Here is a 72,089-nt window from a genome sequence, read left to right as displayed (position 1 = left end):
CCATTTTTGTGGTTGGGATGACTTAATATTGTAAAGATTCCATTTCTCCCCATATTAATCTACAAGTTCCATGCAATTCCAGTCAAAGTCCAGGGAAAGTTTTTAAGGAACTTGAAAAATGTATTCTGAAGTTTATATGAAAAAAAGAAAGTGTAAGTAAAATTTGGAAAAGGAGGGGAAATGAAGGCTGTATCAGTAAGAAAGAGATTCAGAAATATATTTACAAATACCAGAAAACCCTACTACAGGGGCTTATACAGACAGAGGATGATTAGACTCATGCATCAAGCCCAGAGGCAGGCCATGGTCGTTACTGACACCTAAACAATGCTATTAGTGACTGAGGCTCTTTTGTTTTCCTGTCCTGCCATTCTTAATATGTAGACGTTTCTCCCCATCCTTGTCACCTCAGAGTATTGTACCTCTAGGTAAGAAAAAGGGGAGAAGAGATAATGGCTTTCCCATGGAAATCCTTTTTACTTGCAAAAAGAAACTGTCCTTAGGGAACTTTGCCTCCATCTCATTATTCATAACTATACTGCATGGCCAATCCTTGCTGCAAGAGAGGCTGAGAAAATGAACATTTTGGACTAGGAATATTGCTGTCCCCCCCAAATTGGAGTTCTGTTTGTAAAAAAGAAAGGGAGAATGGATATTGAGTACACAATTAGGAGAGTCTGCTTTAAGGAAGGCGTATTCTTCTAGTGATAAAGAAACAACCAAACAAACCATCAGTGTACTTCTGGCACACGTCAGATGAATTGACCATGGAACAGACCAGGATAAGATAAAATAAGATGAGATGGGATAGATGGAATGGAGTGGAACAGAATGGGTAGAATAGACTAGAAGAGAAGAGAATACTCTAAAGAGACCTGTGTATATATGGGAACTTATTAGATAGAGGTGGCCCCACAAGTCAGCATGAAAGGGATGGATTATGTAATGGTGTTTGGAAAACTGGTCCATTGGATAGAGAAAAATAAAGTTGAAACTTTGTCACCCACATATAAAGATGACTTTCAAATGGATAAGAGACCTACATGTGCGTGGTAAAGTCATAGTAGATATGACTACATAAATATTCAGGAGTTTTATTCAGTGAAGGACAGAATAGATAAGATTCACACCTGGTGACCATTTAGGGGAACATATTCACAATGTTAAAAAATCACCAGGGGAATTATACTCCAATAACGATGTAAAAAAAAAATTAAGTAAAAAAAAAAAAAAAATGACCAGGGGGTCTTCCCTGGTGGCGCAGTGGTTGAGAGTCCTCCTGCCGATGCAGGGGACACGGGTTTGTGCCCCAGTCCGGGAAGATCCCACATGCCGCGGAGCGGCTGGGCCCGTGAGCCATGGCCGCTGAGCCTGCGCGTCCGGAGCCTGTGCTCCGCAACGGGAGAGGCCACAACAGTGAGAGGCCCGCGTACCGCAAAAAAAAAAAAAAAAAAAAAAAAAAAAGACCAGGGACTAATATTTAACAGTGCTGTCCAATAGAACTTTTTGTGATGATGAAAATGTTCTGTGTCTGTGCTCTCTGATATGGTAGCCACTACCCACATCAGGTTGCTGAACACTTGAAATGGGGCCAGTGTAACTGAGAACTAGGTTTTTAATTTTAGTTAATTTAGATTTAAATAGTCACATGTGGCTAGTGTCTACCTTATTGGACAGTGAAGTACTACTCTAGTACTTCTAGTACTACTTCTAGTACTACTCTAGTCAAAGAATTCTAGCAAATCACCAAGAAAAATGCAAGGTTTTCCAATAGAAAGATATGAATAGATTGATAGATCAGGAAGCCTAAACAGCTAGCAATGATATGAAGAGACCCGAAATCACAAGTAATTAAAGAAATGCAAATTAAAATCATAAGATAGTATTGCTAAAATTTAGAAGGTCATATAATACACGTTGGTGAGAAGGTGGGGAAAACAACCCTCATTTACTGTTGAAGGTGGAGTGTAGACTTGTGTGGCTATTTTGGAAAACGATCTAGTGAAATTAAGTATGTGCATCCAATAGACGACCAATCCATTTCACTTGCCCTAGAACAGCTCACACACAGGTCATCAGGAAGGTGTATACGCAAAGCTGTCCATCATACGTTGTTTATGATGGTAGAGGTTAGAGACAACGTCAGTTCATCATGATAGAAATGGAGAAGTAAAGTGCAGTGGAGGCGTACTATGGAATACTCTGCTCCAGTTGGAAATAATGAACCAGAACGGCATACAGCAACAAGGACTTAAAATGCTTAAAAACCTAGCATTTGGTGAAACAGATTGAGATGTGTAGTGTAATCCTATTAATGTATGTTTTCAACAGCAACTCACACAGAAACAGTGCTATTTTTTTCAAAGATGCTTACATATCTAAGGACAAATACCAAGCCTATTATTCTTGAGCTATGAGGGGGAGGCTGGAAGGAAAGCAGAGAGCAGGGATAAAGGAAGAAAAAGAGAGAGGGCTGCTGCAAAGAAGAGTGATGATAATATGCCATAAATGGAAGGATATGATTATCTTAACCCTCTGTACCAAAGAAGGGGGAGCAAAATATGGCCTATTACCTGGATTTCCTGGATCTTCTAATCACTGTCTCTAGTTTTCTTGGTACTGTGCATATTTGATAAGCTAAATAGAAGCATGTTTTGTGTTCTGTTGCCTCTTTTATGTCAGCGCTTGCTTTAAACACAAACATGCTTATCATTCATTATATTGGGCTCTGCTTGTTTCTGCTGTCGCTTTGGCACAACAGACTATTTTATGTTCCACTCCAATATTTCCCTAAAGAATATAGTGCTTTGTGAGACCTGTACTACAGACAGTATCTGAATAGTGAATTAAATCTGTAATAACAGAGCGAAAGGGCAGAGAAGAACAGAGCCGGTTGCAGTTCACGGGTGCGCAAGGAGGATGCTCTGAGTGCAGGTTTAGATACTCTTCTTTCAGACAAGCTTCTCAGCCGAGTGTGTCACTTAATCCTCTGCACCTGCGATGATCTGCATACTCATGTGGCCGCGCCTGGGATTTGATTCCTAGGGCAACTTGGAAGCGTTTTCAGATTCTCTCTCTCTCCTCTTTCTCTTTTCCTCTTTTAGAATTTTGCAGGAATGGATTTGTGGAATTTCTTTTTCTTAATATAGAAGCTGATCTTGCAAGTCTTTCATAAGTTGAAAAGTGTTCTTTTTCAATGTACTGCAAAAGAAAGTAATTGGACACTTGGATTTTACTGCACCTTCCCTAAGACACGATGATGATCTTTTTGTAAGTTTGTTTACCTTCTAGGTATTTTTTAAATTTCATAAATAAATTAATGACCTCCTCAAAAATCAGAACTGACACTTCAATTTCAAAACGGTATCTTTAAAATAATGGGAATTAATGTCTATATGGATTTCCAAACTACAGCCAGAAGAGCAGTTACTTCATTTCATTCTTTCACAGCTTTCCCCTTCTGCAAAACAGGCATATGCCTCTTGAATACCGGCAATAATATGTTAGGAGAAATTTTAGGTATGCAAATTTATTTCATTCATCACCCTCATTATTACCAATTATCAGTCTACCTCCAAATAAAAATCAAACTGAAATTTAGCATGTATCTGGCTATTGAAGTCTTTTATGTACTTACATTTCAGAGAATAGAGCCTGAGCAATTAATCAAGTTCAGAATTAAAAAAAACAAACAAACCTTAGTTTCTTAACTGACATAACTGTTTTGCTTCTCCCAGGCCAGGGAAAGAAAAAAATGTTGGAGCAAATTCGGTACATGACTGAGATTTGAGAGATTTTAGGAAATCTTTTTACCTGCTGCGGCCTCACTAACTAGTTGACATCTGTTACTGCAGCTTGCGTGGGAGGAAGATCTCTGTGGGTTTTGTACTTGTTTTTGTTTCTTTGGGTTTTTTTGTCGCTGATTTTTTCATGCCATTTAAGCACATATATATGACGTATATCTATATATCTCCTACTACGTGCCACACATTGTTCCAGGCCCTGGGTATGCAATACCCATGAGCCATTATTGCACTTATAATCCAGAAAGGGGAAACAAACAACTAAGCAATTTAAATAAGGTGTCATAAGTGCTCCTCTAAGATAAAGAGCACCGTGAGAGCTCATAGCAGAAGCAACCAGAGTAGGCCAGACTAGTGATTCGAGTCAGGCTTTCCAAATAAAGGGATATTTAAGCAGAGTCCTGGAAGATGAGCCAGACCCAATCCTGTGGAAATAAGAACGTGAAAGGAATGTGTTTCAGGCACAAGGAGGTATTGCAGGGGCTAGCAGGAGGTGAAGCTGGATGGAGAAAATCACAAACGGAAGCATGATATGATTAGATGAACACTTCAGAAACATCGTTCTGCCTGTAGGGTGAGCATGGAGAACAATTAAATCTGTCACGAATCCAAACAAAAGCCCATCTACAGTAATGCAGTAAGGATAGAGAAAGAGGATTTATGGAAAAGGTAAATCCCCAAGATGGCTGATTGATTAGCTCTTGGGGTAGGGTGGGGAGAAAGCAGTTGACCCCAGCCCTTACTTAACTTTTAGCCACAGTGGTGAGCAATTTAGTCATTCAATTACCCCCATCCAGCTGCAGGGGAGGCTGGGAAATGAGGATGGGCTATGTGCCCATGAATAAAATGAAATGGGCTTGAAGAGCACATTGCATCGTCTCTGCTTTAGTTGCCAGCCAAAATTGACTCAGTTTCCAGAAGCTGAGCTACAAATTGGTAGGCGCACTTGAATACTGATGTGTTTGTTTTCACCATTGTTCTAGGTTGTAGAGATTCAAAGATTGAACGATCCCTTGGAGATTCCATGTTTTCTCTTCTACCTGAGAAGGTCTAGCCCTACTATGAAGACTGTGCAATCAGCAATGTTAAACCTCCATATAATTCTTCCATCACTTTCATTTTCTGAGAAAATAGATGTTTAACCATACATATATACTTCCATGTTTTCTCTTTCAGCAAAATAGCATCTCAGCCAAGATGACCATATTAGTTGTCTATTACTAGTTTGGGGTGGGGGGTTGGTCAGGAGTTTAAACAGGGCACGGTGGGAAGCACGATGGCTGTGTCTGGGGCCTCAGCTGAAAAACTCCAGGCCTTGGGAGTGGAGTCATGTAAAGGCTTTGCTCATTCATGCATCTGAAAACTGATGCTGGCTGTCAGCTGGGGCCCTTCATCCCTCTTTACTTGAGCCTCCCCATGTGGGCTGGTTTGACTTTCCACACAGCATGGAACCTGGGTTTCAAGGGCAAGTGTCCTGAGAGAGCCAGGCAGAGCCGTATCTTTCTTATGGCCCAGCCTCAGAAGCCACATTGCACCACTCCCATCATTCCCCGCTGACCAGGATTGTCACAGGCCCTGTCTGGGTTCAAAGAAAGAGTACCTAGATCCCCTCTCTTGTGGGTAGGGGTGTTAGCCATATCTCACAAAGAGCATGTGAGATGGGATAAATATATTGGTGCAGCCATTTTGGGAAAATACCTTATGTCACAATGAGCAATTCATTATAATTTGGGAAAGGAGTTCAAATCTCAGCACAGCTTTGGTGCTCAATGTTATTCCTTCTTTACTAGTGTGCCTTTACTTTTCCAAAATAAGTAAATGAAATGAGTGGCTAAATCTTCAGTCCTCTCTAAGCTGTCAATGAAAAGATCTCTTCTTACTCAAGGTTACTAGCTCTTTGAAGATAATTATCAGAAAATGTACCAGGGATAAGCCAGTAACATAAAAGTAACTCCGCTATGTCTAATTTTTCGGGACCCTTTGAGTTGCAAAGTGACAAAATTGAATTCAAACTAGTTTAAGTAGGTAAGAATTCTTTTTTTTTTTTTTTTTTTTGCGGTACGCGGGCCTCTCACTGCTGTGGCCTCTCCCGTTGCAGAGCACAGGCTCTGGACGCGCAGGCTCAGCGGCCATGGCTCACGGGCCCAGCTGCTCCGCGGCATGTGGGATCTTTCCGGACCAGGGCAGGAACCCGTGTCCCCTGCATCAGCAGGTGGACTCTCAACCACTGCGCCACCAGGGAAGCCCAGTAAGAATTCTTTATCTCATGAATCTGAACAGTCCAGAGGTTCAGATGGATTCAATCATAGCTGTATTCAGGGACTCAGAGGATGTTATCAGGCCTCTGTCTTTCCATGTCTCAGCTCTTTGCCCCTCTGCCCTGGTTAACTCCCAGAGAGGCTCTTTCCTTGTGGTGACCCAGATGGGTAGCCAGCATCTCCAGACTCAAACCGTCTCTAGTGCTTGTGATCTCAGGAGATAAGCTTCCCCTAAGTCTCCTTCTAGCATCCCTAATAATCCCTGGAAAAGGATTCTGGACCTGTTTGGGTCAGATGGGGGGAGTCACTGGGTAAGTCGCTGTCCTGGCGTGTATTAGTCAGGGTTCTCCAGAAAAACAGAACCAGTAAGATACATAGAGACCTAAGAGGAGATTTATAATAGGAGTTGGCTCCTGTGTTATGAGGCCGAGAAGTCCCACCATCTGCCATCTGCTGGAGAATCAGGAAAGCTGGTGGTATCTTTCACTCTGAGTCCAAAGATCTGAGAATTGAGGGGATGATGATGTAAGTCCCTGTCTGAGTCCAACAGCCCAAGAACCAGAAGCACTGAAGTCCATGAGCAGGAGAAGATGGGTGTCTCAGCTCAGGGAGAGCTAATTTGCCCTTCCTCTGCCTCTTTGATCTGTTTTGTTCCTAACAGATTGGATGGTGCCCGCCTGCATTGGTGAAGGCAATCTTCTTCACTCAGTCTCCCAATTTAAATGCTGATCGCTTCTGAAGATGTGCACAGACTCACCTAGAAATAATTTTTCACCAGCGACCTGGGCATCCCTTAGCCCAGTCAGGTGGGCATACAAATTTAATGGTCAGAAGGTGGATGGGAGCTTTGGCCAGCCTGAGTCACCCCCTAGTGGCAGGGATCCAGGATCTTATGATTTGCAGCCCCGTCAGGTGTCAGAGGGGTAGTTACTGAGTGAAACAGAACAGCACTGATACCAGATGGCAGGTGTAAGTAGTTGAGCTCCAAATTCAACATCTGTGACCAAAGCAAGTAAAAGTTTTAATTCCTCATTAAATTTTGGTGTAGAATCTTGGTAGAGCTAAAGGGGAGAAAGTCAACCTATCAAACTCAAGTTAGGAGAACCCAATGAGCAACCTCCTGTGCTCTTAATCTGTCACGTGGGGTGACTAAACCATTTCCACTTTGTAAGTATGGAATGTCAGATTTTTCTCATATCCATATGTTCATTGCTATTTTATCTTTGAAATGGCATAGCTGGACCTCGATCTTAACCTATACTGAGTTTTATAGGTCTCCTGTGGAAAGCTGAGTTTGAAATCTACTCTGCACTAAATCACAAAGGAAAAATGACCTGCCTTATCCTGTTGGAGTATGATTTATGAGTTCATGCTTAGGTGTTTTATGACTACGTATCGTAACTTATCAGTGCTTCCATTAATATTGCCAGTCACGAGCCATAAAATCAACTCTGAGAGTATCCACAGGTTTTTATAAAACTCTGACTCACTAGTTTTTCTGTAAATCATATAAAATATTTTTGTTAAAAAATGGCAGTTTCGGGGCTTCCCTGGTGGCGCAGTGGTTGAGAGTCCGCCTGCCGATGCAGGGGACACGGGTTCGTGCGCCGGTCCGGGAAGATCCCACATGCCGCGGAGCGGCTGGGCCCGTGAGCCATGGCCGCTGAGCCTGCGCGTCCGGAGCCTGTGCTCCGCGGCGGGGGAGGCCACAACAGTGAGAGGCCCACGTACCAAAAAAAAAAAAAGGCAATTTCACACGGTTTTGGTTTAGCATTCACATTTTCTAAGAGTAGAACCAGAGCTGCTCAGAACTGTGGAAGCACTTAGAAGTCATCCGGTCCCACTCTATTTCTCTCTGAGTGGAGTGCAGGCAATCAGTACCTTTAGTGGAATGAATGAATCTCCTCCATGACGTCATGCTGCTGATAAACATATTACCTCACAACATCCTACTTTTTTTTTTTTTTTTTTTTTTTTTTTGCCGTACGCGGGCCTCTCACTGTTGTGGCCTCTCCCGTTGCGGAGCACAGGCTCCGGACGCGCAGGCCCAGCGGCCATGGCTCACGGGCCCAGCCGCCCCACGGCATGTGGGATCTTCCCGGACCGGGGCACGAAGCCGTGTCCCCTGCATTGCCAGGCGGACTCTCAACCACCGCACCACCAGGGAAGCCCATCCTACGTTTTTTTGGTTTGTTCGCTTTTAAGAAGAATTCTAATTATCAGAAATTTGCCCTAGTTTTTTTTCTTTTGAGTCGTACAGAATTAGCCTCCACATGTCGGGTGCTGCACTTCTCATTTCCAGATAACTATGGCTTCCCCAGGGCTCCTCTTCCTCAGGCGTCATGTCCTCTGTTCTGTCCAACTTTCTGCATGTGTCATAGTTGCCATAGCTACCTGTATCTTGACCATTCGACTTTGGCCATGTTCCTATTCTCACTGGCAATAGTTGTTCATTGTATTATAAATCTGCCCGCCCCTCTGTTTTCTGGTCCCCATTTTTTGCATCTTATTCATAGTGATACCTCAGGAGACTGTCAAATTATTTCCTGGAGTCCAGATACCTTATTTCAAGGCCTGTGCATGAAAACAAACAATCTAAAAAAAATGAGATGTGTTTTGTCTGGCATTTTCCCTGTGTGGGACATTAAGGTTATCAGTCTACGGTTTGCAGCATCTTCTTTCTTCCTACTTAAAAAAAAATGGAGACTTTTCCCTGACTTTGATCATTGGATCCTTTTTCTTCTCCCTGAAGCATCAAAGACTATTAGAAAGTTTCATTGATCTCATCCACAGGTCCTGTTAGGATTCTTGAATGTAATTGTGGCAGGATAATATTTTGAGATGTTATCCAAGATTTTCTTTTCTGAATTTCTTTTACTCTTCGCCCTTTATTCATTTAGTCAATGCATTCATTGCCTCCGGGAAAGGTTTTTAGAGCAGAAAAGCAAAGAAAAGGCTTTTTAAATCACGGAAGCTTATGCCATTGGACGTTACAAAAAAAAGAAAAAACAAAACAAAACAAAACCCTTGGCCCAGGGGGAACTCATGTCATAAAAATTAGGTGGGCAAAAATTGTGTTATCTGCAGTCAGGCTCTGCTTTTCTCGCTGTCACACCCCCTGCTTCTCTTCATCTCCACCTGTGGTCTATTGAGCTACATGAATTTGTACAGACTGGAGAAAGAGATAGGAGAAACCCTCTGTACGTCTGGAAATCCAAGACCAGAAGAGAACGTGGACACCCCTGAACAAGTGGCAAGGGGTGAGGGTTTTCTCCTACCCAGAAGGAGCAGAATGAGGGGAAGTGTCTAAATGATGTATCCAGGCAACCAAAGACAACCTCACAAATTCCTCCTCTTTCCAGTGCAACTTGGGACATGATTCTTTTGCATGATTGATTTTTTATTTTAAAAAGTGTTCATATAATTATCTTAAAGATGATTTTGCATATTAGTTATCTTTGGGGAAGCAGTACCCTGCTTCTATTATTTAGTTTTAATAGCAACAGAGGAGTTCTAAATTTTGTTCTAGCAGCTAAACCATGCAAAGAGTGCCTGTGCTCTCAAAATATTAAGCATTTTTCAGAAAAACATGAAACATTGGATCTAATTCCAACAAATTAGCAGTATTTTTTTCTAACAGAAAATGACTACTTTAAGTAAATAGTATAAAATCACATCCACAAAAGTCTGTTCAAGAAAAATACAAACAGCTATTCCTGTCACTGTTGTGTACTTGTAAATGGATAAGTCATGAGGCACCAAATTTATGAAAAACTGATAGAAGAAAACAATATTGAGAAAATTATGTCTATCCATTACCTTAATTTTTATGAAAATTTTTTCTAAATGTTTTCAAATTAGAAATAGGTGATTATTTGTTTAAAAAAAAGAAAAAAATAGGTGATTATTACATGGTTCTGGCTGATAGGTGTTCCACAGAAGCATGATTTAAAAACCACCTTTCTCAAAGGAGTCCAATTAAGTAAGGAAGGGGTTTGGCAGCAAAAAAAAAAAAAAAAGTTTAAGTAGGAATTTTACTTCTATACGTCTTCTGCAGCATTTCTTCTGAGGAAGTTATGGGGGTGTGCTGGTCAGCTCTCCTTTCAAAAAAGAACTTACCATTTAGCTGGGTCGATGAAAATAATCAATAAACAATCTGTAATAGGAATAGAAAAGAGTTTTGAGCCAAACTGAGGACTATAGCCCAGGAGACAGCCTCTTAGATAAGTCTGAAGAACTGCTCCGGAGAAGCATGGTTTTCAGCACAGTTTTATATCTGTCAGAACAAAGAACATCAAAGGAGTGAGGGTACGTTCCTTCAAGGTTTAAAAAAAACCGATGAGCGCATGCACAGCGAGTCAGTGTGACCTTGGCACCTGGGAAGGGAGTCTTATCACTGAAGGAGAACCAGCAATGGCGTCGCAGGAAGGGAGGCATTTAATCTTTATTTTTAGCATGGACATTCTTCTCTTCTGGTCAATGCACCTTTTTCTTTAATATAGTAGATGTACAATGTATGTTTGATAGGCCACAAACAGGCTGTTTTAGTTAGCATAAAATTCAAGTTAACTCGTGTATAAGTCAGAATGACTTCTCCATACTTCAATATGTAAAAACTTCTTTCATCAGCTATAAAGAGTGCAATTAGCCAACAAGCTCCATCTGTTGGCACCTTCAGACTCTGCTTCAGCCTTCAAGCCAGGGCCACTCTTCCAGGGTAGACCCCAACCAATGGCTGGGCATGGTGAGTGTACTGGCCATTTCTGCCCTAGGTGGGGGTCCTCATGGGCAAGCTTTGCTCCTGAGCGCCCCATTATGGTAGCCAAGACTGTCCGTCCTGCATCATGGTCTAAGGCTCTCCCTACGCAATACTGTTTCCTCCCCAATTCATCTCTAAACTTTGTTCCCATTACCCCTCAATAAGCCTTCTTCCCTCCTAACTTTGCTCAGTGTCTGCTTCCCCAGTACCCAACTGACACAGCTTTCTGTAGCATGGGCTTTAAGTAAAACACTAGCTGGTAGCATTTGTTTTTACTGACAGGCATATATAGCATGTAGATGGCTGAAGGTGCCTACAGGGAAAAACTGTTAGTAACTGGTTTAATTGAACTTTGGGTTGATAGAGTAGTGATTGGCCTTGTGAGAGCGTGAAAGCATTTCCATCATATAAGACCACAGATTTGAGAACAGATTTGAGAAATTTATCCATAGCTTGAAAGTGCTTTACATTAAAAAAACATTTTTTTTACAAGTGGCAGTAATCGATGTAGAAAACCTCATGACATCATTTATTTATAATGCTGATATTAATGGCTATCATTTATTAGTACTGACCCTATGGCAGGAAATGTGCTAAGGGTTTAACATACATTATCCCATTTAGTTCTAAAGGCTGATGTCTAAACAATATTAATATTCATGAATTAATAACATGAATTAATAACAATATTAATTCATGACTTAGTTAATTGCTCTTAAGAGTTTCAGCTTTAGCCAGGAAGTACATTAGCACTAGATCTGGAAATTGCTATCCTGGCTATATAACGAGTGTGTCCATTAAAATGTTAATGTATAATGGTGGATCTTGGGAACGGAAACGTTATGGTGTTTATCAGCTTAGTCCAGTAAAGTGTATACTGTAGGAGTAATTATGAACCTATTTAGAAAAAGTACTATTTATGTGAAAAAATCACATTTCTACTATGTCACTTGGAAAATTATGATACCATAAATCTGTGTTGACTTATACCATTTCCATCCATGTATTTCTTTTAAAATCTGAGTCCTTTACAAAATGGATATGAAATGAATTTTTCTTATGGAGTGTATGGTCAGGCCACTCAGGATGGCTGTTCTCTTGCTCTCTGTACATCCCCTGCTCACCCAGTGCCTGCTTCCCCTATACCCTAGTCATATGAACGTGCTTGCCCCCTGCCCCAGCTGGTGATTGTTCTAATCCTTAGGCCAGAACGACTCCACCTGCTAGTTTACTAAAGGGAGACATCTGCCCTCATGAAGGTCGTGAGGGTTGTTAATCTGAGGGGCTTTTAGGGAGTGCCCCAGCTGTTGGTTTCCCTGGTAACTGATGAGCCAACTGACGACATCAATTCCTCCTATAAATGGTAGCTTTCCCCCACCCACCTCCCAGACTAGTGAAGACGGCTGCCATGTCCTGTCTGTGGTCTGCAGTGGGGGTGTTGCTCCAGGACTTTTTGCTTCAGAGGTGGGTGTAAGATCCCCTATCCAATAAGCCATTGATGTCTCTGTCACCATCTCCAGGCTCTTTCTTCAGTTTTTTTTTGTTTTTGTTTTTTTGTTGGTACGCGGGCCTCTCACTGTTGTGGCCTCCCCCGCCGCGGAGCACAGGCTCCGGACGCGCAGGCCCAGCGGCCATGGCTCACGGGCCCAGCCGCTCCGCGGCATGTGGGATCTTCCCGGACCGGGGCACGAACCCGCGTCCCCTGCATCGGCAGGCGGACTCTCAACCACTGCGCCACCAGGGAAGCCCCCTCTTCAGTTTTGAGGCTGGGTAACTACAAGGCTTGCAGGCCTGTGGGGTGCAGCCCAATAGGGAGTATATCAAGGATGGGAACAGCTGCCTGAGAGTGGAGTCAATACTACCAGATCCCAAGGTAGGGACCCCTGGCTATTTGGAATGAGGTTGCATTTTGTCAAGTGCTTCTCCTGTGTCAACTGATAATATCATTGATTTTTCTTCTTTAGCTTGTTTATATGGTGAATTACATTGATTTCTTTTTTTAATGTTGAACTAGCCTTGCATATACGGAAAAAATCCCATTTGGTAATGGTATATGCTTTTTTTTTTCAAATTGTTGGATTTGATTTGTTAATATTTTGTTGAGGATTTTTGCATCTAAGTTCTTGAGAGAGGTTGGTGTGTAGGTTTCTTTTCTGTACTGTTTTTGTCTGGTTTTGGTATCAGAGTAATACTGGCTTTATAAAATGAGTTGGGAAGTGTCTCCTTTTCTTCTGTTTTCTGGAAGAAATTATGTAAAACTTAACTTAATTTCTTTAAATATTTGGTAGAATTCTCCTGTGGAACTATCTGGGACTGGAGATTCTCTTTTGGACTTTCAAATTACAAATTTCCTGGTTAAAGGATCATATAGATTATTTCATGCTGGTTGACTTTTGGTATTTTGTGGGTTTTCTCTGGCTGTTTGAAAGGAAAGAGGAAAACATTCAATAGGACTTTCAGATATAATATAAAGATTTTACTAGTAATTTGAGAAGAAGTTTGCAGAGTGTAAAGTATCTTCTCAGGATTTAACTATTATGGACTTGTTAATCATGAATCTAAACTATTGCTAAATGCAACACTGAGGGCTTTGTTTATCAGTGTTTTCCTTCTTTCACCCCAAATTTCTGATTTTATTGGCTCTCTTTTCAGATTATTGAAAGAAAATGATTCAGTTTTTATGCAACTCAAACCCCAAAATCCTAACAAGTATTTCATTTGAAATCATACATGGAGTCTAGAAAATGAAAACATCCTCTGCTATTGAAATAATACATTGGATATGTGTTTGCTATTTTTACAGCTGTATTGGTCTCACACACAAACAGCGGGATAATCATGCCTTCCAATGATGATGAGCATTTAAGAAAATGCGTATACCCATTTTACAGACCTAGTATCCAGGGATGTTTCCTTTCTTACTTCTCTGAGTTGTTTGGAAGTATTTCTTCTGTGTGGTCTTGATTTTATACAATGCAATGGATAGCTTAGTTGCCTGCAGCAGTAATACTATAAATTGCTGTAAATCAAGTTAACTTCATTACACTGGTCCTGAGAAAAATGTAAATCTTATTTCCTTGATTGAAAATAAAATTTCAGATTGTTTAATATGGTACTTAATAGAAAAAAAGGCCAGTTGTTTGAGTACACTGAGGAGTAGTAAAAGCTTTTACTTTGTTCAATTAAAGGTACTTGATCAAAGAATCCCAATGTTGCCCCTTCTAAGACAAATCGGAGAATCTTCAGTTTGAATATGTTCAGTTTTCACTTAATCATTTTCTGGAAGTTTTGTGTGTACTTCTCATAATGTTAAACAGAACACCATTGTAACTTTGCTTTGAATTCAAGTGCTATTATCTGCTGATTGGAAATAAGAAGTGCATTTAGGGTCCTCTCAAAAATGCCCATTATTAACTTGAAAAAGCATAGGTCTGAGGCAAGCATATTTTTAGTTTTGCCTATTGCAATAACTCACAATAATATGTGATTTGGGACTTACATTCTTTTTTCATTATAGAAATTTAAAATTATACAATTTAATGTGGTTTATGAAAATACCCAATTATCCATGAGCCTCCGAATGTTCTAACTGAAAATGGAACCCAATCAACTGAGTGGCAATTAAATGATCCTGGGAAATAGAAGTTTAATTCCACGACCTAGAAAAGCCATCTGAGGATGGTGCTTTTCTTGTAGTCTTTTTAGGCCCAGTGCCTTTCATGAGGCTTGCTATACAGTAGACACTCAAAAAATACATGTTCAGTAAGCAACCAATCATAGGTCAAATAGCTTTTAATATTTTCTCAAAGGGTCTAGATGCCTCACACACAGAGAAATGATATATAATTCAAAAGAACATTAATGATTTTAAACAGAAGGAAATGGAATAAGCAAAGAGACATTCGAAACAATAAAAAAGCAAGTTTTGGAGGCAGTAAAACAGCCACTGGTAAACGTATGGACTGGGTTTCACATGGACAGACTAAACATATAATGAATCATAAACTCTCAAACAATGAAGCATGATGGAATTTTTGCATTGACCTCTTTGCCTTAGGCATCTCATCCTCAGCTGAGCCAAGTATTGGCGAGGCTACTATTAGTAATCCTTAGATAATTACTACTGAGATTTTTGCTTTATACTACAAAAGCTGCATACCATCTCATATGGCTTGGACAGCTATGGTCTTCCACTAACCATAGCTCCTTTCAAAAATATTTTTAGTAGAATTGCCCAAGAAACATTTGGAGAGGAAATGTACTGGAAATGGTACACCGTCCTGTCCTAAACTGGAAGCTGCAGATTCCAAATGTCAGCTGCCAATTCTTATTCTGTTCCTGGGAGTTTCCCCTCCCTCTGCTCCTCCTCCCTCACCTGCTGCCTGCAGGGTCCTTAAAGTTGGCTGCTGCCCAACCTGCTCATTTAGGACTGGCCCTGCTACAGCAGGACACAGGGTCAGCCTCCACTTGGAGTGTGGCCAGCATCATCCCTGGTGCCATACTCCTGGATTCTCCATCACATGACTGCTGGGGAAGGGAACTTCGCTTCATTCCAGTGGCTAGAAAGAACACAGAGCCTAGCACCGTGGGGCAGCCTGTAGCCGCAGTGATGACACTGTGCATGCAGTGAGAGTTGGCTTGCCTCAGGCTAACACCACCTCTTATATTTGTTTGAGGCAGGCCCAGGAATGCCAAGACAACTGGGGGCCTGTTGAAGCCATAATTCTTGACTGGGTCAAACTACATCTTAGAGAAAAGTATGAACAGCAGGGATTTGTGAAAGAACTATACTCGTAATTTACCCAATTACATTTTCACAATTGATTGTATTTCCAAACTCATAAAACAAAATTAAAAAAAAAAAATGCACTTACTATGTTGGATTTTTTTTTTTTTTTTTTTTTTTTTTTTGTGGTACGCAGGCCTCTCACTGTTGTGGCCTCTCCCGTTGTGGAGCACAGGCTCCGGACGCGCAGGCTCAGCAGCCATGGCTCACGGGCCCAGCTGCTCCGCGGCACGTGGGATCTTCCCGGACCGGGGAAGGAACCCGTGTTCCCTGCATCAGCAGGCGGACTCTCAACCACTGCGCCACCAGGGAAGCCCTATGTTGGATTTTTAATTTAAAATGGACCCAAGATGTAAGCATGTTGGTGTTAGTCTTTGGCTGGTTTAAAACATTCCTTTTGAAGGTAGTATGTCCAAGAACTAATCTAGGCACAAACTGTTTCTCTAGGATTACCCTTGTATATTTTCACTCTTATGTAATTTACCACTGTAGAAAATGACTCCAGGATAAGCTCCCAGGAATAATATCTCAAACCTTGCTACAAAACTGCCATGAGAAAGAAACTACCACTGCTTAATAGTGCAGGGTTTCCTTTTGGTGTGATGAAAATGTTTTGGAACTAGAGAGAAGTAGTGGTTGCACAATTGTACTGGATGCCACAGAAATACTTTAAAACGGTTAGTTTTAGGTTATGTGAATTTCACCTCAAGAAAAAAAAGTAGAAAAAACAACAAAAAAAGGAAGGAGAAAAAAAATCACCACCATATCCTGCCACCTCTGAGCACTAAAATCTAGGAACTAGACTTTACAGTAGCACCAGCACTGATGCCATTTCTGTTTCATGAACATGACCCTTGCGACCGCGATGCCCTCTGAAAGCCAGACAGATACGCCGTGACTCACACCAGCACGTGGGAAACTGCACGGAACTTGTTCTTCGTGTTGCTTAGGGCAGGTGTTTCTAATCGCCAACGCCCAGGTTACTGTCTGTCTTCTAGCGCAAAGGAGACTTGAGGAAGCAAGACTCATAATATGGAGGTTTACTAAAATATAGAAAGGCCATTCAAAAGATGGTGGGCTGCCACAAAATGGTAAGATTTATTACATCCTCCTTGCCATGTGGATGTCGTGGATGCCGAGAATTTGATTACGTGCTAAGAGAGAGGAGGCTTTGGCACATTTTACCTCCCAGATGATCAGGCAAAATCTTTGTCTAGCAACAACACTCAGTTTCTTTTTGGGGTCATTATACGACAATCAATATTTGGCGTGTATACGACATCACTTGTTAAATTGGCCTGCATTCTTCTCCCAGGCATCACATTCCCAGGAAGTATGGTTAACCACTATCCTGTTTAGACATAGGACTACCCTATCTAAGAGGGGGCACCAGAGACGCCACCCTTGGAGTGATCCACAAAACTAAATGATTTTATATATTTTAAAATTGAAATATAGCTGATTTAAAATATTGGATTACTTTCAGGCATACAGCAAAGGGATTAGTTGTATATGTTTTCAGATTATTTTCCATTACAGGTTATTACAAGGTATTGAATATAGTTCCCTGTGCTATATAGTAAATCCTTGTTGCATATCTATTTTATGTATAGTAGATCATATCTGTTAATCCTATACCCCTAATTTATCCCTTCCCCCTATTTCCCCTTTGGTAACCGTAAGTTTCTTTTCTGTGTCTGTGAGTCTGTTTTGGTTTTGTATATAGATTCATCAATATTATTTTTTAGATTCCACATATAAATGTTATAATATTTGTCTTTCTCAGTCTGACTTACTTCACTTAGTATGATAAACTCTAGATCCATCCATGTTGCTGCAAATGGCAATATTTCACTTTTTATGGCTGAGTAATATTCCATTGTATGTATACCATATCTTAAGCCAGTTGTCTGTTGATGGGCACTTGGGTTGTTTCCACATCTTAGCTATTGTAAATAGTGCTGCTGTGAACACTGGGGTGCATGTATCTTTTCAAATTAGAGAATTAGAGTTTTCTCTGGATATATGCCCAGGAGTGGGATTGCTGGATCATATCATAGCTCTATTTTTAGTTTTTTAAGGAACCTTCATGCTGTTTTCCACAGTGGCTGCACCAATTTACATTCCCACCAACAGTGTATGAGCATTCCTTTTTCCCCATACTCTCTCCAGCATCTATTATTTGGAGACTTTTTGACAGTCGTTCTGATCGGTGTTAGGTCATTGTGGTTTTGATTTGCATTTCTCTAATAATTAGTGATGTTGAGAAGCTTTTCATGTGCCTGTTGGCCATCTATCTGTCTTCTTTGGAGAAACGTCTATTTAGGTCTTCTCAGTTTTTGATTGGGTTGTTTTCTTGATATTGAGTTGTTTGAGCTGTTTGGATATTAACCGCTTGTCAGTTGCACCATTTACAAGTATTTTCTCCCATTCCATAGGTTGTCTTTTTGTTGATGGTTTCCTTTGCTGTGCAAAAGCTTTTAAATTTGATTAAGTCCCATTTGTTTAATTTTGCTTTTATTTCTTTTGCCTTGGAAGACTGAGCTATAAAAATATTGCTATGATTTATGTCCGAGAATGTTTTGCCTATGTTCTCTTCTAGGAGTTTTGTGGTGTCAAGTCATATTTAGTCTTTATTCCATTGAGTTTATTTTTGTATATGGCATGAAGGAGTGTTCTAATTTCATTGATTTACATGTAACTGTCCAGGGTTCTCAACACCACCTGCTGAAGAGACTGTCTTTTCTCCATTGTATATTCTTGCCTCCTTTGTCAAAGATTAATTGACCATAGGTTGGTGGGTTTATTTCTGGGCTCTCTATTCTGTCCCATTGATCCATTTGTCTGTTTTTGTGCCAGTACCATGCTGTTTTGATTACTGTAGCTTTGTATTATTTTCTGAAGTCTTGAAGGGTTATGCCTCCAGCTTTGTTCTTTTTCCTCACGATTGCTTTGGCAATTCTGGGTCTTTTGTAATTCCATATAACTTTTAGTATGCTAGTTCTGTGGAAAGTGTCCTGGGTATTTTGATAGTATCACGTTAAATCTATAGATTGCTTTGAGTAGTATGGCCATTTTAACAATATTCTTCCAATCCCAGAGCATGGGATAGCTTTCCATTTCTTTGAATCATCAATTTCCTTTACCAATGTTTTATATTTTCAGTATATAGGTCTTTCATCTCCTTGGTTAAATTTATACCTGCGTATTATTTTTTTTGATGTGATTTTATTTATTTTTGGCTGCATTTTTAGGGGGGTGGGGTCTTTGTTGCCGCATGTGGGCTTTCTCTAGCTGAGGCAAGCGGGGACTACTCTTTGTTGCAGTGCGCCAGCTTCTCATTGTGGTGGCTTCTCTTGTGGAGCACGGGCTCTGGGCACGCGGGCTTCAGTACTTGTGGCACGTGGGCTTAGTAGTTGTGGCTTGCAGGCTCAGCAGTTGTGGTGCATGGGCTTAGTTGCTCTGCAGCATGTGGGATCTTCCTGCACCAGGGTTCGAACCCATGTCCCCTGCATTGGCAGGCAGATTCTTAACCACTGCACCACCAGGGAAGTCCCTTTTGATGTGATTTAAATGGGGTTGTTTTTAAATTTCTGATATTTCATTGTTTGTGTAAAGAAATGAAACAGTTTTCTATATATTAATCTTGTATCCTACTACCTTGCTAAATTCATGTATCAGTTCTAATCGTTTTGTGTGGAGTTTTTAGGGCTCTGTATATAGAATATCATGTCACCTACAAGTAGTGACAGTTTTACCTCTTCCCTTCCAAATTGGATACTTTTTATTTCTTGTCTGATTTGCTGTGGCTAAGACTTCCAATACTGTGTTAAATAGAAGTGGTGAGAGTGGGCAAACTTGTTGCTAAATTTAGCAGGAAGGCTTTCAGCTTTTTACCGTTGCATATTACGTTGGCTGTGGGTTTGTTGTAAATGGCTTTTATAATGTTGATATATGTTCCCTCTATACCCATTTTGGTGAGAGTTTTTATCATGAATGTTGAATTTTATCAAAAGCTTTTTCTGTGTCTATTGAGATGATCATGTGGTTTTTTGTTTTTTTTAATATCTTTATTAGAGTATAATTGCTTGACAATGGTGTGTCAGTTTCTGTTTTTATAACAAAGTGAATCAGTTATACATATACATATGTCCCCATATCTCTTCCCTCTTGCATCTCCCTCCCTCCCAACCCTCCCTATCCCACCCCTCTAGGTGGTCACAAAGCACTGAGCTGATCTCCCTGTGCTATGTGGCTGCTTCCCACTAGCTATCTGTTTTACGTTTGGTAGTTCATATATGTCTATGTCACTCTCTCACTTTGTCCCAGCTTACCCTTCCCTCTCCCCATATCCTCAAGTCCATTCTCTAGTAGGTCTGCATCTTTATTCCCTTCTTGACCTTAGGTTCTACTGACCATTTTCTTTTCTTTTTTTTTTTAGATTCCATATATATGTGTTAGCATACGGTATTTGTTTTTCTCGATCTGACTCACTTCACTCTGAATGACAGTCTCTAGGTCCATCCACCTCACTACAGATAACTCAGTTTCATTCCTTTTTATGGCTGAGTAATATTCCGTTGTATATATATGCCACATCTTCTTCATCCATTCATCTGTTGATGGACACTTAGGTTGCTTCCATGTCCTGGCTATTGTAAACAGAGCTGCAGTGAACATTTTGGTACATGACTCTTTTTGAATTATGGTTTTCTCAGGGTATATGCCCAGTAGTGGAATTGCTGGGTCATATGGTAGTTCTATTTGTAATTTTCTAAGGAACCTCCATACTGTTCTCCATAGTGGCTGTATCAATTTACATTCCCACCAACAGGGCAAAAGGGATCCCTTTTCTCCACACCCTCTCCAGCATTTATTGTTTCTAGATTTTTTGATGATGGCCATTCTGACTGGTGTGAGATGATATCTCATTGTAGCTTTGATTTGCATTTCTCTAATGATTAATGATGTTGAGCATTCCTTCATGTGTTTGTTGGCAATCTCTATATCTTCTTTGGAGAAATGTCCATATAGGTCTTCTGCCCATTTTTGGACTGGGTTGTTTGTATTCTTGATATTGAGCTGCATGAGTTGCTTGTATGTTTTGGAGATTAATCCTTTGTCAGATGATTCATTTGTAAATACTTTCTCCCATTGTGAGGGTTGTCTTTTCGTCTTGTTTATGGTTTTTTGCTGTGCAAAAGCTTTTCAGTTTCAGGAGGTCCCATCTGTTGATTTTTGTTTTTATTTCCATTTCTCTAGGAGGTGGGTCAAAAAGGATCTTGCTGTGATTTATGTCATAGAGTGTTCTGCCTATGTTTTCCCCTAAGAGTTTGATGGTGTCTGGCCTTACATTTAGGTCTTTAATAGATTCTGAGTTTATTTTTGTATATGGTGTTAGGGAGTGTTATAATTTAATTCTTTTACATGTTGCTGTCCAGTTTTCCCAACACCACTTATTGAAGAGGCTGTCTTTTCTCCACTATATATTCTTGCCTCCTTTATCAAAGATAAGGTGACCATATGTGTGTGGGTTTATCTCTGTGCTCTCTAGCCTGTTCCATTGATCTATCTTGCTGTTTTTGTGCCAGTACCATACTGTCTTGATTACTGTAGCTTTGTAGTATAGTCTGAAGTCAGGGAGCCTGATTCCTCCAGCTCCGATTTTCGTTCTCAAGATTGCTTTGGCTATTCGGGGTCTTTTGTGTTTCCATACAAATTGTGAAATTTTTTGCTCTAGTTCTGTGAAAAATGCCAGTGGTAGTTTGATAGGGATTGCACTGAATCTGTAGATTGCTATGGGTAGTAGAGTCATTTTCACAATGTTGATTCTTCCAATCCAAGAACATGGTATATCTCTCCATCTATTTGTATCATCTTAATTTCTTTCATCAGTGTCTTATAATTTTCTGCATACAGGTCTTTTGTCTCCTTAGGTAGGTTTATACCAAGAAATTTTATTCTTTTTGTTGCAGTGCTCAATGGGAGTGTTTTCTTGATTTCACTTTCAGATTTTTCATCATTAGTGTATAGGAATGCCAGAGATTTCTGTGCATTAATTCTGTATCCTGCTACTTTACCAAATTCATTGATTAGCTCTAGTAGTCTTCTGGTAGCATCTTTAGGATTCTCTATGTATAGTATCATGTCATCTGCAAACAGTGACAGCTTTACTTCTTCTTTTCCGATTTGGATTTCTTTTATTTCCTTTTCTTCTCTGATTGCTGTGACTAAAACTTCCAAAACAATGTTGAACAATAGTGGTGAGAGTGGGCAACCTTGTCTTGTTCCTGATCTTAGTGGAAATGCTTTCAGTTTTTCACCATTGAGGATGATGTTGGCTGTGGGTTTGTCATATATGGCCTTTATTATGTTGAGGAAAGTTCCCTGTATGCCTACTTTCTGCAGGGTTTTTATCATAAATGGGTGTTGAATATTGTCAAAAGCTTTCTCTGCATCTGTTGAGATGATCATATGGTTTTTCTCCTTCAATTTGTTAATACTGTTTATCACATTGATTGATTTGCGTATATTGAAGAATCCTTGCATTCCTGGAATAAACCCCACTTGATCATGGTGTATGAGCCTTTCAATGTGCTGTTGGATTCTGTTTGCTAGTATTTTGTTGAGGATTTTTGCATCTATGTTCATCAGTGATATTGGCCTGTAGTTTTCTTTCTTTGTGACATCCCTGTCTGGTTTTGGTATCAAGGTGATGGTGGCCTTGTAGAATGAATTTGGGAGGGTTCCTCCCTCTGCTATATTTTGGAAGAGTTTGAGAAGGATAGGTGTTACCTCTTCTCTAAATGTTTGATAGAATTCTGTGAAGCCATCAGGTCCTGGGCTTTTGATTGTTGGAAGTTGTTTTTTTTTTTGTTTTTTTTTTTTTGCCGTACGTGGGCATCTCAGTGTTGTGGCCTCTCCCGTTGCGGACCACAGGCTCCAGATGCGCAGGCTCAGTGGCCATGGCTCACGGTCGCAGCCACTCCGTGGCATGTGGGATCTTCCCGGACTGGGGCATGAACACGTGTCCCCTGCATCGGCAGGCGGACTCTCAACCACTGCGCCACCAGGGAAGCCCATGTTGGAATATTTTTAATCACAGTTTCAATTTCAGTACTTGTGATTGGTCTGTTCATATTTTCTATTTCTTCCTGATTCAGTCTTGGCAGGTTGTGCATTTCTAAGAATTTGTCCATTTCTTCCAGGTTGTCCATTTTATTGGCATAGAGCTGCTTATAGTAATCTCTCATGATCCCTTGTATTTCTGCAGTGTCAGTTGTTACTCCTCCTTTTTCATTTCTAATTCTGTTGATTTGAGTCTTTTATTTTTCTTAGTCTGGCTAATGGTTTATCTGTTTTGCTTATCTTCTCAAAGAACCAGCTTTTAGTTTTATTGATCTTTGCTATTGTTTCCTTCACTTCTTTTTCATTTATTTCTAATCTGATCTTTATGATTTCTTTCCTTCTGCTAACTTTGGGGGGTTTTTCTTCTTCTTTCTCTAATTGCTTTAGGCATAAGGTTAGGTTGTTTATTTGAGATGTTTCTTGTTTCTTAAGGTAGGGTTGTATAGCTATAAACTTCCCTCTTAGAACTGCTTTTGCTGCATCCCATAGGTTTTGGGTCATTGTGTTTTCATTGTCATTGTTTCTACGTATTTTTTGATTTCCTCTTTGATTTCTTCAGTGATCTTTTGGTAATTAAGTAAGTGTGTTGTTTATCCTCCATGTGTTTGTATTTCTTACAGATTTTTTCCTGTAATTGATATCTAGTCTCATAGCATTGTGGTCGGAAAAGATACTTGTTATGATTTCAATTTTCTTAAATTTACCAAGGCTTGATTTGTGACCCAAGATATGATCTATCCTGGAGAATGTTCCATGCGCACTTGAGAAGAAAGTGTATTCTGTTGTTTTTGGATGGAATGTCCTATAAATATCAATTAAGTCTATTTTGTTTAATGTATCATTTAAAGCTTGTGGTTCCTTATTTTCATTTTATATGATCTGTACATTGGTGAAAGTGGGGTGTTAAAGTCCCCTGCTATGATTGTGTTACTGTTGATTTCCCCTTTTATGGCTGTTAGTATTTGCCTTATGTATTGAGGTGCTCCTATGTTGGGTGCATAAATATTTACAGTTGTTATATCTTCTTCTTGTATTGATCCCTTGATCATTATGTAGTGTCCTTCTTTGTCTTTTGTAGTAGTGTTTGTTTTAAAGTCTATTTTGTCTGATATGAGAATTGCTACTCTAGCTTTCTTTTGATTTCCATTTGCATGGAATATCACTTTCCATCCCCTCACTTTCAGTCTGTATGTGTCCCTAGGTCTGAAGTGGGTCTCTTGTAGACAGCATATATACGGGTCTTGTTTTTGTATCCATTCAGCCAGTCTATGTCTTTTGGTTGGAGCATTTAATCCATTTACATTTATGGTAATTATCGATATGTATGTTCCTATTACCGTTTTCTTAATTGTTTTGGGTTTGTTATTGTAGGTCTTTTCCTTCTCCTGTGTTTCCTGCCTAGAGAAGTTCCTTTAGCATTTGTTGTAAAGCTGGTTTGGTGGTGCTGAATTCTCGTAGCTTTTGCTTGTCTGTAAAGGTTTTAATTTCTCTATCAAATCTGAATGAGATCCTTGCTGGGTAGCGTAATCTTGGCTGTAGGTTTTTCTTTTTCATCACTTTCAATATGTCCTGCCACTCCCTTCTGGCTTGAAGAGTTTCTGCTGAAAGATCAGCTGTTAACCTTATGGGGATTCCCTTATGTGTTACTTGTTGTTTTTCCTTTGCTGCTTTTAATATTTTTTCTTTGTATTTAATTTTTGATAGTTTGATTAATATGTGTCTTGGTGTGTTTCTCCTTGGATTTATCCTGTATGGGACTCTCTGTGCTTCCTGGACTTGATTAAATGTTTCCTTTCCCATATTAGGGAAGTTTTCAACTGTAATCTCTTCAAATATTTTCTCAGTCCCTTTCTTTTTCTCTTCCTCTGGGACCCCTATAATTCGAACGTTGGTGCATTTAATGTCATCCCAGAGGTCTCTGAGATTGTCCTCAAGTCTTTCCATCCTTTTTTCTTTATTCTGCTCTGCAGTAGTTATTTCCACTATTTTATCTCCCAGGTCACTTATCCGTTCTTCTGCCTCAGTTATTGTGCTATTGATCCCTTCTAGAGAATTTTTTAATTTCATTTACTGTGTTGTTCATCTCTGTTTGTTTGCTGTTTAGTTCTTCTAGGTCCTTGTTAAACGTTTCTTATATTTTCTCCATTCTATTTCCAAGATTTTGGACCATCTTTACTATCATTATTTTGAATTCTTTTTCAGGTAGACTGCCTATTTCCTCTTCATTTGTTAGGTCTGGTGGGGTTTTCCTTTACTCCTTCATCTGCTGTGTGTTTCTGTGCCTTCTCATTTTGCTTAACTTACTGTGTTTGGGGTCTCCTTTTCACAGGCTGCTTGTTCATAGTTCCCGTTGTTTTTGTTGTCTCCCTCCAATGGCTAAGGTTGGTTCAGTGGGTTGTGTAGACTTCCTGGTGGAGGGGACTGTTGCCTGTGTTCTGGTGGATGAGGCTGGATCTTATCTTTCTGGTGGGCAGGACCGTGTCCAGTGGTGTGTTTTGGGGTGTCTTTGACCTTATTATGATTTTAGGCAGACTGTCTGCTAATGGGTGGGGTTGTGTTCCTGTCTTTCTAGTTGTTTGGCATAGGGTGCCCAGCATTGTAGCTTGCTGGTCGTTAAGTGGAGCTGGGTCTTGATGTTGAGATGGAGATCTCTGGGCAATTTTCGCCATTTGATATTACGTGGAGCTGGGAGGTCTCTTGTGGACCAGTGTCTTTGAACTTGGCTCTCTCACCTCAGTGGCACAGCCCTGATGCCTGGCTGAAGCACCAAGAGCCTGTCCCCTACACGGCTCAGAATAAAAGGGAGAAAAAGAAAGAAAGAAAGATGAAGATAAAATAAAGTAATTAAAATAAAAAATAATTAAGAAAAAAATTTAATTAAAAAAAAAGGACAGACAGAACCCTAGGACAAATGGTAAAAGCAAAGCTGTACAAACAAAATCACACACAGAAGCATACACATACACGCTCTCAAAAAGAGAAAAAGGAAAAAAATATATATATATATCATTGCTCCCAAAGTCCACCTCCTCAATTTGGGATGATTCGTTGTCTATTCAGGTATTCCACAGATGCAGGTACATCAAGTTGATTGTGAAGATTTAATCCCCTGCTCCTGAGGCTGCTGGGAGAGATTTCCCTTTCTCTTCTTTGTTCTCACATCTCCCGGGGTTCAGCTTTGGATTTGTACCTGCCTCTGTGTGTAGGTCGCCTGAGGGCATCTGTTCTTTGCTCAGACAGGACAGGGTTAAAGGAGTAGGTGATTCGGGGGCTCTGGCTCACTCAGGCCGGGGGGAGGGTGGGGTACGGATGCTGGACGAGGAGATGTTGCACCAGCCTGAGGTGCGCCGTGTGTTCTCCCGGGGAAGTTGTCACTGGATCACAGGACCCTGGCAGTGGTGGGCTTCACAGGCTCCTGGGAGGGGAGGTGTGGATAGTGACCTGTGCTTGCACACAGGCTTGTTGGTGACAGCAGCAGCAGCTCTAGGGTCCCATGCCCATCTCTGGTGTTCGCGCTGATAGCCACGGCTCGTGCCCGTCTCTGGAGTGCCTTTTTTTTTTTTTTCCACATCGTTATTGGAGTATAATTGCTTTACAATGTTGTGTTAGTTTCTGCTTTATAACAAAGTGAATCAGTTATACTGGAGCTCTTTTAAGCGGCGCTCTTAATCCGCTCTTCTCTCATACCAGGAAACAAAGAGGCAAGAAAAAGTCTCTTGTCTCTTAGGGAGCTCCAGACTTTTTCCCGGATTCCCTCCTGGCTAGCTGTGGCGCACTAGTCCCTTCAGGCTGTGTTCACGCCGCCAACCCCAGTTCTCTCCCTGGGATCTAAGCTCCAAAGCCCAAGCCTCAGCTCCCAGCCCCAGGCTGCCCCGGCGGGTGAGCAGACAAGCCTCTCGGGCTGGTGAGTGCTGGTCGGCACAGATCCTCTGTGTGGGGATCTCTCCACTTTGCCCTCTGCACCCCTGTTGCTGCGCTCTCCTCTGCGGCTCCGAAGCTCCCCCCTCTGCCACCAGCAGTCCCCGCCCGGGAAGGGGCTTCTAGTGTGTGGAAACCTTTCCTCCTTCACAGCTCCCACCCACTGGTGCAGGTCCCGTCCCTATTCTTTTGTCTCTGTTTATTCTTTTTTCTTTTGCCCTACCCAGGTACGTGGGGAGTTTCTTGCCTTTCGGCAGGTCTGAGGTCTTCTGCCAGCATTCAGTAGGTGTTCTGTAGTAGTTGTTCCACATGTAGATGTATTTCTGATGTATTTGTGGGGAGGAAGGTGATCTCTGCGTCTTACTCTTCCGCCATCTTGAAGCTCCTCTGATAATATGGTTTTTGACTTTTCTTTAGTTAATGTGGTGTATCACATTGATATGCATATGTTGAACCATCCTTGAGACTCTGGAATGAGTAATTTGATCATGGTGTATGATCCTTTTTATGTATTGGATTTGGTTTGCTAATATTTTTTTTGAAGATTTTTGCATCAATGATCATCAAAGATATTGGCCTGTAATTTTCTCTTTTTGTAGTGTCTTTGGCTGGTTTTGGTATCAGAGTGATGGTGGCTTCATAGAATGAATTTGGGGAGTGTTCCCTCTTCCGTCTTTTGGAATAGTTTGAGAAAGATTGGAATAATTTCTTTTGTTTTGTAGAATTCCCCAGTGAAACTGTCTTGTCCTGGACTTTTGTTTGCAGTTAGTTTTTTATTATTATTATTATAGATTCTATTTCACTTCTAGTGATCAGTCTGTTCAAATTATCTGTTTCTTCTTCACTCAGTTTTGGCAGGTTGTTTGTAGAAACTTGTCCATTTCTCCTAGTCTGTCCAATTTGGCATATAACTGTTCATAGTATTCTCATGATTTTTTGTATTTCTGTGGTATCAGTCATTGTTTCTCCTCTTTCATTTCTTATTTTGTTTATTTGGGTCCTCTTTTCTTCTTGATGATCCTTGCTAGAGTTTTGTCAATTTTATTTATCTTTCAAAAAAAAAAAAGCTTAGTTTTTCTTTTTTTTTTTTTAAATTCTCTATTTTATTTCCTCTCCGATCTTCATTTCCTTCCTTCTGTTGACTTTGGGTTTTGTTTGTTCTTCTTTTCCTAATCTTCTAGGTGGTAGTTTAGGTTGTTTGAGATTTTTCTTGTTTCTTGAGAAAAGCTTCTATTGCTATGAATTTCCTGTTTAGAACTGTTTTTACTTCATCCCATAGGTTTTGTGAGGTTGTGTTTTCATCGTCATTTGTCTTGGTATTTTCTGATTTCCTCCTTGATTTCATCGTTGACTCACTGGTTTGTTTGTTTTTTTTTAGTAGCATGTTATTTAGTCTCTGTGTGTTCTTTTTTTTACCCCCATGTTTCTTTCTGTGGCTGATTTCTACTTTCATAGCACTGTGGTCAGAAAAAATGCTTGAAGTAATTTCTACCCTCTTAAATTTGTTGAGGCATGTTTTGTGACCTAGTATGTGGTCTATCCTAGAGATTGTTCCATGCGCACTTGAAAAGAATGTGTGTTCTGTCTTTTGTTTTTGGATGTATGTCCTGTAGATATCAGTTAAGTGCAACTGGTCTAATGTGTCATTTAGGACCTTTCTTGCCTTATTGATTTTTCTGTCTGGAAGATCTGTCCATTGATGTTAGTGGGGTGTTAGTCTCCCGCTATGTATTCCTGTCAGTTTCTCCCTTTGTGTCTTAGTATTTGTTTTATACATTTAGGTGCTCCTATATTGCATATATGTTGAGTGTAATATCCTCTTGTGTTGATCCCTTTATCATTATATAGTGTCCTTCTTTGTCCTTATGGACTTTGTTTTAAAGTCTATTTTGCCTGATATGGGTATTGCTACCCTTGCTTTCTTGTCATTTCCATTTGTGTGAAATATCTTTTTCCATCCCCTCAATTTCAATCCATGTGTTTTGTGCCCTGAAGTGAGTCTCTTGTAGGCAGCGTACTGAAAGGTCTTTTTTTTTTTTTTTAAGATGTTGGGGGTAGGAGTTTATGAATTAATTTATTTTTGCTGTGTTGGATTTTCGTTTCTGTGCGAGGGCTTTCTCTAGTTGTGGCAAGTGGGGGCCACTCTTCATCGTGGTGCGGGGGCCTCTCACTATCGTGGCCTCTCTTTTTTGCGGAGCACAGGCTCCAGACACGCAGGCTCAGTAGTTGTGGCGCACGAGCCTAGCTGCTCTGCGGCATGTGGGATCTTCCCAGGCCAGGGCTCGAACCCGTGTCCCCTGCATTAGCAGATTCTCAACCACTGTGCCACCAGGGAAGCCTGGAAGGTCTTTTTTTAATCTAATCAGCCGCTCTTTTGATTGGAACTTTAATTCCTTGACATTTAAAGTAATTATTGATAGGTATGTACTTATTGCCATTTTAGATCTGGTTTTCCAGTTGAGTTTTGTAGTTCTTTGTTCATTTCTTCTCTTTGTTTTTTCCTTCTGTGGTTTGATGGTTTTCTTTTCTATTGTGCTTGAGTTCCTTTCTTTTTAGTTTTTGTGAATCTATTGTATGTTTTTGATTTGTGGTTACCCTGGTTTTACCTACTTGCTTTAGACTGATAGTCATATAAGTTCAAACACATTCTAGAAAAGATCTTTCTTTTCTACTCCCCTCCCCCACATTTTGTGATTTGGATGTAAAATAGGACATCTTCACGTTTATCCTTTTGCTGTTAATTGTAGTTATCACTTTTACAAAATTTGATTGTTTTGTAGTCTGTGTATTGGTTTACTTAAGTGACCTCTGATCCTTTGATATATTTACCTTTCCTATTGTAATTTTTCCTTTCCTATAGATTCTTACTTTTGTATTTAGAGAAGACCTTTCAAGATTTCTTTCAGGGTAGATTTGGTATTGCTGTATTCTTAGTTTTTGCTTGTCTGAGAAATTCTTTTTCTCATTCTGCTCTAAATGAAAATCTTGCTGGGTAGAGTATACTAGGTTGCAGGTTTTTCCCTTTCAGGACTTTGAATCTATCATGCCACTCCCTTCTGCCCTACAAAGTTTCTGCAAGGAAATAAGCTGATAGCCTTATGGGGGTTCTCTTGTAACTGACTTTGTTTTTCTCTTGCTGCCTTTAGAATCCTCTTTTATCTTTAACTTTTGCCATTGTAATTATGGTATGTCTTGATGTAGGTCTGCTTGGGTTCATCTTGTTTGGGACCCTCTGTGCTTCCTGTACCTGGCTGAAAACTTCCCTTATTTATGGCTGAAACTTCCTTATTTATGGCTGAAAACTTCCCAAACCTAATTTCTTCAAATACATTTTTGATCCCCTCCTCTCTAACTTCTCCTTGTGGAACCCCTATTGTGTGTAGGTTGGCACGCTTTATATTATCCCATAGATCTTGTCTGTTGCTTTCATTTTTTTTCCCATGGGTCTTTCTGTCTGCTGTTCTGATGGGGTGATTTCCATTATTTTATCTTCCAGATCACTTATTCATCCTGTGTTATTTAGTCTGCTATTCATTGCTTCTAGATTGGTTTTTATCTTGGTGACTGAATTGTCTAATTTTGATTGGCTCCTCTTTAGAGTTTCTAGTTCCATGTTACAGTGATCGGCATTTCTATCGATACTCTTTCTTAATTCCTTCAGCATTTTTATTACCTCCTTTTTGAACTCAGGGTCTAGTAGACTGAAGTCTGTTTCATTAATTCTTTCAGGGGATTTCTCGTGTTCTTTTAATTGGGAGTAGTTCCTCTTTTTCATTTACTTAACTGTTTCTCCTAAAATCAGAGACAGAGAAAGTGATCTACTGTGGTCTGGAAGGGGTGTTTTTATGTGGGAACATCCCTGGGTAAGACTGTGAGTCCAGTATTTTTGGTGCAAGGGCTGGTTTTGGTATGGAGGCCAGTCACGTATTTCCTTAAGGCCATTATTCCCTTGATAGTGGGTGTGATTGGTGTTGTGGTGTCCAGAGCCTTCGCTTGGGCCTCCTCTTTGCTCTGAGGCTGTCATATCCCTGTCAGGGATCGGGTTTGCTGCCTGGTTGTTGGGAGTAGAAGCCTTGAGGGTCAGGTTTGATAAGGCTTCATCGCCCTGAAGTGTGTGCTGTGTCTCAAAGGAGATGATCACTGAAGCAAGTGAGGCCCCTGTGGTCACAGCAAACCTATGTGCTGCCCATGCAGGTATGTTCAGTTCTGCCTGGAAGCAGCCCAAGGTCGCGTCGCTTTCTCCGATACGTTCATCCCAGACCTAGTACTAGGCTGTAGTGTGGGGTGGGCTGGTGCTGTGGCTGCAGGAATGGAGGTGTTTGTGCTGCTGCCTGGGACTTGGGCTGCCTCCATGACAGGCCTCTCCCAGGACCTGTCCGCCCTAGATCTGGCCCCAGGTTACAGTGTGGGGTGGGTGGAACTGGAGAGCTCCCACGGGGAAACAAACTGCTGTGCATTCCTCCCCAGGGACTGTCTGCACAGAGAGATGCGTCTCTGTGGCACCACTGTGTGTGTGTGCTGGCAGTGGGTTCCGATGCTGGACCTGTGCCCTGCTGTTCACGTGCTGACAATGAGCTCTGAGATTTGGCCTAGACCACACCCCAGGCCCTCCAGGCTGTCTCCATGCAGTTAGACAGAGTCCTATCCCAGGGCCTATCTGCCCGAGATTCAGCATCTTCCCACTGTGCGTTCTAGCAGCCCTGCTCTGCACGCCTTTGGGACTGGGAAGGGCAGGAGGTGGCAGCTGTCAGTACTGGTCTCCCTCCGCCCTGATCGCTAGGCAAGTCAGCATGCACACACTCCCTGCAATCAGAGTCCAGGCCACTCCAGCCTCTCCCAGCAGACCTCCCAGCAGGCAAGGGGGCTCCCCAGAGTGAGAGCCTGCCCATGGGGACCTTTCCTCCTTCACAGATCCCTCCCAGGGGTGCTGGTCCCATCCTGATGCCTTTTTTTTATGTGTTTGGTCCTACCCAATTACATGGAAAAATCTTTTCTGCAGCTTTAGTTGTGTAAGAGATCTTCTGCCAGTTTCCAGTTGGTTTTATGTGTGAATTGTTCCACATGCAGGTGTATTTTTGATGTGTTTATGGCGGTAGGTGAGCTCCACATCCTCCTACTCCACCATCTTGATCCTCCTTCCCCCAAATGGTTTTATATCTATAATAGTATAGAATCTCATGGCCACCCAATTTTATGGTCATCTCATGTCATAAATTTGAAAAAGCTGGCAGACTTGTCTCTCGCTATTAAAAGCCTATGGTTAATGACTGCTGAAGAAACGTGAAGAGTGGGTAGTATATACCTAATTATTTCCAAACGTGTAAACAGAACAAAAGGTGCAGTAATTTAAGAATGCCAGGACTAAGCAAACCAGCAGTGCGTTCTTTTTTGCCATACATAAAATACTTCACGCCACATTTTTTCAAGTGCATTCAGTTTGACTATAAGAAAATTTAATTTTGGGGGCCAGATGTTAATCATATACAGTATTTGCAAACCAGCTTAACTCAACCCTGATTACTCATCTGTTTAAAACTTCACATTTATGGCACAGCAATTGAAGATGCAAACAAATTGGTTGATTTTTTTTTTTTTTTTTGGCTTCCTTTCTGATTGGCTGTTCACAAGGCCACAAAGGGACCCTAACACTAGTAGTCTGTTTCCCTGGTTCTTTACCTATGCAGTCCTTTTATGGAACTTGTTGGCTTTAATAATGAAGGGAAGATTGATGGTCATATCCCATTCATCAGGAACAGGACAGGAACCTGTCTTTGACTAGAGAAGTTTAATTTTGACTTTCGGCTGGTACAAGCATACAGTAATGCTGGTTAAATTAAGGCTTTTCCTATATTACTTATATTGTGAAAAGTTATTCAAACCTCTTGAAACCTCTTGAAACATAACCTCTTGAAAATCACATAAGAGAAGATGTTCATTTATGCAGTAAGTCAGTCATCTGTGGCTGTTTGGATAATGAAAATCTAGCATAACTCAAACCATACAAACGACTGCCTGCTTTGGCAATTAGAATATACACGTTGGAAATCTAAACACTTCCTCTACCAAGCATAGTGAGGTGCACTGTGAGCCACGTAGCTTCGACTTTTTGAATGTTTACAGAAAGCTGACCCTTGATGATGAAAGAGACCTTTATTTTAAAAAACAATTGGTCAATTTATTTTCAGAATAGGAGTTGATCCACGTTTTCAGTTTATTGCCATACACAAAACATTTTATAAAATAATAGCGTAGACTGCCACTTCAACATCTTCATGTAAAAACTTCACAGTGCAAGAAAGTGATTACCATTAAGTATGAAGACATCTAAAGCCAGCTAGTACTTTAAGTACAGGGCAGAATACTTTTTGTGATTCTTCCTAAAAAAATGTTGGCATATTCATTAAATGCCCAGGTTACAAAAATCACTTAGTATCCATTTCTTATCTTTCAGTATATTTTTAAAATCTACATGGCATCATATTAAATGCTGGTGGGGGAAAATAGTATAAGAATCTAAAAACTTTTCAAGTAGCACAATAATTTAAAACCAACTAAGAGAAAGCATTCCCCCAAATATTTCTGTATGTAACTTTGTGTCCCTTACCACAGTAACAAAGTGAAAAAGCCATTACACCTTAAAAAGAAGCTAAAGGAAAAGATTTCATTCTTCCTTTGAAAATACAATTTCTTAGCTCTTAAATAAAGAGAGAAACTTAAATTTTGTGTGTGGGTGGGTGGATCATAAGTAAAAATATCAAATTTATGTCACTTGTACAAATGTCTCATTTAGGAAAGAAAGTGAATACTTTGATTCAAAGGATTCGAAACTATTTCATCATTATAAGAAAAGTGTAATTTTAAGCTAAAAAAACTGTGACACATTGAACTAATATAAATCATCCACTAGCATATCCTATTGTTTATCATAAAACCCATAATTAAGGAGTAATAGGTAAAAGATCTTTTTCCAACATTTGGTCACATCAGCTAATCAGCCCTGGGCAAACCCCACACACCCCGAGTTTCAGGATCCTCATCTCTTATGTGAGAATCCTGGGCTAACGGCCCTTTAACATCCCTTCCAATTTACAAATTTGTATAGCACTGTTAAGCTTACATAATCCTTTTGAGAATGAGCTGTTTCAACTCAATGTATTTACCAGATGAAGTTCCCCATTTAAGTAGTAAAGCTGTTCTTTAAACATTTAAAATCTTACTTTAAAATTTATTTTCAGTGTACTTCCCTGTCACCTTAAAAGATGAGGTAAGACTAACAACTTAGTCTCCTGACTTTCATGGTCTCTTAGACCAGGCGGCTGACAGTGATCAGCAGATACAGCTTGAGCCCTCACGCCAATTCTGGGCAGCTTTGGGCTATACTCTGAGTCTCAAAAACGAAGATGATACCACCTGTTTGGTATCTCTGTCTTAAAGCCTAACAGAGTTATAATATACTGAATATACCAAAAGTTTGTACATTACAAATTAACATTCGAATGCAAACATTTGAATGTGATAAGCCCAAGGTGACTTTTTCCTGATAAAGTATAGATATTTTTCATAACATGTTTTTTGTCAATACCTGTGCATTTACGGTTCTAATCCTTTGGTTACCTGACTCTTCTTCTGTAGCCAACTTGTCTCTTGCTTCCAATTATGCTTCTAATTGCACCAGAGTCTAGAAGTCTGACCTTTCAATAGGTGAAAACCAAGATACAAAGATCTGTTATGTTAGCAAATGTGGTATCATCATTACTCACTTTAAAAGCGTGGCTTCCTAACTAGGTGAGGCATCAGACTGGTCTAGGAAGTGTTATAAAAACTGAGATTCCTGGACTCCAGCCGCAGAGTCTGATTCTGTCTGGAGTAGGACTCAGAAAAACTTTCTCAAAAGCGCCCCCAGGTAATCTCAACAATCTTTAGTACAGTTTTTGCGACTCACTGTTCTGCCCTCAATTTCTTAAATTCAATTTAGAATTTTAGCAGCTGTTAGGTTTTAGTATAAAAATTTCCCATTGCATTAATCATAAGCATATTCAAAGTAGATTGCCCATGATCTTGGTTTAGTTCCATAGGAAATCAATCATTACAATCCTTTGCAATAAAATTAAAACATGATAAATTAACTTCAGAGTGAAGACAATGCATGTAGATGCTGAAAGGTGGCTGGTTCTACACTTAACAGGGCAACTGTTTACTGTTTTAATTGTAGTCAGTCATGTAAATCTGTAAATCATCTTATTACATCTGTCATTACTAAATAAAGGCTGGCAGAACTCCTCTAAAACAGAAAGATGGCTAACTGGCTAATCGATATTAAGGAAATGTTTCTAGCAGACATAAAAGTATTTCTTAAAAAACTACAAAACTACACAGCTTCCTGTAGAAACCCAAAGACTTCTACGCTTCTGAAGTCTACCGTAAAGAGAAAGTTGACCAGAACTACAGTTGTTTAAAAATGTTCAATTAACTGTGAAAATTTATGTGTAAAATAGGTGCAACTTCATCCTTTAGGAGATTTAATGGGCATAAAAGGAATTTAACTTACCACTTATTCTATCTACCCAAATAGTTAACTGTGAAAACGACACATGAAGTATTTGGTATAGTGTAGTTCTGAACACCATCCCTTCCAAATTTAATAAAAAAACACATCTGGATTTTCCAGGGGTCCCAAGTGTGTCTAGGCACTGCGGAATGTCGTCATGTCTTTCGGTTCTCTGCTGGGAACACACCAGTCGTCAGCCTCGTGGTTGGTGTTGTAATGCTTCCAGGCAGCTTTGTTATATACCGGGAGTCTTTCTATTGATTCTGTTGACAGAGCCTGAAAGTCAAAGCAGGACCTAAATCAGGCATTTTTTGGGAATGCATTATGTGAGAAAATCTACAGTGGCCAAAAGGTTACTACAAATTAAACAAAACTTCATTGGATTTGTATTTTATCAAACATAAGACCATCTACATACATTTTAAAATAGAGCACATCTTTAAAACGTGTTATTTACTAAGCCCATGGCAACTGCTTGATGTGCATGTTGAGTTTATTGCTTGCGGTAATTCTCCAGCCAGCCTGGGAGCTGCTGGATTGAAGTTTGACACACGTGTGATAGACATTCTTATAAAACATGACAAACAGAAGTTGGTTAACTGAAAAAGTCAGTTAAGTGTAAAAGCATAAAAATTCACATATGTACCTTAACATATGTAATTGTACAATCATTTAATGAAATCTGGGTTTGATCCTGTGTTTTCTCCTACATTAAAGTCACACTAATTCTAGTTACAGCATGATTTCTGTACATGATTTCTGCATCATGCATAGCTGACCCTCTGTATCACCCCCCCACCCCCGCATGCATACCAGTCTGCCGATGCTCAAGTCTCTTATATAAAATGCTGTAGTATCTATGTATAATCTTTACATATCCTCCTGTATACTTTAAATCATCTCTAGATTAATTGTAATAGCTAATACAATGTAAATGCTATACAAATATGACGTAGATATTATGTAAATAGTTGCTGATGTGCAGCAAATTCAAGTTCTGCTTTTTGCAACTTTCTGGAATTTCTTTTTTCTTCGAATATTTTTTAGTCGTGTTCGGATCTATGGCTATGGAACCCGGGGATACAGAGGGCTGATTGTAATTTCATGTTTCCAACATATTATCACAATTAATTCACCGTTCTATTTCAGCTTCCCGTGTATCATTGAGATAAACTATGTTCCTCATTATCTTCAAATTAGGATATTTTGGTAGGATTTCAACCTTAAGCCACAGGTATTCCCCAAGATGTAGAAAATATTGAACTGGAAGTTTCATTCCAATAATAGGAAGGAAGGACCTTAATTATTCTATAAGACTTCATGTATTCTATATTTTTCCAAAATGGAGCTAGAGACCTTTCACCTATACATCATATTCTCTTTATGCTGGAACTCCTTGATCTATAGACTCAAACAAAAATGTTACATTTGATGATAAAAAGGGCATCATGAAGGCAATGTTTTTAAATTCCTCACAATTGAGATGATTTAAAAAAAGAAAATTATCTTGAAAGAACTTAACCTTTTCAGACAATTTTTACTTTTTCTAATGTAAAGTCTTTAGCATTTCCTATAAAATAGGTGCCATCTAGTGGCCAGAACAAGAAACTAGCGTCGCTAAAAAATTAGGTACCAACAGCCCACCGCTGAACTAACCCAGGGCTTTCTATCCCTGTAATTTATACTGATTTGTCAGATAAACACAGAGAACAACCCAGGCAAGTCTGTTTCCACCAGGTGAGCTATGTGCTTACCAAGAGTCACCTGTAATTGTTCCTAAATCTGTTAATATACTTAAATCTGTCATTGTAATTTAATCTAAGTATTGCTTTTAACAAAGCACAAAAAATGGGCGGGGGGGGGGTTCTTTGAAAACTAAGATGAATGTTTCATAAAGACTCATGAAGGAAAGCCACATAAAAATTGCTGTCAAATCAGAAGACAACTGTAAGGAAATGCATAATAATCAACAAGGATTATGCACTTGGCTATTTCTTTGTTTAAAGAAACCAAAACAAGGTATTGTAAGTATAGCTTCTGCAAGAAAGACAATTGAAACTTCAATCTGCAGACCCATATGCAAATGAAAGGCCTCAGCAAGTACATCAAAAGGCTGGTGAATCAATGTCAATTCACGTGTCTTATCTTACAAATTTAATTTTAACAAAAGTTTTTGAAGCCCCACTTTAACCCAGTTTTTTTTTCTATTAACAAAGCCCTGATCATTATAGTCAAGCGTTTCTTACCCACAGTCAAAGAGATCATTTGTCAAAGCAGAGGAGATCCTTGTTATAAAAACATTTATATTTTAATAGCACGAGGTAGAAGAAAATTTCATTACAGTTAAATGCTGGCATCTTATAATCAAAGAAGTATCGTTAAGTCCAGAAGACTATAGTCATTACCTTAATGTAGATAACTGCATCTGTCCCATAGCCCTCTAGGGAATACAGCTTTAGGTCTCCTTGGAAGTACTGTGCATAAAGGCGTGATATGGGCAATCCGTAACCAAAACCAGCCTGTTTGATGAGAAAAATGAAATTCTGTTTGGAAAGCCACACACTGAAATACTTCTCTAATTAAAATAAACGTTATTGGAGTATCCCAGGGCTATCAGAGCCCGCATCTAAAAGATCAGTTAATACTTAAGTATTAAAAATGATCAAGCTGCAGCCCAGTTGAGTACTGCATTAGACGGCTTCCCTCTGGTCCTTTAAAATTCCTCATTCTTCTTATTTGTATAAAATGACCTGTGGGGGTCTAGAAGAAGCACGTTTCTCTTCTTTATTGCCCTGCTCCAGAGCATCCCAATACCGCTTTCGGTGATACTACATAAAACATGGCCTCTCTCGGGAGCAAGGGTAGAAAGAGCCTGGTGGCAGCCTAACAGATGTATGTCATGGCCTCACACCATGAACTGCAGCCCGTGTTCTGAACCTGAAGAGATCCCTAATAGTTCTCTTTTAATTCTGACAGGTCACTTACCCTGCTTAAAAATCTTTGAAGCACCCCAAAACCCTCCCCACCCCCATCATCCAGACCCACTGCCTAAAAATCCAAGCTTCTAAAAAAGAGCTTTCAAAAATAAATAAATAAAAAATAAAAAAATAAAAAATAAATAAAAAAGAGCTTTCAAGACTGTAAGATCAGGTCTGTCCACCCACTTTCCAGTCCAGCTGAAGGAAATCTCCTCCTAAGTCCCTCAAACAGATCATGTTATTTTTCACATCTGTGTCTGTTCATTCTGTTCCCAGTATCTGGAATGGCCATCTTTACCTGGATAAATCCTACCAATTCTTTAATACAAAGAAGAACATTTGGATAAATGTAAAAAAGGGTCTTATCACCAACTCAGATGTTCAATGACATTCCATATAGTACTTCAGTAAAGAGTGTATGTGGATTCAGGAATCTGCTATTAACAAATCCAGGCTCTGGCCTTATCTACCTCTATCATTTATTACTTGATTTTTTTAAACCAGAGTTTCTGTTTACCCCTCCAAATCAACTATCCATTCTCCACATTTCTCCTTGCCCTGGGAGGCTGACCTGAACAGATGTCAGTGGATTTCTGTGCCCTCTGGTTCCAGTAGGTCTAGCCAATGGGGAACCCAGTAGGAGTTCCAAGGGGGTCAAGTCAGGGTATTCATCCCCTGCTTCTTTCTCACTGAGGCTGCTTCCCCTGGGCAGGCTGGGTCCCTGGAGAGTAAGCAGCTGCTCTGCAACTTTCCCTTCTGGGTTCTGCTAACTTCTCCTTCTCCCCTTGAGTCAGGGTGGTGACAGCTCTGCTGCTGCTAGCCAGGATTCCTGTGCTATCCCACCCCTATTTCTATAATTTGTCTCTTCGTAGATAAGCCTTCCTTGAATTATAATTATAATTATCTCTTTCCAGGTGGGACCCTGATTGACACATTAAGTGGCTCTAGAAATGGCCCCAAGAAAACTGCATGAGCAGGTGGCTCAGGATCCCATGGTACCTGATCTACTTTATCACTGCCTCTCCCTGAACCTACCACACCTGTGGACCCATCAGGCTTCCCCTGTAAGTAGTTAACATAAAAGTAAAACAGCATGGGCCTGGTCCACCGCTGGATCTACACAGTGTCCCACACCAGCCAAAGTGGACTGCCTTTTCACTACAGCCTCTCTCAGGGCCGGCCTGAAAGACAGGAGTGAAAGCAAATCCTACCAGTGGGTGGAATTCAAAGTGGAACACCTACATGGACCATGGGCAGTGGCAAATGGGCTGGCTGGTCAGAGACTTGGAAAGAACAAAACTGGATTAACAGAGAAGGTCTAGAAGAGGGAAATGTGGACAGTCCTCTCTGAACAGGCTTACAGCATGAAGACATTCCATCCATGTAGATGCCCACCAGAAGGCATCACGTGGAGGAAGCTCTCAGTAATCAGGTATGACCTGATGACCACTCCGGGGGAGGTCAAGCAGCCTTTCCCCAGCTGCGCCAGTGCTTGCCTACTGGGTCCACTTACAAAGGGGTCACGACATCAGGAATGAGGCTATGTAAAAGCTTAACAATAGGCTTACCCTCGGTAAGGCTGTGTAGGTGTAGGGGCAGCCTGCGCCACATCAAGCCTCCCGTTTTCTTAAAAATTCAAGTAAATTTTGCATCCTAAACAAACACTTACATGGCATTTACTGTGTGCCAGGTACTATAAAAAGCATTTTAGATATATTAACTCAATCTTTATAATAATTTGATTTTTTTTTTTTTTTGGCCACACCACGCTGCATGTGGGATTCTAGTTCCCCAATCAGCACGGAGTCTTAACTATTGGACCACCAGGGAAGTCCATAATTCGAAATTTAAAGCTGGGGAAACTATGGTATTGAAAGGTCAAAAAATATTCCCAAGGCTACACAGCTAGGATGTAGTAGAGCTGAGAATGGACCAGACAGTTTAGATTCAGAGTGTGGACTAGTACACTATGCTGCTCTCCACAAAAATTCTACAATGTTTGTTCACTACAAAAGCAGCATATCCCTTTTCTCTACTTCTTAGAGTAAAATCAGAATCTAAGAAGATTCTGGTGTTTATTTGACCTTTTCTGTCCCACGGCACATGGATGCCTACCCATATCTCAACTTGAAAAGCACATTCCTAGGGCAATCATTTTAAAAGTTTGGTAAGACATGAACTGTATTACAGTTGTAGCTACAGAATCTGTGCTGTGTAAGTAGAATGTGCTGTGCAATTAGAATGAAGTCCTTTTAGTAACTTCCTAGGAAAGAGTCTAAAATAGACCCATCTTATACTGTTTTTAATCACATTACAGTATAACTCCAGTGTATATGCCAGAGAACCTTCAAAGCCCGGAAGAACAAGAGTTTTTCCAGAATTACAGGTAAGAGATTTGGCAAAGTGCTCTTCTGGGTGTTGGAGGACCATGAATGAGTCCATTCAAAAGCTAACCTTATTAAAACTTGAAAATACGTGACTATGATCAGTTAAAAAACCTATTAACGCCATTATCATTTGAGCCATTTTCAGGTTGGCAAATAAACTGATCAGAGCTCTAGTCATACTTCTCAGTCTCAAACATGTAATCTTTCTAATTACAAGTACTTGAGGGGAAAAAAACCCCAAACACTGAAGATTAAACCAAGTACTAGTAAAGCTGGTAATTTAGGCTTCACATTAGAGATAGTATATCAAAATGTGGTTTACCACATGGAAACTACTGACACACCACTATTAACCTTGGCAACAAGAACTCTAAAACCATAGTCCTTGTCCTATGCTCTTATCATTTTAAAAAAGAGCATTTTTAAAACTATAAATTTAGAGGAAAGTGGGTTTTTTCCCCCCAGTAGCTTCATTTCGTCCTTGTGGTGAAACCTACACAATGGCTTAACTGATTTATGTGGTAAATTATTTTATGACAAGTCACAAAAACCTGCTTCACAATTTCTTGATCACATACCAAGGGCACTGCTCGGGACGTCTCAACACGAGGCCGGGGTGCAGTTGAATACATGTAGTTGAAGAGTCGGTCAATTTTCCTCAGAGGAACACCACCTCCTCGGTCACTCATCTAAGGTAATAAAGGATCATGGCCTGTCACCAAGTCCAAGAAACAGCAAAATACCAACACATGCTGTGTCACCATTTAACTGCTGGCTGAAAAGCTCTGCTTTCCAAAATGAATACCACGTGATACAAGTTGCGAATGTAAACATTTCCATCACTGCTGGACTTAACCCCTCTAATATGTAGAATTCTAAGACATAAGGAACTCCACTGTAATACAAATTTCAATGCTGTGGCTTTGTGTAATTATTGCAGTCACACTAATGATGCAGTACAGCACACAATGGGGCACAGGCTTAGCTTATCTTGGATGTAACAATAAATGTGTAATTCCTTTCTAACAGGCAGTTTGGCAACCAGATGAAACATGCACGTACCCTTTGACACAACGTTTATCCTGAGAAAATAATCCGAAAAGCATGCTAAGTATGTATGAGAATGTCCATCACAGTACTGTGTAGAACAGCTAAAACTGGATTACCACCTCAATAGGGGGCTACTTAAGTAAACTAACATACATTCTAAAACAGAATACTATTTCGCCACTAAATATTAGGTAGAACTGTATGTACTGGCATGAGAGGCTCAAAAAATATTGTTAAGTAGCAAAAAAAAAATGGAGAAGCATTTATGACATTCTAATTCTGCAAAAATTATAAAGAAGTCTAATGAAATATAATTGTCAATGGAATTATGAGTGACTTTCTTCTTTTGGGGTTTTAGTTTCTTAATTTTTTTCCACAATTACCTCTATTATGGAAATAAAAGTATAATTTCCATTTTCAGGGAGGAAAAAAACAGAACCATTTCATTGTGTTTTAGAGTCTCATCTACAAGTAATTTCACAGCACAGTCTCCCAGACAACTCTGTGGTGAGTTATAAAGGACACAGTTCTTTACATTGTTCTTATGTCATTTTCCAACTCAAATCATATGGTAGATTGAATTTAGTAATTTATTTAGATTGTCTTCATTGTTTTCCTTCAGTTAACATGGACTTGTTTTCCTAGCTATTGTACAGCTTATCTTTTAATCTACTTTAGCCATTTTCCCTTGTCACAAAATCTAAATTGATTCCATCTATAATATTAACATGGTTGTGATATACAAACCTGCTTTTAACATGTGTATAGATATACAGATAAAAACTGTATGGAATGATATGTATTAAAAAGCCAATTTGAATGGCTTACAGCTGAGTTTTTATGTAGTCTCTAAAAATATTTATGGGCACATCTATTACTCTCACAATGGAAATTCATAGCTATTTTAATTTTTCAAATACAAATCTGCTTTGAAATATCATTTGAAGACTGGTTTCTGATGTCTATAATTAGATAACTACAGTATAAAAATATACAAGCACTTTATTAAGAACTTATATATGTAGCATTATGCTTGAAATTGTTCTTGGCTATGAATTCAAGCCCTGTGAAGAGATTAGTAAGATGAATGAAGGGCTCTGGGTATTTTCTGAGATCCATCAATTTGTTAATTATTCATCCTTTAATTTAATGCTCTGCTGCACATTTACTGGTAACATGAGTCAAGTGTGGTTCTATAAATATTAAGTAAACAACACATTAGATACTAAGATAAAAAGGTACACTTCAATAAATATTTCCTGATTTTCCTTAACCTTTTGGTCAGAAACACTACAGCAATCCAGCAGGTATGAAACAAGAAGTGATTTCTAGCCATAGGTTAGTATGATAAAAGCAGAGAGTGGAAAAGAAAGGCCAGGGGTGACTCTGAGAAGTGTCATCTCATTAGAGGTGGAGGGGTAATCTAAGCCATGGAAATATAGTTAAAAATTGATAAAGGTAACTGCTTTTGCTTTGCAGCCAAAAATACAATAAACTGGAACCAGTACATTTTTGAAGTGGTCAAAAGAGTTTCCAAGAGAATTGTAACAGGTATTATAACAGAACCTGAGTTCTTTGGGGAAAAAGGGACAGAGGGAATAACGGAGAGACAGACAGACACGTTTGGTCTGCATATATTTAAGACAAGAAGAATGGCACTCTGATGACAAATATATTGCGAAAGAGATGTGAAAATTGAAAAACTCTAAAGATTATTTGAAGAAAAAAAATCAAGAATCATAGAAACATAAGCCTACATCAAGGAAAAGGAAAGAGATTGTGAAAGAGAAGGGCAGTGTAGAGTAATGTCAACAGGAAGGCAGAGGAAGAGAAGTTTGCCAATTACTTTGAAAATTTTCTCCTCAGCGCATGAAATCACCACCTCTCAATGTCATCTGAGACCTGCCATCCCTAAAGTCCTGTTTCCCATAACACTAGGCTCCCTGGGCTAATATATGTGGATTTTCGGGTCCACGGGAAATGAACCACTACTAACTTGATGACAGTTCTGAAGGCAGGAAATTTACTGATCCTGACTGAATTTACCCATAGCTCCTGAAGTTTCTTAGTCAACAGCTTTTTAACGTCCGGTTTGTAAAACTGCCAACAGTGAATGAACCAAGACATTTAAGTTTTAATTTATAAGGCATGTGGCTATAACACTTATGTTATTTACTGAGTATAGACCAAACACCAAATCTGAAACAGTAGCTAGACTTGTAAGTCAGAAAAAAACAATTCTTTCGCAGGATTTTTAGCAGAGGGATAAAAAGTAAAAAAAAATGTCAATAATTTCAACAAGCTAAAAGAATGGGGGGCAAAAAATCCAGGCCTTGATCCTGAAAATTCTAGAGTAAGTGATGGGGATGAAAGCTCTACTGAAGAAAATTAAAGCAAGCATTTAACATGGAAAGTGCTAACAAGAGCAGATGCAGTCATGTGACCTGGATGTGAGGAGAGCCTGATATAGCTAAGGACTTGTACAGAAGCTTCTGGAACAGTCTGTTCAAAACCCTTATAAGCCTTTATTTTTTTAAACAGCTTTATGGAAATATAATTCACATACCATACTATTCACCCATTTAAAGTATACAACTCAATGGTTTTTAACATACAGGCATACCTGTGAGATATTGTGAGTTCAGGTCCAGATACCACAGTAAAGCAAATATCACAATAAAACGAGTCACTTGAGTTTTCTGGTTTCCCAGTGCCTATAAAATTATGTTTACACTTATCCTGTAGTCCATTAAGTGTGCAACAGTATTATGTCTAAAAAAATGTACATAAACATTAATTTAAAAATATAAAACAAAAAACAATTAGAATATCAAAGATCACTGATCGCTATAATAAACACGATAATGAAGAAGTTTGAAATATTGCAATTACCAAAATGTGACACAAAGAAATGAAGTGAGCAAATGCTGTTCGTAAAATGATGCCAACAGACTTGCTCAACGTAGGGTTGCCACAAACCTTCAGTTTTTTACAATAATGCTGCAAAGTACAATAGAGTGAAGCGCCATAAGACAAGGTATGCCTCCATTCACAGGTATGTACAACCACCACCAGTCAATTTTAGAGTATTTTCATGAAACCACGGGCTCTTTACTGATTACACTCCTAAGCAACCACTAATGTATCTCTTGTCCCTATGTATTTGTCTACTCTGGACTTTTCACACACATTAAATCATAATGGGTGGCCTTTTGTGATTAGTTTCTTTCACTTACCATGTTGTTTTCAATGTTGTAGCATCCATGTTGTAGCATGAGCCATATACCTCATTCCCTTTATGGCCAAATAATATTCCATTGTATGGATGTACCACATTTCTGTTGATCTATTCGTCAACCGATGAACATCTGGGTTGTTTCTAGATTTTGGCTACTGTGAATAATGTTTCTATGAACACTCATGTATAAGTTTTTGCTTAAATACCTGTTTTTCAAGCTTTTGGGGTATATACCCAGGAGTGGAATTGCTGGTTTATTATGAACCTTTCTTTATACCAGACAGACACAGAGTCCCTAAGCAAAGCCTGTCCCCCAGCACAGAATGAGTCACTGATGAGTGCTGAAGAGCTCAGTGAACCTTGATCCATACAGTGATGGATGACCACAAGTAATGGAAAGCAGCTGCAGACAAGCATGCTCAAGCACAGGAAACACAAGCAGAAAAAGGTACGAGAAAGACCATGCTGCAGCACGACTGATGCCCCAAAGCAGAAGACATATGGGATTTATTTTGAATCAAACACACCCTAATAAGCAAGTAGCTGACACAAAACTAACCAAAAAATAGGCACACATTAGCATCTGGAATGGAAAAAAGTGACACGTTCACATTACCTTTTCAGCAGAGAATATTCCCATATATTTATTTGTGCCTCATTCTTTTATATGAATAGCCAAGAGGGATAAACAGAAAAAAGGAATTCAGAGGAAACAGTACAGAGAGCTGAAGCATTTTAATTTTTAAAAAAATAACTAATATCACTATCCTCTGAGTGATTTAAAAAAAAAGATGAAACCAGAACAGAATACTACAAAAAAAAAGGAATAATAAAAAATAAGTTCCTGGGAAATTTATAATAGAAATAAAATTCAATAGAGGAGTTGGGAATTCAAAGTCAAAGAAATCTCAAAGTAGAATGAAAAGTTCAAGATATAAAAAACAAGAAGAAAAGATAAAAATCAGAGGGCCATTTCACAAAGCCCAACATCTTTGAAATATGACTATCAGAAAGAGAAACAGTAAAGAAAGTATTTCAAAGAAACAGTGGAAATTCTAAAGGACCCAGCTCAATGGGTACAAAAAGGTTCACATCAAGTCACATCATTATGAAATTTCAGAACAGAGCTGAAGATCTTAAAAACTTCAATTAAACAAAGAAAACAATAAAACCTGTCACTTATAACTGGTCACATACAAAGGAACAGGAATTGGAATAAGCATAAGTCTTCTCTAAAGGAATAGCAGGAGTGACGTCAGCAGAAACAGTGGAGAAAAGACCTCCAAAAAGTCCTCCATCAAAGAACCAAAGCAAAAACACAAAAATTGTCAGGACTCTGGAAATTAACCAAAGGCTTGTAGCAATCTGGGGAGTATTGACTCAAGAAAAACAACAATGAGCTTTGAGGTATTTTAACTTGGCTTATTCCCACCTCCCATTCCCCCACCCATCAACAACTTGCAACCAGAGTTGCCTGGCAGCCACTGGGAAGACTATCTTTCTCTGACCTGATTCTGTGCTCCCCAGTGCGGAAAAAGTCTTCGGTGCACGTACCCCGCATCCTCAAACACTTGTCAAAAACACTTAGAGGTAACTAGTTAATCTGACAGCTGCCTGAGGCAGTCTACGACAGTTAAGGCCAACAATAGGCTACCCAAAAAACTTAGTAGGAAAAGCTAAGGAATGAGATGTCCACAGGGGCTTAGAAAAGCTCAAGGATATCCTGAAATCTAGAAGGTCATGCTCATGCCCAGGGCTATGTTCAGGAAGAACCTAAGAGGGTCCTAATCTTTCACCTCTGACTAACCTTGAGGCTCTGTACAAGCAGAACCTGAAGGTTAATTCAGAGTTGTCCACTGCCTGGCTAAACATTGAAGGTGTGTCCCAATATGCACACAGAGTCTCTTGACAAAGACTGGGAGAAGGCATTTAAAGAAACCTCGGTCCAATCATTAGTTGACCACTAAGCAGAAAGCACACACAACAAAGAATACAGACATTACAGAATTAGTTTTATAATGAAAAGTCACCAAACAAACAACTACCACCAACAACTTTAGGGACCTGGAAAGTAACTGATCTTCAGAGTTGTTGCATCATATATATATTTTTTTACATCACACCCAATTTTCTTTATTAATATCTTACACTAATATGGTACATGTGTTACAATGAATGAACCAATTAATTGTTCATTAATTGTTACGTGATTATTAACTAAAGTCCACATTTTGTTCACATTATGCCTTTTTTCCGTAACAGGACACCCCATTACGTTTGACTGTCAGGTAAATGTCTCCTTAGGCTTCTCTTGGCTGTGATGGTTTCTCAGACTTTCCTTGTTTCTGCTAACCTTTCAGAGTTTTGAGGAGTTCTGGAGAGTATTTCAGAGACCGTCTCTCAGCTGGGATCTGTTTGATGTTTTGCTCATGGCTTGACTGGCGTAAAGGGTTTGGGGAAGGAAGACCACAGAGGTAAAGTGCTCTTCCCATCAGGGGTTCCTACTATCAACATGACTCATATTTTTAATCCATTTACATTTAAGGTAATTATTGATATGTACGTTCCTATTAGCATTTTCTTAATTGTTTTGGGTTTGGTATTGAAGGTCTTTTCTTTCTCTTGTGTTTCCCGCCTAGAGAAGTTCCTTTAGCATTTGTTGTAAAGCTGGTTTGGTGGTGCTGAATTCTCGTAGCTTTTGCTTGTCTGTAAAGCTTTTAATTTCTCCATCAAATCTCAATGAGATCCTTGCAGGGTAGAATAATCTTGGTTGTAGGTTTTTCCCTTTTATCACTTTCAATATGTCCTGCCACTCCCTTCTGGCTTGCAGAGTTTCTGCTGAAAGATCAGCTGTTAACCTTATGGGGATTCTGTTGTATGTTATTTGTTGCTTTTCCCTTGCTGCTTTAATATATTTTCTTTGTATTTAATTTTTGATAGTTTGATTAATATGTGTCTTGGCGTTTCTCCTTGGATTTATCCTGTGTGAGACTCTGTGCTTCCTGGACTATTTCGTTTCCCATATCAGGAAAGTTTTCAACTATAATCTCTTCAAATATTTTCTCAGTCCATTTCTTTTTCTCTTCTTCTGCAACCCCCATAATTCGAAGATTGGTGCATTTAATGTTGTCCCAGAGGTCTCTGAGAGTGTCCTCAATTCTTTTCATTCTTTTTCTTTATTCTGTTCCCTTTCTCTTCTTTGTTTGCACAACTCCTGGGGTTCAGCTTTGGATTTGGCCCTGCCTCTGCATGTAGGTCACCTGAGGGTGTCTGTTCTTCGCTCAGACAGGACAGGGTTAAAGCAGCAGCTGATTAGGGGGCTCTGGCTGGTGGGGAGAGAGGGGTACGAAATGCAGGGCGAGCCTGCAGCGGCAGAGGCCAGCATGACATTGCAACAGCCTGAGGTGCTCCGTGTGTTCTCCCGGGGAAGTTGTCCCTGGATCATGGGACCCTGGCAGTGGCAGGCTGCACAGGCTTCTGGGAGGGGAGGTGTTGATAGTGACCTGTGCTTGCACACAGGCTTCTTGGTGGCTGCAGCAGCAGCCTTAGCATTTCATGCCCGTCTCTAGTGTCTGCGCTACTAGCTGCGGCTTGCGCCCGTCTCTGGAGCTCGTTTAGGCGGTGCACTGAATCCCCTCTCCTCACACACCCCGAAACAATGGTCTCTTGCCTCTTAGGCAGTTCCAGACTTTTTCCCGGACTCCCTCCTGGCTAGCTGTGGTGCACTAACCCCCTTCAGGCTGTGTTCACACAGCCAACCCCAGTCCTCTCCCTGGGGTCTCACCTCTGAAGCCTGAGCCTCAGCTCCCAGCCCCCACTCACCTCGGCAGGTGATCAGACAAGCCCCTCAGGCTGGTGAGTGCTGGTCAACACCGATCCTCTGTGCAGGAATCTCTCCGCTCTGCCCGCTGCACCCCTATTGCTGTGCTCTATTCCGTGACTTTGAAGCTCCCCCCGCCCGCCATCCCCCGTTTCCGCCAGTGAAGGGGCTTCCTAGTGTGTGGAAGCTTTTCCTCCTTCACAGCTCCCTCCCCAAGGTGCAGGTCCTGTCCCTATTCTTTTGTCTGTTTTTTTCTTTTTTCTTTTGCCCTATCTAGGTATGTGGGGAGTTTCTTGCCTTTTGCAAAGTCTGAGGTCCTCTGCCAGCGTTCAGTAGGTGTTCTGTAGTCACTGTTCCACACGTAGATGTATTTCTGATGTATTTGTGGGGAGGAAGGTGAGCTCCACGTGTTACTCCTCTGCCATCTTGAAGGTCTCCATATTATTTTAAATATCTAATTTTCAACAGAAATTATAAGATATACAAAGAAGGAAGAAAGTGTGTTCTATACACAAGGGTAAAAAAGGAATCAATAGAGACTATACTTGAGGAAACTCAAATTTACTAAACAAAGACTTCAAATCAGCTATTTTAAATATGTTCACAGAACTAAAGGAAATCATTTCTAAAGAAGTAAAGTATGAGGATGATATCTCACCAAATAAAGAATAGCAATAAAAAATATAGAAATTATGTAAGAGAACTAAATAGAAATTCTGGAATTGAGAAGTATAATAACCAAAACAAAAAAATTCACTAGGAGGGCTCAACAGCAGACTTAAACACTTGTAAGAAAGAATCATCAATAGTGATGACACGTCAACTGAAATCATCCCATCTGAGAAACAGAAAAAAAAAAAGAAAAAAAAAAGAACAAAGCATCAAAAACACCTGTGGGACTCCATCAAGTGTACTGATGCACATATTGGGAATTCCAGGAAGAAAGAGAGAAAGGGACAAAAGAATATTTGAAGAAATAATAGCTGAAACTTCCTGATTTTGATGAAAAAGATGAAGCTATTCAAACTCCAAGTATAATAAACTCAGAGATCCATACCTGGACAGATTACAGTCAAACTGTCAAAAGCCAAAAAGAAAGAATCTTAAAAGCAGCAAGAAAAATGACTCATCACACACAAAGGATTCTAAAAAGATTAACAGCTGGTTTCTCATCAGAAACCATGAAGGCCAAAAGGCAGTAGGATTAACATATTCAAAGAAATGAATATAGAAAGAAAAAGACTATCAACCAAGAATTCCATAGCCAGTAAAATTATCCTTCAAAAATGAAGGAGAGGGCTTCCCTGGTGGCACAGTGGTTGAGAGTCCGCCTGCCGATGCAGGGGACACGGGTTCGCGCCCCAGTTCGGGAAGATCCCACATGCCGCGGAGCAGCTAGGCCCGTGAGCCATGGCTGCTAAGCCTGTGCATCCGGAGCCTGTGCTCCGCAATGGGAGAGGCCACAACAGTGAGAGGCCCGTGTACCGCAAAAAAAAAAAAATGGAGTAATTGAGACATTCTCAGATAAGCAAAAACTGAGTTCATCATTGGTAGACCTCCCCTATCAAGAAATACTAAAGGGAATCCTTCTCCCTAAAATAAAAGAACAATAGACAGTAAATCAAATCCACATGAATAAATAAAGAGCACCAGGAAAGGTAACCACATAGATAAATATAAAGGATTGTTTAAGCGTATTTTTTTGTTCATAACTTTTTCCTCCTGTATTATTTAAAAGACAACTGCACAGAGCAATAATTATAAATCTGTGTAGATGGACATACAATGTATAAAGATATGTATATGTATATGCCAATAACACCACAAAGGATGGGGAGGGGGAGGGAACAGACCTATACTGGATCAAAGTCTGTGTATACTATTGAAATTAAGTTGGTATATAATCTGAACTAGATTGCTATAAATAAAAATTATAATCTCAGGACAACCACTAAGAAAATAACTCAAATATAATTTAAAAAAACAAGAAGGAAATTAAAATGATAAACTAAAAAGTTACCATTTAAACAAAAAAAGCAGCAGTAATGTTGAAAGAAAGGATAAAGAAAGACAAGATATATAGAAAAAATGACAAAATGTCAAATGTAAATTCTACATTAACAATTATTATGTTAAATGTAACTGGCTTGAACACTCCAATTAAAAGGTGGACATTGGCAGGATGGATTAAAAAAAATGAACAAACCATATGCTGTTTACAAGAGACATGTTTTAGATTTGAAGACGCAAACGGGTTCAAAGTAAAAAAGTCTGGAAAAACATACACCATGAAAACAGAAACCAAAAGAGAGCTGGGATATTATACTAATATTGGATAAAATATACTTTAGGTCAAAAATTGTTAATAGAGACAAAGAAGGACATTTTACAATGACAGAGGGTCAACACATCAAGAAGATATAAAATTATAAACATATATACACTTAATAACTGAGCTCTGGGACTTCCCTGGTGGTGCAGTGGTTAAGAATCTGCCTGCCAATGCAGGGGACACAGGTTCAAGCCCTGGTCCGGGAGGATCCCACACGCTGTGGAGCAGGTGGGCCTGTGTACCACAACTACTGAGCCTGCACTCTACAGCCCGCGAGCCACAACTACTGAGCCCACGTGCCATAACTACAGAAGCCCGCACACCTAGAGCCTGTGCTCCACGACAAGAGAAGCCACCTCAATGAGAAGCCTACACACTGTAACAAAGAATAGCCCCCACCCACTACAACTAGAGAAAGCCCGTGTGTAGCAAAGAAGACACAATGCAGACAAAAATAAATAAATTAAAAAAAACAGTCCATCATATAAAAGTAAAAAAAAGAAAAAAGACTGAAAGCTTTCCCAAGGTAAGTAAAAAGAAAAGGACACCTGTTGTATTCAACATTGTACTGGAGGTTCTAGCCACACAATTAGGCAATGAAAAAAAACAGATTGGAAAGGAAGAAGTAAAATTATTTCTATTTACAGATGACATGATCTTGTGTATAGAAAATCCTAAGGAGTTCACAAAAAAATTATGAAAACTAATAAATGAGTTTGGCAAGGTTGCAGGATACAAGATCAGTACACAAAAATCAATTATATTCCTATACACTGGCAATGTACAATCCAAAAATGAAAGAAGACAATTCCATTTACAATAGCCCCCAAAAGAATAAAATAATTAAGAATAAACTTAACAAAATAAGTGTTAGACTTGTACACTGAAAATCATAAAACACTGATGAAAGAAATTAAAGAGATCTAAATAAGTGCAAAGACATCCTGTTGTTCATGAACTGGAAGACTTAATTGATCTAAAACATTGAACTTGATCCCCATAAAAATTCAAGCTGGTGTTTCTTGCAGAAATCGACATGCTGATACTAAAATTCTTATGAAAATGCACTGAACCCATAATAGTCAAAACAACCTTGAAAGGGAAGAACAAAGTTTGAAGACCCACATTTGCCAATTTCAAAACTTACAACAAAACAATAATCATCAAAATGTGCTTAAGGAGAGATATATAGACCAATGGAATAGAATTGAGAATCCAGAAATAAACCTATACATTTACAAGCAATTGATTTTTGACCAGGATGACATGAAAATTCAATGGAGAAAGAATAGTCTTTTCACAAATGGTACTGGGACAACTGGATATCTATCTGCAAAAGAATGAAACTGGATCCCTACCTCAAACCATTTATAAAAATTAACTCAAAATTAGATCAAAGACCTAAACATAAGAACTAAAACTATAAAACTCTTAGAAAGAAACAAAGGCATAAATTTTTGTGATTTTGGATTAGGCAATGGTTTCTTCTTAGATGTGACATGGAAAGCACAAGCAATAAAAGAAAAAATAGAATAACTGCAATTCTTCAAAATTAAAACCTTTGTGTTCCAAAGAACACTACGATGAAAGTGAAAAGATAAGCCACAGAAACATTGGCAAACTATATATCTCATTAGGGACTAGTATCTACGATAGAAAACAAATAAATAGAGCTCAACAATAAAAAGACAACCCACTTAAAAACTGAGCAAAGGATCTTAATTGACATTTTTTCCAAGAAGATATATATCACTTACACCCATTAGAATGGCTATAATCAAAAAGACTGACAATAACAAATGTTGGCAAGGATATGGAAAAATCAGAACTTTCATTCATTACTGATGGAAATGTAAAATGGTACAGTCACTTTGGAAAGGAGTTTGGCATTCCTCAAAAGTTAAACAGAGTTACCTATAAGCAATTCAACTCGTATATATATTCATAAGAGAACTGAAAACCAATGTTTACACGAAGACTTGTACACAAATGGCAGCATTATTCACAAAAACCAAAAAATGAAAACAACCCAAATGTCCATGAACTGATGAATGAATAAGCAAAATATGTTTATACCCATTCAACATAATATTATTCAGCCATACAAAGGAATGGATACATGCTATAATATACTAAGTGAAAGAAGTCAGTCACAAAAGACCACGTATCGTATGACTGCATTTTTATGAGATGTCCAAAACAGGGAAATCCATACACAGAAAGTGGATTAGTGGTTGCTAAAGGCTGGGGAGAGGAGGAAATGGGGAGTGACTGCTAATGAACACTGAGTATTTTCTTGGGAGTGATGAAAATGTTCTGAAATTCGACAGTGGTATGGTTGTACAACCTTGTGAATATACTAAAAACCACTGAATTGTATACTTAAGAAAAAAAAGGAACAGTAGATGCCTTCAAAAGTTCTGCAAGATGATTATTTTTAGTCTATAATTCCATGTATGAACTTAAATGCTAGGAAAATGGCAATTGAGGCTGGGGGAGGAGAAAGAGGGGAGATGCTCTAAGAGAGCTAACTTCTCAGCTACCATAACTGAAAGCTGATGTTAGCTATTTAAAATTTTCTAATTTCAGAAACAGCAATATTAGAATACTACTTTAAACTAGCTAAATACCAGAAGAAACAACTAAAAGACTATCTCTGAGTAGTGACCTACAAACGGCAAGGACCTGACATATATGATTTTTATATGCTCTTCATTTATTAATTTAATACAAAATTTAAAATGACTATTTTAAAGAGAGAAACATTATCATACTCTAAGAAACTGGACTATCTGAAAAATGTAGTAGAGAAGGCCTGGCACTTGGGTCAAAAGACTGATTTCATGTCCTGTGTCATTTATTGGCCATCTAATAATGAACTAATCACTGTGTCTAGTTTCATATCTGTAAAATTGAGAATAAAATTACCTTTGCTCCTAACTAAAATTTGCTATGAAAATCAAATGAAACAAAAGTAGATTAAAAAGCATTGTTTAAAAATGAAAAATTATGTACTATCTACATAACACTACAAATACCCAAATATTTTAGATTTTACTTATCAAAGTAGATACCAAAGTGGACATTCATGATCCTGCTAAGCTGTCTGTCTCCAGGATTTACTTTAACTTGAATCATCTGGATGAAGGACCAGAACAGAAATAGACTCAAGGGAATATTCCATAACCTGCCAGATAAATGAAGTAATGTGCTTATTATCAATTAGTTACAGAATTTCTTTCTCCTAAGAATAAATTGTCTTCTAGAAAGACAATTTCTTTCTATATGTGCATGCCTGTACATCAATTTAAAAAAATAAACAAAGAACAGCATTTACCTTCACAGTCAAATCCTCATTACCCAGCGTGACATGGACTTGAATAGGCGGGTAAACACCTTTGTTGGCATGATGCTCCATTGTTGCTCTCATTGCATTCTGAAATACATAAGGGTTACATTAAAAATGCAACTTTAAAGAGAGAAACTAATTACAATTTTCAAGTACATATGCACTACTTGAAATTTTTCTAAAAATTTAATTCAGTGGAAATATGCCAGAGAATCATAATTCTTATAACCATATTTAAAGAATTACTTTAAAAAAATAGTCAGTTTTGAAGGACTTGGTAGATATTTAGATTTAAAGACCCCAACTAAATTCTGCATATTTTCCAAAACCAGACTTCTCGACACTTTTAACTAGTTTTACATGAAAGCAGAAAATTCTATCCAAATATTTTTATGATTTGGTAATGGGCAAACCTCGTTTTTTGAAAACAGTTTCATCTCCATTTTAAAGAACTATTTAAATTGTCATAAATTGCTTTAAGAAAAAACAATTTTTTCATTTAGTATTAATAGCAAGTCTTATTATGATGTAGAAATGAATCCAAGTTACCACTGGTTTGAAACTGGGGTATTTACGCTGTGAAACTGTTTTGACCAATTTCTAGAGGATACAGGGTACACAGTGCCAACATATCGTAAGCACTAAGTGATGACATGTAGCATTGGAGTAGGAACTGCTAAGACTAGATACAGTTTAAAAGGCAAAAGACAGGACTGAACTTGGAAATAAGAGTGTGTGGCCCTGGAACACCAATCAGGATTGAGTCCCCTGAGGAGGAGATTCTGTCATCTCTACCAAAGGCCATTTAAGATCAGGTTTCAGACAGAAGCCATTATCACTGACATAATATAAAATCTGTTACATAATATGGTAATATTTCTTTTATAAAGCATCATGGGGAACAAGATCTTTATGTGACTGCAATTTCAAGGAAAAATGTTAATCCTTGAAGTGCCAATTGTTTATTCATTTAACCACTTTGGTAGAAAGATTTTTGTAAGATATTCGATACGTTCTTGCTGTCTTAGAACCAAGAACATTCTTCAATCTTAGCTATTCTAAGACAGTCAACCAGTTTCTCTGTTTCACTGTATTTTTCTTTTTCATGATCAGGCTGAAAGCCACCTCTTCTCTCTTCCACAGGCTCTTGGCTGAAGACATGGTAACCACACTGAGAGAGACTACAGGCTTGATCTGGGGTGTAATTTTCAGCCACATGGACCCGTACCACTCCTCATCATTCACTTTCCTGTCTACCAGCAAGTGTCATTGGTGTGTTGATGAGAAAAAACGTACTCTCAATATTATTAGCATAATTGTATTTAGTTTTCAAATTTTGCTGTAAAGAGCAAAAATAACAGGAGAAGCCCTGTAAATCAATATAAATGACTTTCTCAAAACAAATGCATATAACAGTGGGACTGGTCCTTTAGAGGTGAAAGTTGAGAATCATTCTTCTAAATATTTTGTTTTGTAAAAATATAAATAAAACTTTATTGAGCACCTATAGTGTGCTGCCATTGTATTAGAATTTAGTATGTTATTCTCTTCATAGTAACCTAGATAGTATTATCCTTGTTTTACAGAGGAGTAAACTGAGGCTCAGAAAGGTTGAGTGACTTGCCCAAGGTCACACACATATTATGTGGCAGAATTGGAATTCAAATCCAGGTCTTTCTGAGTCCCAGGTCTGAGCTTACCACTAAACTGAGGGGCCCGTGAATGTTGACAAACAGCTGATCTCCAGTGATGTGACATGACACCGAACATGAAAGGGTATCTTTTAATGAAACTGAGGAAAATGCGGTACAGTATTTAAACTTTCAAAGCAGATTCCTAACCTTAGAAAAGGACTGATAAAGGTGACGTAATACTATTTTACAAACCTTGAAAAGTTCAAACACCATGTGATAGAGATGGGATGGTACATAAACCACTTGTATTGGCTGTCCTGGTGATTTTGCTACAGAGCAGAAGAGAAAAATATGAAAGTACAGAGAGATGTGCTTAGAGCATTTTAAAGAATATATTGTGTAGTGATGAAAAGAAAACATTTACTGTGGAGGATAGTACTATTTGGGGGAGAAGGGCCACACCAGTTCTTCACTGAATCAGTATTTGAACCCAATGCTCACACAAATTTATAACTGACTGTGACAACAAGAGTCCTGCACTCACTCTTGCAATCCTGCATAATGATCTACCAACCCATCTTCCCATTCTTGTCTACAACGGTGAGTCTGTTTAAGACACTCAGCCTTAAGGTCGGAATTTTACCTTCCAAAAAGAAGTGTTAAAGTCTACTTGGTCCAACCCACATAAATACATTATTTCTTTAAAAAGCCATTTTTTAATTGTTTCACCCAGGTGGAACGTTTTGTTTTATTTTAGGCACTTCAACGGATATAGATCTGAATAAAAACTTCGAGCTAGCATCAATTTATCAAGGACTACTAATTCTACATTCAAACATTTAATAGGAGCCCAGCTGGGGGTAGAGGGCAGATAATAAGTAAAGCAGAACTTTTAGTAAAGGAGTAAGAGTCTCCATGCCTTAGAATTCTAATTCAGCCAATAAACTGGACTCCCCACTGAATACTGTCCCTTGGAAACGTGGACAGTACATCTGGAAACTGCCCACAGCAGTTCAGGTTCCCAAACTATCACTTGTGCATTGTGGTTCTTATTTACTGAATGGTACCATATGGCTGTAGAAAACCAGGCAATTCTATTTTCAATGGGGCAACTTCCTCCACTGCCCTCCCACTCTAAGGTCCAGAATACAACTCAGTAAAGCCTATTTAATTTCATTCTTCTTAAAGGGTGATTTTAACTTAGGAAATGTTTGTCCCTCTATCAAACTACCCTACCTCAAGGAAAAACAGGGAGACTCATCAATCTCCTTCCAAGGCATCTAAACCTTTTGTGTCCAAAAGGCACTAGTCAGGGTAAAAAGAAGACCATCAGAAATAATCAGATTCTCATATAGATGAGCATCCTTCTTTCCTCTTTTACATCTCCAGTCTTTTTACTTCCTCAACAATAAAAAATGGTTTACAACTCAGGAAATAGAAATCTTAAAGGGTAAACCATACATTATTGAAGCACATATAAAAGTCAGATGTAATTTTCTCAGCATCACTTTTTTCTATGACTAACCAGAAAATCAAAAATAAGCAAAGAATCAATATTATCAATTAAAAATAAGGAAAACGGGGAAGAAAAAGCCAAAATGTCTTTCAGAAAGGATCCAACTAAATTAAAATATATATATATGTACACACACATAAATACATATATTTTTAACATGATTTGCTCTCCCTCAGTTTTCATATCCAATGAAGAAGTTGATGAAAAGTTCTTTTAATTAAAACAAATCTAAATTCTTATCATTCCTTCTCTGGTAATCATAACACTACTCAATAAGGAAAAGGCATCAGGCTTACCATTTAGTTCTTCAAGTTCTAGTTCGGGAGAGTTAATATAATACAAATCACACAGACGCCTAGCATTTTCATAGCCATCTAGTGTGAATCAAAACAAAAAAGTCATTAAATAAATTTACTTCTGTTTCATGCATTAAGATGGCAATAGTATATAGACAAAAGAAATTTTAAAACTTTCTATAGAAAAAAATATACTTTAATAATCTTAGTTTGGGGAAGGTCTTTTTTAAGTATGACATGACAAAGCCTAAAGGCCAGAAAGGAAAAAATGACAGATATGATCACAAAAAATTAAAATATCTGTATGGGAAAAGACACCATAAACAAAGTAAAAAGAAAACCAGAAGGCTGAAGAAAATATTTACAATACAGATAACAAAAATTTAGAGTTGTAAGGGTTTAGGGAATAGCCACTCTCATTCATTGATACGTTTTTGGAGGTATCAAAATTTGAAATGCACTTTAAATATTTTTGATTCTAGGAATCTTGCCTTCTAAAATACTAGCAAAAGTCAGCACATATCTAAGGATGTCCACTGCAGTACTGTTGGTGATAGAAAATTTAAAACCACCGAAATAGGCATCAATAGGAGATGGATTAATACATTCTGACACATCCGTAACGGCCATTCAATAACCTGGTGTATATCCATATGTACTGCACATGGTACAATGTCTGTAAACTTGTAGAAAAATATACACAAAGTACCCCATTCTCCAAAATCAACAAACAATGTAAGACCAACAGTTATGTATGTGTACGAGTATAGACGGTACAAACACAAAAAAGTGTGGAAAGATGCAAACCAAACTATTATGAATTATGGCTCCAATACAGGGAATTAGAAAGAGGGGAGGAGGAAATATTTTGAAGTCAACAGATAGCCTCATAATACCACACTCTTAACAAAACACTGTATCAACAAAACATTCGTCCTATTCATAGTGCACAGTTAGCATCATAAAGTTATATTCAAACCCATATGTTCCCTCCTAACATTTTATCTCATAATATAAATAATTATTTTAATAGCAAGAAATAATACTCAGTTTTGATTTTTTCATTTTTTCTGAAAGGAGAAAGGTACTTACCTTTAATAACTTCAACCACATTGCAGTTTGGATTTATGCTTCCAATGTGTTTTCGATGAGACAGGCTTCCTTTGCCTTTTCCACCAAATAATAAAGCTATCAAAAAATAAAAAACAAATAAAATAAGCTAAAATACCTAATGCCCCTGTCCAGATTTGAATACTGTTTCTCTAATGGGTAGCAAACAGTAGAACAAGTATTTTCCTTAAACATAAACATAGTATTTTACATAATGTTAAACATAAAAACTCAATTTAAAAAAAGCTCCTTTGTACGGCAGTCTATTTGCTTTTCTTAATACGTGAAAAAGTAAAATTAAATGTTCTCCCTAAAAGGAAGTTTTCTAAATAAATTTAAAATATACCAACACATCTTATTTAGCTTCTTCTCTTGACTTGCAGACACTTACAGTGCTGATTGAGTAACATTCTAATTGAAATGCGACTCATGTAGAAACGATCCAAAAAGTACTGAACATTCTGGCTGGTGACAGGATCCACCCCGAAGCTCTCCTTGTATTCAATCACACCCTGAGCCATCGTGGGAATCACGTCATTGTGTCGGTTCCTGATCCGTATCACAGTATCTGTAAAGCTAAACAAACCCGTCTGTTAAAACAGCCAAATATTTTGGCAAGTGAATGGGATACTAAAATCTAAGTTTACTCAATAATACTAGGCAAGGAAGCCCTAATTCAGTAAAAGAAGCATCGGTGCATGTTTTCTTACACTTATTTAAATATATTTCAGATGATAAAATATACCACGTCTATGGAGATGTTAAGAAATTCCAAAATAGAACTTGTGAGATGTAACTATTTTCTTGGAACTCCTAAAAGTAACACGGCCACAAAACACAATCCTACAAATGTGAAGCGTTTTCTTTAACCATTATTAACTAAGATTATCTGAGCACTTGCTATGAGGATGGATCCAGGGACATTCAGCATAAGGGAAGACAGAGCACTTGCTTCTAGGGAACACACGCTCTGTAAGGAATGAAGATGAATGAGCCAATAAAGGCTGTCTGTTTTGGAACTATTCCCCAGGTTCAAAAAGAGAAAGGGCCACTTAGAAAAGTAGAAAAGAATTCTAAGTCCATTCATCCAATGAGTTTAAAAAAAAATGGGAGAAGAAAAGGTAAATGTTGTGTTCAAAGAAACATCTTCAAGCCATCCAGGCTTCCCATTTCTATCATTCGGAAGACATTATTGCATGGTTAATTTAAAGAACTAAATAAAAGAGGAAAGAAGTCTTAGTTATGAAGTAACAAAATCCATCTTGTAATATACCCGTAAGAATTTACACTTCCGAATGAGTGCTTTCTCATTCAAAGTCATCATCTTGAATGCTATTAACCTATTCCAATGATGCTCTCACTACTCAAAACATTTTTGGAATTCCTAGCTTGTAATTAGTTTTGAAACCAAACTGTTAATCCAAAATACAAACAACAAAACTCCTCAAAAACAACAATCAACTCATCATTTCTAGTCACTCCTTAATCATTTATTTCACGTCTCTCTATCTTGTCAAAACCAAAACCTGCAGTATTCTGCCTGGCTGCTCACCTTATTTTTTAAAATTCAGCTCTGAATAACTTTTCCCAGAAGGTTCTACAGCATAATGTTTACTTTTAAGTAAGACTGAGTGGGTCCAAATCCATTTGCTATCTCTGTGACCTTAATGCTATCTTATGTTACTTAACCTCTTTGTGCACAGATAGTATTACCTCAGTAGAGTTATTTTAAAGATTAAATGACATCATCTGTGTAAACTATGCTGCATACCTAGACACAGTAAATTCCTGATGTTATTTTCAGACCAAAATCATGTTTAAAAAGTGAAATGTTGCTATCACCTTTAAAGACAGTAAATAAAAAATGTGTGATGCACTCGAAGGACAACAAAAGAGGTATAGTCTTTAAGTTCTGAGCAACATTCACTGGAATAAGCAGGTAACTTGCCTTAGGGGACTATGGGGCTTATTAGTCCTGGTATGTTGATTATTAAACAGGTCACATTACTTACACTGTCTCACAGACCACTGGTCATAAGCTAGAGACCCATAGACAAGTTTTTGTAGGCCTTCAGTGTCTGTTAAAAATTTAATTAGTTTCCAATCTTTCAAAATTAAGAGATTTTACTTTAAAAAAAACTAGACTTGCAGTTTTTCTTACACACACACACACACACACACACACACAGATCAGATGATCTGGGCAGTGTTTCTGCTCAGCAATGATCAGCGGAGCTGAGATGGCTGTCCTTTAGAAGCATGCACTCTCCAGGTCAAGAGTCCTCACCAGCCCCCTATCATCCAAGTGGTACTGAGGCCACATCTACATTTCCATATTGGTCATCCCATTTGAATTGTATCTTTCTTTACACTAGAATTAAGAGGAACATGAAGATTTTCTTATGCCCAGCCCAATTTACGAACTTATGTTACCTGATTGGCCTGTATGGGCTGCTATAGACACATATACCACCATATGTTCTAGAGTAGTGGGAAACTAAAAGTTAATCAATTTTCCTAAAGTGACCCAACAGCAGGTATAAGCTCAATACCTTTACATTTTTTATATGATGTTCAAACAGTATAAAAATTGTGTTCAGAATAGGGTCAAAACTGTGTACTTACTCATAAATAGTTTTAGCATCTTCAGCACTTTTGTCCTTAAAATCAAGAAGCTCCTGAAGACTCTGGATATACCTAAAATGCAGATCAACCCCTAGTAAAGCTGTTCTTTTACATTTTGAAACTTTAATATTGTGAAAATGTTCAAAAGGCATTTTTAACATTTCTTAATTTTTAATTAATTTTTAACAAATTATGGTTGAAGTAGGATTTTTATACCCATTCACATTCAAGCAAAGTGCCTGACAATAATTAGAAGAAGGTACATGTTTTCTCCTAAAAGCTTAGGTTAAATTTGATTTAAGAATTTTAAGATTTCTTACTTTTTTTTAAAGTTCTATACTCTAAGATAGTTTTTAAATTTCTTAAAATTACCACTGTACCTTACAGTATAAATACTGACTTATGAGAACTGAGTCTGTCACCAATAGCTATGTGATATTGGGCAAATGACTTAACTTGTCTTAGTCTCAGTAAAATGTGGATGCCAGCCTACCTTGGTCTAAGAGTCTAACTTAAATGCCTCTGCTTTAAAAACTTAATTTTAGATGTTTGTGTCCAGTCAACAGATGTTTATTGAAAGTTTACAATCTAACACGTGGTTCTTTTAAACAACTGAACAAAAACACAAAAGTCATGAAAATGCAGGTTTTTAATTTACCTAACAATTCAAGGGAGCAAATCACCTGGTAAAGGAGCAAAATGAGGGAAGCCAAATGACTCTCTGAAGGTCATGCTGAGGAGCACAGTGGTAGTGCAGCGCCAGAGCCAAAACACCTACCATTCAATGACCATCAGTAGTGTAAGGTCTGCTTTGGCTGGATCTAAAACTGCCATAACTTAGCAGGCACCCAGGGGCAATGAAAGTGTTTTAAAAATCTGTAAATCCACATGTTGGTTTGGAAAGTTGTTTCTGACAAGCAATATGCCTTACTGCATGCCAACACATTCCAAAGTCAAGTGATTCTGATGTCTACTGTTATGACTTAACACTTACTTTTCTCTTTATTGGCAAGAACAATTACGCTCTTTATTCAAGAGATACTGAAACCAAGCAGGACCCTGTGGGGCTCCTGGGCATGGAAGCCTTTCCATGTCCCCTGTTTCTTGTTTGTAGGGAATAGACTCCAGCCTCCACAACCTTCCCTGAGTTCCAAAGGGCAGGTCCAAACAGTTGGTAATCAGGGAAGGGAGAGGATGCAGAGACAAGGCCGGAGCAGCCAAGAAACAACAGTGCAGCCTTGGGGCAGGTCCTGGTTCCACCTCAAGGGAGATACATAACAGTATCTTTGAGCTTTTTTACAGAACTAAAACCCCCAACAAATGGAATATGTTAGCATTCTTTAATCCAGAGAAGGTCACAGTTTGATAACCTCAGGAAGCTCATCAGGAGACCACCTGAGGCCAGATGAAAGGACTGCAGGCCCTGCACACCCTCATCCTTATCAGCAAACCCTGCCCTTGAACCACTGCTATAATCACCACATCTCCCTGCGTTGGGACACAGTTTTTCAGGGCATGAGCCCGCTGTGTCCCGCTTTGCCTGGCAAAGCAATAAGCTATTCTTTCCTACTTCTCCCAAAACTCTTGTCTTCAAGATTTGATTTGGCACCAGTGCACAGAGGCCGAGTTTTTGGCATCAAATTTACAACACTTACAATGTGTTAGGCACAGATAAGATTTCAAAATGCAGCATATTCTATTTTTAATGAATTCAAAACAAAACAAAACAAAACAGGAATAAGCCTCCATAGAAAATTGTATGTCCCCCTTCCATCAGAGTTCCTCTTACTTAACACATTTCTAACTGTTACATTCTTGGACTACATGGCATCTAATTATCGTTTATGTAGCAGTCATACTTCTTTCACTTATTTTAAAAAACTGACATTAGATCAGCTTCTCCCAAAACTATAATGCCTACAACAGGAAAGCTAGGATCTCCACAAATCATAATTGGGAAATGTCTTGCAGCTCAATTTTTTTCATTTAAGACTGAAATCTGGCAAACTCTTTTGTTTGAAATCTATAGTGCTTAAGAGAATAACACTTTTAATAGCATTAACAAGAAAGGCTGTACACAGGTGGCCACACATGTGTGCACACTTTTAATACCTCTACTGTCATTTTTTAAAGGAGAGATCATAGTTTCTACACAATTCTAATAACTTCTAATTGTCTTTAAATGGTAGAATAAAGATTTTAACTTTTGTGATTTATAAAAATATACTTCAATAAAATAAATTCAGTTTATAAAAAATATTTACACCCTTTAATACATTTTATTAATCTGACCACAGCATGGGGCAGTAGAAACAAACAAATCTGAGTTTGAATCCCAGCTCCACCACGACTGGTACTGCCTTGGGCAAAGGACTTAATCTGTAGGTGCCTCAGTTTTCTCATCTATAAAATGGAGGTAATCATGCCTACTGGGCAGGGTTATTGAAGGGATTAAAGGTAATGTACATAAATCCCTAACTATCAACATACAGTAGATATTTTTATTACATTATAAAATAACATCCCTGCAGATTTAATAACACAAATCTGAAATATAGTGTTTGTATTTCTGTGCAGTTCTGATTGTTTTTTTCAAAACCAAAAAGTAGTACAGTCCAGGATTCAGGGGATAAACCCTGATACATCCAAACAAAGGAGGAGGAATGCTGCCACTACCTTAAGATTCCACTGAAGAGTAAAAAAGTATTTGCTTTAACTTCGGGTAAAGTCTACAACTCTATGGAAATTGCAAACTCAAGACAGGCAATCTTACCAGCTTTGCACCAATTGAACTGATGGTGTCCTGAGAAGATTATCTGGAAGAAGACTTATTTCTTTCATTATATTTGCCAATCTCACAGGCAACTCTTGCCGCAGAAACATAAATGAGGTCTTTTCACAAGCATTCACAGATCCTGAAACCAAACAGTGGGAACAGCAGTAAGTGAAGGCCATAAGGCAGGGAGAAACACAGAGGGAGTTATTTGGCAAGTGGTAGCATCACCATATGACAGGGCAAGGAAGAGGAGACAAGGGACAAGATAGCCTGAATGACCTTCCAACTCCCACCCTTCCAACCACACTGTACAGCAGCAATGAGGATACTTTCTTATCTCCATTACTCACATCTCCCATCTTAGAACTAAGACGACCTAAGCAAGCCTAAGCAAGTCACAGGGTCTAATTAACGTAGGACCTGCAAAAACCTATCCTATATAACCTGTTGTTGCTATCATTAAAAAAATCTGTTTCTTAACTCTAGGTTTATGAGAAGAACCTCTCTAAGAAACAGTGGAAATTCTGACATGTTCACAGGAAGATGCATTGATTCCACGCAGAACTACTATACTAATTGCCATAAGCAAAGAGTAAATGTAGAAGAGTCTTTCAGGCAACAGAAAGCAAAAAATACCAATGCCTGTTCAGCAACCATCTTCAAGCTTCTCCCCCAGCAGGTCCTATTCAATTGTTTGATTCCTGGAAAGCAACCTGCTTCCTCCTCCACTCCTATCTCAAGATGCTAAGCAGAACAGCTGTAGAATCTCCTTTGGCAAGCAGTTTCATTTAAAGTTAAACTAAGAAGTCCTGTTATTTCAGTAATGCATTTTAAACTCACTGATTTAATCTTGCTGTTTTAGCAAGAGACATCCTTAGCAAAAACTAGATTGTCAATAGCAGGAATTATTGTATTAAAACATTTTCCTGTGAAAGTTTAATGGCATACTTGGGAACAAGGCCAAATTCACCCCTTAATCACACTAGAGTCATTTTAAAGTAAAAACAAAAACCAAGAGCTCCGAGCCAAACAAAATTGCCACTGTAAACCACAAATTCAAGATACCAAAAGATACCATGGTGGTTATCTTTCAAGCCACTAGTGATCCGTTAGTGACCAAACAGCACTCAAAATGCAGAAGATAACTCTGCCTACTCACAGTTTTGACTTTATTACTTTCCCCCGTTTCCCCTTAGCGCCCCCATATGAGAAGGCAAAGTTAAATGCCTGACTTTGAAATTCCTCTGCAGCCTTTCTAGAGAAAACCAGGAAGCACCCATCCGAGGAAGGCGAAAGTCGATAGTCACTTTGGTAAACAAACCCCACATCATATTGTACTCACGCACTTTACACGTGCTCCAGAGTTTGTTGTTGACGAAATGAATGTGACATTGGTGGAAACTCCTAAGCCAGTGGCAAGGAAAACATTCTCTGAAACACTGGGCCAGTTATAACCTGCTTCCCCTATCAGCACGCCACTTTTATGCAATCATCATATGCAAAACTAAGCATTTATCAGCACTCTGCAGAATCCCAACGCGACTCCCGGAGGTGTCAGCACACTCGCTTCCCACCGGAGCTGCGCTCTTCCGAAACGGCCAGGCTGCGAGCGCGGAGGTGCACACGGGCGCTGAAAAGGGACAGGTCATTCCGCCCTCGGCCCCGGGTTTGTTTTTCAACAATACACGGCCAAAAAAAAAACTCCACACGCTTCCAGTTATCTCGCCCGCCCCTGCACCTGAGCAGAAAGATCCATCCGCGAGAAAGGAAGGAGGCGCCTAAGGCGCCCCGGGAGAGACGTTGAGTGGGGCGCTCAGAAAACAAGAGGGCGTCCGCGCGGGCCGGGCCCGGCCGGGGTCAGCGGCCGCAGCTCCCGTCTGGGGCTGCGCAGGAAGGCCCGAGGTCCGGGCCGCACTCACCGAAGTCCAGGAACTGCTTCATGGAGAGCGGGGACGGTGAGAAGCGCGCGTAGAAGTCCACTTGGCCCGGAACGCCGCGTTCGGGCGCCGGGCCGGAGCCCGAGTCCGAGGTGAGGCTGCGGCTGACGTTGGGGCGGGCGGCGCGCAGCCCGGGGCCCGGACCGGCCGAGGCGGCTCCGCGCAGCAGCCGCGCCAGCCTCATGCTGAGCCCCGCCGGAGGAGCCGGAGCCCCCGGCGCCAGGTCGCCGCTCCGCAGCTCGTCCGGGTGGTACGTGAGGGACGTGGCGGCCTCGGGGGCGGGGAGCTGCTGTCACCGCCGCGGCCACCGCCCCCTTCGCCGGAGCCCGGCCCCTCCCGCGCCGCTGGGCGGGGCCCTGGGGGGGGAGGAGGCGGGGAGCGCGCGCCGGGCCGCCCCCGGGTCAGAGTCCGGCCCCACGCGCTGCGGGGCGGGGCCCGGAGAGCGGCAGGGCGGGCGCGAGCGCCTGGAGGCCCGGCGCTGTGTAGTGCGCCCTCCCACGCCCTTTGGGAACAAAACCCACCTTCCTGCTTCGCCCGCCCTTCCAGCCTCAGCCGAAAGGCTCAAGGGCGGGGCCTGGCTCAAGGGCTCCGCTTCCAGGCGCCACGGTGTCCTGCTGTGAGCGTGTTCCAGAAACCCTCCTCTGTGATGCAAGCCCAATATTTTACAGGGGAGGAAACTGAAACCCAAAGAGTTTCAGGAGCAGACCGTTGCCAAACAGTGGGACAAAAGTACGAATGGTGATCACTGCAGAGTGTGGCCCTAAATAATAGCACAACGACCGCCGTCCCAGGAGAAGAGAATTGGCAGCCCAACTTGAAGCGTTATCTACAGGCATTCTCGGCCTGGGCAGCAGTGTATTAAAAAAGGCTCCCTCCACTCCGATTGCCCTTCTCTCTGTCCTCTTAGCGTCACAGTTTGGTTGCCCCATCCTTTCCAGGTTTCTAAATATAAGACTAAATGTAATATAAGACTAGAGAATTTCTAATTTTGATTCAATCCCTTAGAGTTGCAAAGGCTGAGTGACAGTGAAAATTACCACTGTCCCTTCTCTCCACTGCTACTTCCCCATATTATCGAACCACAGTGCTTTATAATGTCCTAGATGCAACAAAAATACTTTTCCATGGGTATGTAGTTTATCAATTTTATTGTATAATTTATTATACAATAAAAAGTTTATATGTATAGATACACATATATACGTATATATGTGTATATATATCCAGCAGTTACTGGTATAGAATAATTCATTTCTCCATATGGTCAGTTCTTGAGTTGTATAAAAGTATATGTATAAAGAATGAGATGAGGACTTCCCTGGTGGCACAGTGGTTAAGAATCCGCCTGCCAATGCAGGGGTCACGGGTTCAATCCCTGGTCCGGGAAGATCCCACATGCCGCGGAGCAACTAAGCCCGTGCGCCACAACTACTGAGTCTGTGCTCTAGAGCCCACGAGCCACAACTACCGAAGCCAGTGCGCCTAGAGCCCATGCTGTGCATCGAGAAAAGCCACCGCAACGAGCCCATGCACCGCAACGAAGAATAGCCCCCACTCTCCACAACTACCGAAGCCAGTGCGCCTAGAGCCCATGCTGTGCATCGAGAAAAGCCACCGCAACGAGCCCATGCACCGCAACGAAGAATAGCCCCCACTCTCCACAACTAGAGAAAGCCCGTACGCAGTAACAAAGACCCAACGCTGCCATAAATAAATAAATAAATTTATTTTTAAAAAAAGAATGGGTCTTCCCTGGTGGTGCAGTGGTTGACAGTCCGCCTGCCGATGCAGGGGACACGGGTTCGTGCCTCGGTCCGGGAAGATCCCACATGCCGCGGAGTGGCTGGGCCCGTGAGCCATGGCCGCTGAGCCTGCACGTCCGGAGCCTGTGCTCCGCAACGGGAGAGGCCACAGCGGTGAGAGGTCCACGTACCGCAATAAAAAAAAAAAAAAAGTAGGGTGGTCTGAGGCCTGGGGAAAGATGAATGGAGGTAAGGCGGTGAAGTAACCCGTGTTCTGCGCATGCGCAACTGAGCTACGTGCTTTTTCGTGGGATGCTTGTTCAGAAAATGGAGGGGTTAGTGTGATCTGAGGGTGGAGTGTTTTGGCCTTCTGATGTCAAAAGGTCATCTATCCAACACTGCAGAAGTCCCAGTTGAATAGTTGGCAGTCTCGACCAATATGAACTGGGCAAGACTAGCTCCATGTTCCTGAAAAACAGCTTTTGAAACCGTTACTATAGTGATCCATATGTCAGAGGTGTTACCTATAGGGGGCGGTTAAAGGAGTCTTGTGATGTATTGTCTAAGCTATGTGAAGCTTGAAGGGTGTGCAATTTGTAGGAACAGTTAAGGCAGGTTTGATCAGTGAAGGCAGGTTACATATGATTAAGCAAGTTATAGTTTAAGGGATCTGTTGACTGCCCTTGCTTTCATTATCCCACAGGTTTAGCTTGAGGGAGAACATTGACCACCTGGAAACAAGTGTAGGCGGTTGAGGGGATGGGGTGGAAGCAGCAAACATATTTTCCCAAAGTGGTGCCTCTAATAATTCTTTCAGGTATCTGTTAAAATGGTGGTTGTTATGATTCTGGTGACAGTATCTTAGAGGAAGCAGTATGAACATGACTATGAGATATGTAGAGAAAGTAATCAGAGGGTGGTATCTCTTTCATATGTTTGCTGCCCCATCAGCCATACTCTGTACCCTCCAAATGTGGCCTTCCTTCATCCATTCTATGAATATTTGTTGAATGCCTAGGTACCAGGCCATGTTCTAGGTGGCTGGGAATAAAGCCATGTGCAATTCAGACAGGATCCCTTTCACATATGCCTGCTTTTACAATGCATATAATGCAAAGTCCAACATGGTAGAAGAATTTTACACGTTGTCTTCAAATATCAGCCTGCTCCGTAAAAGAAAGATTAGGTTTGTTCTGAGTGGCCCAGGAAGCAGATGGAAGACTTGTGGGTGGAAACTGCAGGGAGACAGATCTGACTCACACATGGAAAAACTTTGGTTACAGCCCTCTGACTGTGAAATGGGCAACCTTAGAGGAGGAGGGGGTTCTTGTCAATGACTGTTAGAGTCTGGAGGACAGCTTTCTAAGGACACTGTGGGGAGGATGATTAGGAAGCAATGTGGTGCTATGGAAAGAGACTGGATTCTGGTGTCAAATCCTGGCTCTTTCGTGAACTGGCTACGTGGCCTTGGGTGAGTTACTTAACCTCTCTGAGCCTCAGCCTCCTTACCTAAAAAGGGGGTATAATATCTGTCTCACTGGGGGTGACTGTAACATAGATAGTTTAGCCGTCTGTGTTAGCACAATGCCCAGGACATACTAAACACTCAAATGCCCTCTATTTTTTTTTTTTATCATTACTGGTGGTTTTTTAAAGTTATTTCCTTATTACGGTTTGTTCAGAACCACTCACATACATGTTTTGCATGAAGCCGACTTTACCAAAGATTTGGTAGGAAACAATTTACAATGGAATATTAGCCATCCTTAAAATAGTCCCTCAACTACTCTGTGATTCTGCTGCAGCCTCCAGTCGTTTTGCCGTCCTCCTTCTCCCCTTCCTTCCAGATCACTCCTTGAGCTCTAAATTCTTCTCACACTATCATGCACAGTTTTATTCAGCTTCCTCAGCCCTGATTTGCAACTGTGCTGTTTTCCACCCGAGCATGTCGAGGTGCTCAGCTGAACATTAACTTGTGTGAAAGCACATAGGCCGGGCAGAAAGCTTGAGATTTATCATATCAAGGTTCTTTCACCCAGAAACCAATCCAGCTTTTCTTTTCTCCAAAGTATATTCACCAAGCTTCCACCCAATATACAGAGAATGAGTATATAAAAATAGATTTAAAATTACATCAACTTTTCACTTCTTGGTCAGAGGCTTAGGGTCCAGAAACTGGAGAGAACATTAGATTTTTTTCAGGTATCTGTTAACATGACGGTTGTTAAGACTATAGTAAAAATATTTTAGAGGGAGCAATATAAGCATAAGACTGTAAGATACGGGATCAAAGGTAGAACGTGATCAAAGGGTGGTGTCTCTTTTACGAACTTTTACCAAAGGGCTATATTATTTAACTATGTACATATAAAGTATAACTGTAATGTAAGGCTCTATAAAAACCTTTATAGCAGACTTGGGCGGGATTCTCTAAATTCACTGAGATTTTATGATTCTTGTTGGACTGATTTGACTGAAAATCATGGAAACAAGCTGGACTATGTTCACCCTGTCTCCTTTACCCTCTGGCTTCATGGGGCTCAGAGGACAAGAGGAAAGTTATGATTATTTTTTCTCCTGCCCCTTCCTGCTGGGCCGTTATTTGCGTCCCTCTTAAGTGTGGCCACAGCTCCCTCCCCATGCCCAGTGAGCCCTAGAGGCGGTACCAGTTTCCTTCTCCTGCTAATTGGGGGTGCTTCACGATCCCTGTCTCTTTACTCTCCCCACACCTCTGTAAAGAGTCCCTTCGCACACTCTTCTGTTTCCCCTTTGGGTACACTACCATTTCCTGTCCCAGAACCCTGATGCTTTACAAAGGTAACTTTCAAACAAAAGATAAAAAGCATGACTTTCATGCAACTACAAAATGAACACATCATCACATTGTGTACGTTTAACATCTTATGATTTTATCAATTATACTTCAATAAAGCTGAAAAAATAAAATGAACACACCCAAATTTTAATTAACACATTCATTAAATGAGGGAATCAGAAAAAGTATTACAACCAGTTCAAAGGAGAAGCCAAAAAATAGGATTACAGAAACGAATTTGTAAAGGGCTGTAAAACTGGCTTTTCCCCTTAGAAGTCCGGAACCCTCCACCTCCACCTCCACCAGACAGAACGTATTTGCATGGATATAGGCAAGAATTATTTGCATTATCAGTTACCTACAATTTACATAGTTATAAATAGCTCAAAGGCAGTGAGTCAGAATCAGACACCCTAAGAAGTTGTGCTCTGATTAATGCATGGTATTTCACTGAGGCATGATTTTTCCCTACCTACATTCGCCTTCTTTCTTTAAGAAGGACCGTCATTCAAGTGATTACCTGTGCAGTGATGTGGAGGCCATCCTGTTCACCAGGACTTGTTTTAGAGAAATCCCCGTATTTATCTGGCGTAGGTATTTGATATGCTGCTGGAGTTGAGAGGGAGATCCCCAGGGAACGAGTAACAGAACAGCCCTGCAGGAAGCTAGGAGAGGAATCCACTCTGCAGAGCTCAGGAGGGGAGGTGGCATTTGCAAAGGCTGTTTCACAATGAGAGCGCTCCCTGAACCCTCAGTAAAGCTCACTAGAAAAAGAAAAAGATGGTCGCGACTGGGTCTTTTGTGCCTTTGTGCAAATCGGTGAAAAGGGGTGAATTTTGCATGAGAATTGGGGGCAGCATTTGCACTTGAGGAGCCTAAGCAGTGGTCGGGTTGAAGGGGACTCTGAGGTCGAAAACCCCTAAGAGTTTACAGACCTGACAGAACTCTGGACCTGGACAAACTGGAATTTGCCATTTGAGCTAATTCTGGGGGCAAGAAGTCTGCTGATGTCTGAATTATATATGCCATCGGCACAGTTCAAGTTGTTCTCTTTAAAATTTTGTTGGGGGGGGGAGGGCGTCCAAATTTCTAGTTTCACCACCAATTTCCCTTTATTTCTTTCATTTCTTTCCTTCTTAGGTTTCTAGCTGCCTAGTTCTGGGGTTCACTCATTCTGTAAATGTTTCTTTAGACATGCTGTGTCCTGGGCAGGAACTAGTTTACGTTCTGGGGATACAGCATTGTACAAGACATCCAGGTCCCTGCTGTCATGGGGCTTCCATG

General features: G+C 39.7%; 1 protein-coding gene across 5 annotated transcripts; it reads right to left on the bottom strand.

Moving 5' to 3' along the window:
• Nucleotides 1-32,793: 32,793 nt before the first annotated feature.
• Nucleotides 32,794-66,490, bottom strand: PDK1 (pyruvate dehydrogenase kinase 1). 5 transcript variants are annotated; one of them, XR_014326281.1, is made up of 12 exons: nt 66,231-66,490; nt 64,309-64,450; nt 61,536-61,607; nt 59,302-59,486; nt 58,893-58,988; nt 57,801-57,878; nt 56,241-56,317; nt 54,343-54,441; nt 41,144-41,254; nt 37,606-37,719; nt 35,201-35,476; nt 32,794-34,343 (listed from the first exon to the last, which is right to left on the bottom strand). XR_014326281.1 is itself a non-coding variant. In XM_082841364.1 (11 exons), the coding sequence occupies exons 1-11, from the start codon at nt 66,430-66,432 to the stop codon at nt 35,336-35,338; spliced, it is 1,317 nt and encodes a 438-aa protein (XP_082697490.1). In that variant the 5' UTR covers nt 66,433-66,490; the 3' UTR covers nt 32,794-35,335. The 5 variants fall into 5 exon arrangements, 4 of the variants coding, with proteins under 4 accessions (XP_082697490.1, XP_082697492.1, XP_082697493.1 ...); XM_082841364.1 differs by having other exon boundaries at nt 32,794-35,476; XM_082841366.1 differs by lacking the exon at nt 66,231-66,490 and adding an exon at nt 65,654-66,059 and having other exon boundaries at nt 32,794-35,476.
• Between the last annotated feature and the right edge of the window lie 5,599 nt (nt 66,491-72,089).

Source organism: Leucopleurus acutus, assembly GCF_964270905.1.
Source record: "Leucopleurus acutus genome assembly, chromosome: 6".
In the NCBI taxonomy this organism is placed as follows: Eukaryota; Metazoa; Chordata; class Mammalia; order Artiodactyla; family Delphinidae; genus Leucopleurus; species Leucopleurus acutus.
Note: the sequence above shows the minus strand (reverse complement) of the source record. Positions and strands in the feature narration are given on the sequence as shown.

Coding starts and splice junctions, on each gene's coding strand:
- PDK1 (XM_082841364.1), bottom strand. CDS start 66,432: ATGAGGCTGGCGCGGCTGCTGCGCGGAGCCGCCTCGGCCGGTCCGGGC. Junction 61,608..64,308: donor GTTCAATTGGTGCAAAGCTG/GTAAGATTGCCT, acceptor TCTGCATTTTAG/GTATATCCAGAGTCTTCAGG. Junction 35,477..37,605: donor ATGCAGTTATCTACATTAAG/GTAATGACTATA, acceptor TTTGACTTTCAG/GCTCTGTCAACAGAATCAAT.